Genomic DNA, 72,089 nt, shown 5'->3' on the forward strand with positions numbered 1-72,089 from the left:
TTTTTGGATCGAAGCTTCCGTTGATTTGGACTGCGCCGTCGTCTTCCTCCTCTCGATCTGCGCGCTCTCCTCCAGATTTTTTGGCACTCGCACTCCGGCGACCAATGGAGATGACGAGATGGCATGAAGTCAGTCGTGCAGCGACGTGTTTGTCTCGCCATTTCCCGGTGCTGTTTTGGGTCGCCTTCCAGCGCGCGCGTCGTGGTGCGCGTGTGGTTGTCACCTGTGCTGGATCCATGGCCGTAGTGCGCGTGGCAGACTTGCAGTCAAGCGTGCCCAGTTCGTGGACCGTGGATGGGCATGGCAAATTTTCAGGTCAGCTGGGTGATCATTTCTTATTTCTCTGCGAATTCCATGTTTACATCGAGCACCCTACACAAGAATCGAGTAATTGGGTACTTGCGGTAACCATGGTTACTAGAGATAAACGGTTAAATACCGAACAAAATTATCAAACAAAATTTGAATTTAAACTTGAAAATATTTTAAAAAAATAAATATAATGTTGACGGTGGGTGAACAATTACAGATCGAACTAACAAAAATTGAATATTACATAGAGGCCCTGCACTTTTACATGGAGCACCCTAAAGAAGAACCGAGAAAACCTGTCAAGTCCTTGCTCTTTCGCCGGCAACCGCCGCCGCCTCTACTTCCTCCGATGACTGCGCCACTTGGTAGAGTTAACACTTGAGAGGCGAAACCGAGACCCAGGAAGATCCTCCGAAAGGAGGAAGCTAGAAATCACTCCGGCAGTCGAGAACTGCAGGGTCAACCCTATGACCTTGAATAGCGACGGCAAAACCATGACACCGCTTTGGAACCGCCGCATGGAGTGCAACTCAAGAGCTCCCAAAGCCTAGATGCAGGCGCTGCCGAACTAACCTCCTTCTCTCCCTCGTTGCAACGGTCAACCAGGAGAAGGAAGACATGGGAAGGCAACCGGAAGGACGAACGCGGCAGTCGATACAAGGATTGGCAGTAGAGGTGACCTCCTTCTTCTTCCACCTTGAAAGTAGAGACTGTAGAGTAGATAGCCTCGATGGCGATCGCTTGGTAGCGCTCACATGTACCATGATGGGATCTCACCCTGAGGCACCTCCAGATCCTCACACGTCCAAGCTCTTCTTCTACCCCTCGCCTCGACGATCATACGGAAGAATTTGGTGCTTTACTCCATCTCCAATCACCGGGATGCGCTAGGTCTGTCTAAAGAACGTTGGTGCCTTACTCGAACCAGCCGACAAGAAACCAAAACACCTATATCTACATTGTATAGGCGAGCAACTTCTGTCTCCTCCCATTTTCGTTTCCATGGGAGAGGCGGGGTGAAAACGGATCGGATGCGGATCGGATAGTGTCCTTCCCATTTCCGTTTCCATATTGTCAAAACGAATACAGATGCGGATGTTACCAAATATGAACTCATAGCGGATGTTAATCGTATACGAAAACGGATCGTATGTTTTCTCATTAGAAGCGATACTAATATAAAAAAATAATAGACTCATGTCTTATAATGAGTCAACTATAGAATGGTAGAGAGATATAATGCATAGTAGTTTCAAGTTGAATCACATGAAAGAACATTTGACTGATTTGTTCGTTTCTCTAGGTTAGATAATTGACATATTTGTGCTGAATTACTGAAATTGGCTAACATAATCTTATTTGGATACCGATTTATCTATTTCCATATCCAAATTTTCTTCAAATTCAATACCCATATTTGTATTCATTTTTGTAAACGGATCTGAATATTTAGCATATCCATTTTCACCGACGATTCGAATACAACCACTTCCATTTTCAATTCAATTTTGTCTTGGTCCTGCGATGGATCATGCAAGTCGCCGCGCCGAGGTAGGATCTACCGCTTGGCTGGCGCATGGCCCCTTGCACTTGAATGTCCATGGTTTGATCGTTCGATCTTGGATTTAGCCCCGGTGACGTCGACCGACTTCGCAGGAGGCGTGGTCCTTGTCCATGAATCCGAGTCGATGGACACTTGCCACTGGATCCGGTTTACTCGAATGGTACCGGCAGCCGGTTCGATCTTGGGCGTGGACCGTCCGGGCAATCAATCACAACATGCCCGGCGATGACACCTGAGGAAGAAAGAGCAATGCCAGCCGTGGAGCGAGGGAGCCATGCTCGCCCGAGCTTGAGAAAACGCCACGGTGGCCAGCCATTGCTGCCGAGAATGGAGAGGCAGTGGTGGCGAATCGCATTGAATTGGATCCACGGGGTGGGTTGAAGCAGGAGTCGGTCGCAGCGACCAGCTACTCTCTCCCGTCACCTTCAATGCGCTCGCTCGTTAACTCTGCTGTAGTGTAGCTCCTGCTACCAAGCTCGGTTTGTAGGTGTATTGAATTGATCGGATGCGCGGGGGCGGTGCGCGGTGACCGGCGCTCGTGGTGGGAAAAGCTAGGCGGCCTTGCTTTGTGTGTTGGGGGCGGTATATCCCGTTCGTTTCTATTGGCGCGGTACTACGTTGGGACACTTCAGAGGTTAAATTAGATGCGATCTCGCGCCGGTTTTGGCGGTAAAATAGAAAAAAATAACTTAATAAGTTATAAAGATTGCAAAAATAAATTTTCGGCAAAACAAACTTAGACTGCTCATAGTGTGAAGTAACTTATGCTAGTAACATATGTCATGTTACTAATCTAAAGTCAAAGTGATCACATTTATAGTGGGTAGTAACTTAGATGTGATCTCATACATTGAATGTGTCATTTTGTAGTAGCTCGGGCTACATGGAGCTCTTTTTTTTCAAAAATTGGAAAATAGCATTTAATAGTTTCAGAAAAAAATGAATAAAAAAATCTTGAGGTAGACAATGATGTATTCTACCACTGTAAAAAAGCAATTCGAAAGACTGTGTATTTTGGGCTGTACAAAATTCACAAATCCGTGGATCTAAAAAAGTGAACAATACATATTCTGAAACTTCCAACACTTGTCAGAAGTTGTCATTTTTCTGTACCCTCGAATATAATGTATTTCATCGTCAAGATTTTACATAGTGGTAGAGTACATCATTGGCTACAACTACATTTTTTATTTTTTGAAACTTTAAATTGTTGGATTTAAATTTTGCAAAAAAAAGGGAGCCATGTAGCTCGTGCTACAATTGGGGTTTCCGTTTATACATTATGTTATTTATTATGTTGTAGACTCATATTGCTTTGAGATGTGTGATGTTATGGTAACATAGCTATATTTACCCCCTTGATCTCTTTTTTCTTTTATTATCATGTTATGTCACTAAAATATCTTAGATGTGTGATATTACCATCTATGTTACCCCCACTATGAGGAGTCTTATATATCTAATTTTTGTGTGTTGCACCAGTCTCCATGGCCCGACAAATAGTAGTCTGTCACCCCTGCCCATAGCACCTGGTGCTCCCCACGACCAAATCCAGGGTGAATTACCGCTGGATTGGATGAAAGTTTAGCGTGGGGAGCGCCGAATTTCCAGCCGTCCCTCCAGCTAGGCGACCGACGATCGGCCTATTTGGATTTATTTTCACATATAAAGTCACAATTCGGCGTATTTGATAAATTTTGGCCAATATTTGGTCTATTTTTACAAATAAATCGTTACAGTTTAATAAAGCAAGCAAATAATTTAACAAGTTTTGAAACAAATCAAATGGAAACTCGAAGCCTCCATATGTGCTGCACCAGATCATCCTGCAGCTGTTGATGCATTGTAGAGTCTCGAATCTCCTGACGCATAGCGATGAACGAAACCCACGATGCCGGCACCTAGCGATTAGGTTATGCAATAGGATCCTCTCTGTCATATGGTGCAGCTTGCTAGCTCAGAGGAACTGGATACTTTCGCTCATTCTCAATAATCATGTGTAAGCACACACAATAGTTCATCACCTCCCACATCTGATCTTTGGACCAAGTCATAGCGGGGAACCGGACTACAACAAATCTCTCCTGGAGGACACCAAATGCACGCTCGACGTCCTTTCGATAACCTTCTTGTTCCTTGACAAACTCCGCCTCCTTCGGGAGGACGGAGCTTGAGATAGTCTTCATAAATATTGCCCACTTTGGATAGATACCATCTGCAAGATAGTATCCTTTGTTGTAGTGCTGACCATTGATCACAAAGTCAACCAGAGGAGCATGACCCTCAACAAGCTTGGAGAAGATCGGCGAGCACTCGAAGATGTTGATGTCATTATCAGATTCCGGCATACCAAAGGAGTGCCAAATCCAGAGATCATGGGTAGCCACTGCCTCAAGTATCATAGTGCAGCCTTTTTTCTGACCCTTGTACATTCTCTGCCAGGCAAACCGATAGTTCTTCCATTTCCAATGCATGCAATCAATGCTTCCAAGTATCTTAGGAAATCCTCTAGCTTCATTGACAGTGAGGATCCGGACAGTGTCTTTGACAATGGGTGATCTCAAGTAGATGTCTCCGAACACTGCTATCACTGCCCTGCAGAACCGGTAGAAACAATCAAGGGTGGTGGACTCCGCCATCTGAAGATAGTCATCGGCAACATCACCAGGAGCTCCATATGTCAGCATCCTCATAGCCACCGTGCACTTTTGGAGGTCGGAAAACCCTGCCATGTCAGTGCAATCCAACTTGCATCTGAAGTAGGAGTCGTAGTCTCGAAGGGCATACAAAAATTTCAGGAAGAGCTTATGGCTCATCCTGAAACGGTGCTAAAAACAACCTCACCGTGCAATGGATTTTCGGCGAAGTAGTCAACGTAGAGCATGCAGTAGCCCTTTATTCGCTGCCTCGGCTTGCACTTGCTGCGACCTGGTGCCGACCCACCACGTCGGCCAATGGTCTTCTCCGTGTACAAGCCCGACAAGCAAGTTAGGATCAACATGTGCTCCTCGTCTTGGGTGGCGGCTGCCATCTCTTCTTCAAAAAGCTCGGCGAACATCTGCTCCTCCTCATCGTCTGAGTCCATGGCCGCCCAGGCAAATGGAAGAACATCTGCTGGGCGTGGTCGACGTGAGGCGCGACGCAAGGAGTAGCCCAACGGCGGAATATAGGTAGACGGGACGAGGTCCACTGAATATAGGATGGTGGGAGGAGGGACGGCGGAATATAGGCAACCAACCGGCGGATTGGCGAGGGGTGGTGTCGGCGGCGAGAGAGCTACGAGAGGGGTGGGGGATTTGCGGCGAGAAAGTGGTGGGGTTCGCGTGTTTTCTCGCCAACAGAGCGAGCCCGTCTCCGCTTTTCTCTTGTTCGGACTCCCCGAGCACACCCCGAGAGGCTGGGGATGGCCTGGGCTCTCCAGATGAATTTAGTCCATTTTTCAGGGGGGAAACGTGAAACCAGGGACGTGGCTGGACGAATAATGCCGTCCGGATAAAAAGAAAAAAGAGATGCCGGGGCCTCGTCGGGGAGACGGCTGGAGGTGCTTAAAAAAGGTGAGTTACATGGTGTAACATTATTTCACCGAAGGTTTATTTTTAAAATTTGTTCCAAGTTTGGGTTATTTTTGTCCGGGTTTGGCAATACTGGCAGTGGTACGCCCACCGCCGGCGTACTATGGATCTGTACGTACGTGTATGCACGCTGCACACCTGCACAGTGCACCAATCGAGTGCAGGGCTCATCTCCATGGCTACCGCCCGGCGACACGGCAAAGCTCGGAGGCATGCAGGCCTGCGACAGAGACGGGTCCCGTCCCTGCAGATGCCTTAACTTCGCCGGGAGACCGCGACCAACCTGAATTCATCCGAATTTGCGGTCCAGTTTCAAGCTTGAACTGGAGTCTGGAGGAGGCCACGCTGTAACACAACAATTCTCTTTCTCTCTCTTAGCTGAAGGAACGCACCGTGGCATAGTTCGCTGTCAAGGCACGCCGACTACGAGTACTCAGCGGGCATCAGCACTGACGGCTGCGATTAGCGGCCGATTTAGTTGGGCGACCTACTTCTCTCACACGTCGCCAAAAGCCGAAGCCGATCTATCCCCAGGCACCTCCAGCACGCATGCACGCTACGAGACGAGGAAACCCACGCAACAACTGACACACGTGGCCTTGGCTTTTCGCACCCATCGGGAAAGTGCACTGCATGGATATATGGTGGCGATTTCTGCCTTCTGGGCAGCCAACAAGTTTCCAAATCCGTCTGCGCCTCACGAAACGGAGCAGTTAGGTAGACTGCAACAGTATCTGCAGCCAGCTACGCAGATTTTCTTGGCGTGACCATGGAAGGACGTCTAATCCTGTGCCAGTGGAAGAGCTAGTGAAAAATGCTCTTGGTTTGCGGTACATAAACCGGAGAGTTAATGAACAGCAACGTCCGGCTGACAACGACTTCCTGTGGTTTTTACCAGGACGATCGGAAAAAAACGGGCCTGCAATCCAGAAGCAAAACGGAGGTAACCCATGTTTACGTCAGTTTTCATCGTCAGCTGACAAACTGACGGTACAGACTGTACCAAGGATTAATGTCACCATGCTAGATCAGACAAGGTAGTAATCACTGGATCCGTAGAGAAGCTCGGTAAACCTACCGTCTTTCTCTAGCGCGCCTTGGTTAATACATATAGTTGTGGTCCATTCCATATACTGTCCAAATGCGGGAGGTACTGTACAATCTAACAGGCCAACGTAAACCGTCAGCTGTACTAGTACAATGTAACAGGGCCAGGGTAACTCGGAATCCCAGAAAGAGTCACCTCTACTGAAAACCACAGGACGACCAACCAACCGTTTACTACGGATGCACAACTTTGGCTACCTGCTAATTCGTTGTCAAATAGGCCCAGAAGCTCTAGATAAAGAGTTGAATCACCGGCGTTCAAGATATCCAAATAAGATGCATGGGTTTGAGAATACATACAGGAGAGTAAAACAGAAATAAAAATGAAACCAATAACCTTTTGCAGCTGAGGGACTAGATTCATTAGAAATATCATGTAAAATGTACTGACCGAGGGATAAAATTTCAACAAGGTGAAAATATTCATATTGAAGATTATCATAAGAACGAGGCTTCTGAAGAAGTTGAAGACTTTGGCAAAGAAATACGGCATTAATGCTCAAATGCATAAGATCAATCACATTATACCTGGGCTGTACTTACACATTTTTACCATGACTTGCCAGAAAACACCAAATATTTGGTGACAAGTTCTTCCCTCTAAGGATAAAACCTCAAGTCCTGCATAACCTCAACACAAATCAATAGGCATGTCAAAACACATAAAAGCCAATTTAATGTAACCCTGAGATGACTTTGTACAAAATGATGCCCAACAATGAAGTTGACATGTTGGAGAGGATACGAAAAAATGCTGACAACAATACACTAATATCCAGGATACAAGCGAGTAATTATGTTTCCCTTAGCTTTCAAGATTGGACTGTTGTTTTCTTCTGTTTCTTTATTTCATTCTTGCTTTGGGCAGTAAGACCTGCATCATCTCGACATTTTCTTCTAATACAAAAGGACGCGTTCTTTGGCATGTGTTCAAGAAAAAAGTAAACATCCAATGTTGATTTTATAAATAAAACTTGTATTCATTTCTCCTTTAAAACTCATCTTGACCGGGGAAAGTCTTAACACAAACTGTTGCACACTTTCACATGAACTTGATGGCTTCAAACGGAAAATGGTTAAGCATCTTACTTCTCAACCATCTCCTGAAGGCCACCTACTTTATTCAGAAATATGCTGTTCATTAATGACACATAGTCACCAGATAAACAGCCACAATATGAAATTGAGTGCTGGCTTCCATGAAAACTGTACAAAATCTGATAGGCTAGTATTCTTTCCACTATCTAACATGTCAGGTTTGCTGGCACTCAACCCTTTTAGAATAAATCCTTTTATCATCGGAGTGAGCTAAGAAACAAATTGTTTTAGCGATCTGGAAGATGCACATAAATGGGATGTACGGTTGAACAATTGAAGTAAGAAATCAATTGTGACACATGTAGGTAGAATGTGAATCGGGATGAAGAGAAACATGTGTGGCCATAACATATCCAAAGGCAGCATGAGCCGCAAGACCTACAATATCTTGTTTAACCCAAGACCTACAATATTGTAAACATGTTTTAGTCAGCATTAGACTTGGCAATTATACATATTCAGAGATTAATGTACTGTCTTCAATGAAGACGTTGCTAACTGGGTTCTAAAAAATGTAGCTAACTAATTATTCACCAAATAAAAGGCCAAGAAACAAAAATACAATTAGTTTACGTACTACTAGAAATAATTAACTTGGCATTAGAAAATCAAGGAAAACACAAATGGGAGTTCCTTTTACATGAACAGGATACAATTGCAGCCATTAAATTATCAATATGTGATGTACATGAGCCCATACAAGCAACTGTTGCCCAAGTCTTCAAAACATATATTAGAGAAGCAGTGCCTCCAAATGATAAATAACAGCATAACTAGAAGTAAGAAATCAAAAGGAGAAAGCATCTGAGAACTAACAGTATGATTTTTCATTCACACCCTAACAGACTAGATTATTACTTCAGTTTACCTAAGCACTACCAAGCAAGAAAAAGAGCTATAGTCCTTAAGTTCAGTGACACAAATCTATAAAACCCTTATTATTCCTTGAAATAGCAAAGTCACAAAAGTGGCCCTTTCATGAAACTATCGACATTCCGCAACTAGTTATTTTTCAATAAAACAACTCTAGTTTTCACTTTTGCAGTTTTTATGCCACAAGTATATAGAACTAAAAGTGAAAATCATTTCTATGTTATCAGGAGCCAGGTGTGCTAACTGCTTAAACAAGTAGAGAAATCACGCCATAAAAAACTATAGTACATTCAAATCAAGATTCGGTGAAACACATTTCAAGTGGAATCAATAGAGCCTTAACTGCTAAACTCACCTGAAATTTTTACGGATTTCGTGAGGTCAAACGACTTCAAGCTTCCCGTTGTGAACCATTTGTAGTCTGCGCTCAATTAATGGAATGAGCATAGCAGCTACATATTGTGTTGTGCATTCAAAAGTGTAACATAAATTACATGTAACAGAATGCACAAGCCGTGGAAAACATTCAGGGCATGTAACAGAATGCACAATCTTTTACTGGTTATTCTGGTTTGAATGATACCATGGAAAATATAAGGAACAAGCCTTATTAAAAACTGTTTGTCCTATATGAAAATCAGGTATACATGTTCAAGTTGTCGATCTTGGAGGAACGAATACTAGTTTTAACAAAAAAAAAATCCACCTTCTTTACCTGCAAATATATATGTGACGATAACGGTGTCGACCTGAAATTTAAAAACATGGAGGGTTAGAATGGTAACATTTCGTATGACGATATGATCAGATGAAGAGGCATAGCAGCAGTAGTAAAAGCGAAAGCATGATCACAATAGCATCAGCACAAATGGACCAATCATCTTCTGCTGATTAACTGACGCAAGAAACCAACAGCAGCAGAGGGCAACCGTGAAAACCTGGAAGACAGATCATTCAACAGAATGGATCATTAGTTAAATTAATACTTACAGTAAGTTGTAGTAACACATCAGGATACCAATTATAAATAGCCGAATAAGAATATCAATGTAAAACTGTGCAATATAAGCAAGAACCTGAACATCTGATGCTAAGTAGACATATATAGCACCTCGGTGCTACTTATCCTACTGAAACATACTCTCTCCGTCCCATAATAGAATATGTTATTACAACCAAATATATAGGACGGAGGGCGTAACTTCATACAAGTTCCTGGAGCTCAAGTTAACTCTAACTGGTACTCCTACTTGTCAATTGAAAATTCAGTCAAATATCTATAACCTCTGTTCACTTCTATAAGACGTTTTGGCAAGCCTAGGAGAGAGTACAAAATTTCTCAGTGGTTACTATCAAGTATCAGCGAATGTCCTATCCGATTATCCCGAGTCCTGACATCAAAATTCAGTTCGTTCAGATGCAGATGCAAAGTGCTAAATGAAGCGGTAACCGGTCAGGGAGGGAAGGCAGTTTGTAGCGTACCGGAGCAGGGGGGACATGGAACCATGGCACAAATCATTGCTTTGTGTCACTGCGACATACACGGGAGGCATATGAGAAGTCCAATTACACATGAGGGTTGGGGTTTGGAGTAGGCAGCAACGAGGTGCTTACGGCGGCGGAGGGATGTGAGGGGGGAGGAAACCTCTGGCCGTGAGGCGAGGTGAATGTCACGGTGGATGAGCACCACAAGTCCAGAACGAGGCGGAACAACGGCCGCCGCGGCCATCGACCGAGGCTGTCGGATCGTCATTGCCGCCGCTGTAACCCCGATCTCCGCTTCTGGGCAAAAACCGGAGCAGTTAGTGCAAGTGGGCCAATTTGCTAGGCTTTGAGCCTTCCCCAGGAATAGGCCCAGCATAAAAGTCGAAGCCCCAAGTCCAGAGGGTCCAGACTCCACAGATATGTATGCGGCCCAAACTGGATGACGAAATCTGAGTGCTCCTGTGCTGGAAACTGCTCGGTAGCGCACGCGCGCTACCCAGCACCGTTTCGCTGAAGGAATCGTGGTTATGGGCCAGCCCATTTGTGGAGCGCGCTAGATAAAAATGAAATTAAAGACGCTGGAAAGAAGATTCGATCCCGGGTGTGGTTATTCAGAACGCGCCTATTGCCTCTGAGCTGGTCGCTTTGTTGATGCGTAAAATATGCGCACCATCCTCTTACATGTACATACATACGTGAGATCTGAAAAATCACAGAAAATCATTTTCGTCCTCCACTCGATCTGGTTTTGGGTAGCTACTGCCGTTTAGTTGTTCCAGGAGAAGCATTGCGTTTTTATTTTAGATTTTTTATCCTTTCATATATGCTTCTTTTTCACATGTTTTTCTTTCTATTTTCCTTTGACATTTTTCCTTTTTTTATTTGTTACATGTTTTCTACATGTATGGATTTTTCCTTTTTCTATTTCTTTCTTACATTCTTTATTTTTATTTTTCATATTTTCTTATTTATTTTCATTTTTATGTTTTTAGTAGGGTATCTTTCATGTATGTCTACCTTTTTTCTTCTTTCTCTATATGTTGTTGTTCCCTCCCATTTGAACTCTTGCCCCACCGTATTAAACTTTAGTTTCCCTCCGTTTAGGTTTTTGTTTTTCACCGTTTGCTGTTCCCCTCCGTTCAGACTATAGTTTATCACCGTCTCAGCAATTGTTCCTCTTCATTTAGGTTGTTGTTCCTCTTCGTTCACACGATTGTTCCCTATTGTCAAGGTTGTTGTTCCCCTCCATCCAGTTGTTCTCATTCGTCTAGGTTGTTGTTCCCCTCTATCTAGGCTCTCTCCTTATTCTCCACCGTCTACGTTGTTGTTCCCTTCCGTCTAGGCTCTTGTTCCCCATGGTCTAGGTTATTGTTCCCATCCGTCTAGGTTGTTGTTCTTCTTCGTTTAGGCTGTTGTTCTCCTCCCTTTAGGTAGTTGTTCCCCACCGTCTAATCTATTGTTCCCTTCAGTCATGTTGTTTCGCATCGTTCAGGTTGTTGTTCCTCTCCGTTTAGGTTGTTGTTCCCCACTGTATAGACTGTTGTTCCTATATGTTTAGGTTGTTGTTCTCCCCCATCTACGCTCTTGTTCCCCATCGTCTACGATGTTGTTCCCCTCCGTCATGTGTTCCCTCCAGTCTAAGTTGTTGTTCCTCTTCGTCTAGGCCGTTGTTCCACCGGTCTAGGCTGTTGTTCCCCTCCGTCATGTTGTTCCCTCCAGTCTAAGTTGTTGTTCCTCTTCGTCTAGGCCGTTGTTCCACCGGTCTAGGTTATTGTTCCCCTCCATCTACGCTCTTGTTCCCCACCGTCTACGATGTTGTTCCCCTCCGTCATGTGTTCCCTCCAGTCTAAGTTGTTGTTCCTCTTCGTCTAGGCCGTTGTTCCACCGGTCTAGGCTGTTGTTCCCCTCCGTCATGTTGTTCCCTCCAGTCTAAGTTGTTGTTCCTCTTCGTCTAGGCCGTTGTTCCACCGGTCTAGGTTATTGTTCCCCTCCATCTACGCTCTTGTTCCCCACCGTCTACGATGTTGTTCCCCTCCGTCATGTGTTCCCTCCGAGTCTAAGTTGTTGTTCCTCTTCGTCTAGGCCGTTGTTCCACCGGGTCTAGGCTGTTGTTCCCCTCCGTCATGTTGTTCCCTCCAGTCTAAGTTGTTGTTCCTCTTCGTCTAGGCCGTTGTTCCACCGGTCTAGGTTATTGTTCCCCTCCGTCATGTTGTTCCCTCCAGTCTAAGTTGTTGTTCCTCTTCGTCTAGGCCGTTGTTCCATCGGTCTAGGTTATTGTTCCCCTCCATCTACGCTCTTGTTCCCCACCGTCTACGATGTTGTTCCCCTCTGGCATATTGTTCCCTCTAGTCTAAGTTGTTGTTCCTCTCCGTCTAGGCTGTTGTTCCACTCCGTCTAGGTTATTGTTCCCCTCTGTCTAGGCTCTTGTTCCCCGTATTTTTCTTGTTCCATGTGACGTTATCTAATGTTTCGTAGTGTTTTTCAGAAAAATAGTTCCACAAAATTATACTCCCTCCATCCCCAAAATAGCAATTCAATATTTGTAGATACAGACGTATCTGTATAACTAAATATGTCTATGTACCTCCGTATCTTAACAAAGTTGAGCAACTTTTTTATGTACGATGGTGTATATATAATCTAGTTTTTGGTTCAGTTCATAGATTATTCATTGGCCAATTAAACACATTTTTACTTAATTTTTTTTACTAGTTGTTGCAGATTTTTTAGTGTGAAGGTAACTTGACTTCCAACCAACTAGCTCACTGTGTACAAACAGCCACACTCGGGAATTAATTGTAGTTTTCGCAAAAAAAAAGGAATTAATTGTAGTCACGTGTAATTAATTCATACACGATGCCGTAATTGCTACGCACTCTTCCAGACGCCTGCATGCACTTATAGATGTCAAGCTGCCACAACGCGCGTCCTGCCGGAAAAACCATGTATGTACCAAAGTGGAAATTCCAATCTAGCTTCTCATTCATGGCATTCACGCGAATGGATATCAGAGGGTCGGAGCATCCTGCCCACGTGTTCCATTGTCCCACCTCAAACGCGCGCACTTGCCGGAAAAAAAACACGCACGCATTTCTTCAGATCCCGCGCATATAGTTGCATCGTTTTTAGTCCCACCTCGCCCAGCCAGAAACACTTTGAGTAGCTTAAATACCCGCCTCCCACGTTCTTGGCAAGCAAGTAGTCGCTTGACAGTTTTACTCGCTTCTGGGCTGGGCTTCACCGGGCGAAAGGATTTCATCTCACGAAGGGAACCCAATCGCGCCGCGAAGTGGGCTGCTATTGCAAAAGCCCATCCCGGCTCACCTTGAGCGAAAGGAAAGATATAAGGCGCCGCCAGGGAGGAGGACCCAGCACAGGGGAAACGACTCGCTGGCGCGCGCGCTACCGAGCACCGGTTCGCTGAACGCCACGCGCGGTTGGGCCGGCCCATTCGCTAGTTTGCGTTTCTTCATTCAGGCACCGGCGCAACTGCAGAGCGTGTCATCGAAAAAGATAATTTATACATACGGGAGGAAGGATTCGAACTTGGGTCTCAAAATGAGAAAGAGGCACTTGCCGCTGGGACATTGACCTGATGCGCGGTAAAACTGCACACCAGCTATATTTATTTAGTCAGACCCGAGATTTGATTTCCGCTTCTTGTAGCCCGAGCGTTCTATTCTTGTTTATACGTACGTACTTAGGATATCTTTCCATTTTTTTTCCTTTATATGTTTCTTTTATTTTTATTTTGTTTTTTTCATGGTTTTTTTTACCTTTTTGTTAAACCAATATGTGTATATTAACGTCTTTTTTTCTTCTTTCTTACAATGCATTCTTTTCTACATGTACGACTTCTAGTTATTTTATTTTCTTCTTTTTTACATTTTTTTATTAATTTTTCTTTTCCAATTTTTTTTTGTTTCATTTCTTTTTTTTCCATCTAGGTCGTTGTTCCTCTCCGTGTACGTCGTTGTTTCCTTCCGTGTAGGTCGTTGTTCCGCTCAGTGTAGGTCATTGTTCCGCTCAATGTAGGTCGTTGTTCCGCTTTTTCTAGGCCATTGTTCTCCTCCATGTCGGCCGTTGTTCCCTTCCGTGTAGGTCGTTGTTCCGATCAGTGTAGGCCATTGTTCCGCTCAGTGTATGTCGTTGTTCCGCTTTTTCTAGGCCATTGTTCCCCTCCATGTCGGTTGTTGTTCCCTTCCGTGTAGGTCGTTGTTCCGCTCATTGTAGGTCATTGTTCCGCTCAGTGTAAGTCGTTGTTCCGCTTTTTCTAGGCCATTGTTCCCCTCGATGTCGGTCGTTGTTCCCTTCTGTGTAGGTCGTTGTTCCGCTAATTGTAGGTCATTGTTCCGCTTAGTGTAAGTCGTTGTTCCGCTTTTTCTAGGCCATTGTTCCCCTCCATGTCGGTCGTTGTTCCCTTCTGTGTAGGTCGTTGTTCCGCTCATTGTAGGTCATTGTTCCGCTCAGTGTAGGTCGTCGTTCCGCTTTTTCTAGGCCATTGTTCCCCTCGATGTCGATCGTTGTTCCCCTCCGTCTAGGCCATTGTTCCCTTCCGTGTAGGTCGTTGTTCCGCTCCGTGTAGGTCGTTGTTTCCTTTTCTGTAGGTCATTGTTCCCCTCTGTGTCGGTCGTTGTTCCCCTCCGTCTAGGCAGTTGTTCCCATGTGTCTAGTCTCTTGTTCCTCTCCGTCTAGACTGTTGTTCTCCACCATGTAATCTATTGTTCTCCTTCGTTTAATTTGTTGTTCCCATCTGTCTAGTGTGTTGTTCCCATCCGTCTAGGTTGTTGTTCTCATCCGTCTAGTGTATTGTTCCCCTCCATCTTTTTTGTTGTTCCCACCTGTTTAGGTTGTTATTCCCATCTTTCTAGTGTGTTGTCCCCCCCCCCCGTCTATTTCGTTGTTCCCATCCGTCTAGGTTGTTATTTCCCATCTGTCTAGTGTGTTGTTCCTTTCTGTCTATTTTGTTGTTCCCCTCCGTCTAGTGTCTTGTTCCGCTCCGTATAGGATGTTGTTCCCATCTTTCAAGGTTGTTGTTCCCCACCGTGTAATCTGTTGCTCCCCTCCATTAACGTTGTTGTACCCCCTCCGTCTATTTTGTTGTTTCCCTCCGTCTATGTTGTTGTTCCCATCCGTTTTAGTGTGTTGTTCCCCTCCATCTATTTTGTTGTTCCCCTTGCAATCGTGGTTTGTTCCCTTGCAATCGTAATTTGTTCCGCATAAACTTATTTTTGTGTCGTACTTTTGGATGCTCTTATTTTTGCTTTTCCTATGGTCCGCTCCCAAGTGTAGAAGCAGGCTAATCCAATTATTTATACAGATTGACACATGCATGGCCACATTAGCTAGCTATCCATTGGTGAGCGATTTGACCAGTGTGTTGTGCCGTGGAATACCATGCAAATATGATGTACACCTTGCCGTAAAAACCATGCACGTACGTGTCCGATCCCAGGCCAATCCAACTATTTATACAGATTGATACATGTATGGTCACATTAGCTAGCTAGCCATTGGTGAGCGTTTGATCAGTACACCTTGCCGTGAAAACCATGCACGTACAGAGCATCTTGAAATCAGCCAGGCTACTGCATGCGTACTGTCCATGAAAAAAAAAGCCTACTTCGTATTGTGTATTGCGTCCAACTCATGCGTTCCGCGTTCGGCCCCACGTAGCCAGCAAGTTGGGCCGGCCCATCCCCACGATCCCCGCACAAGCCCGCGGTATGGACGTTTTTTTAGTCCCACCTCGCCAGTTGAAGAGGAGATTGACCGGTTTAAATACCCCACGGGGCAACTACACGTCATCAGTTGGTTTGTTGCTTGTTCGATCCCGCCGAGTGGGCCGCTGAACGAAAGGCCCGTTCAGCGAAATGAACGAACCATCCTATATTGGGCCGTCCGTAAAATCGACTCCTGTGCGCGATGTGGTAGCAAGGGGGCGCGCGAGCGCCAGGGAGGAGGACCCGTGCCGACCAGGTCGGTGTTAAGCAGCCCCCCGCGATTCCTATATGCAGCTCAGGTTGGCACCTGCACCCCGCGCGGTGTGGGCCGGTTCGGTTAGGCTTTTTTCTTTTTTTTTCTTTTTTTCTATTTCTTTTTCTCCTTTTCCGTTTTCTTTTCTTTTTACAGGTGGAGTTGGACACCTGGGCTTGTTTCATCTGCCGCGCGGTGTGAACCAACGCTAATCTAGTGGCGGCTAAGGGCCTCTTTGTTTGGGCTTTTAGGTGCTTTCCACTGAAAAAAGCTGGACAAATGAAACAAACAGTCCGGCTGTGCGGTAGGCTTCGGCCGAAGCAGGTGCTGCTCCCGTGTAGACGAAAAAGCACCTCCGGAGGGTGCTTCCCGGGCTTTTGTTCCTTTGCACCGAATCGTTGTAAGGCATTGCCCCAGCTATTTCACTTATTTACAAACAATCTGCCACCGCAGCTCCAACCCAGCAGTTTGTACGTGCTTGGACCAGTCCGTTCGTACGTGATTGGACCCAGATTTCATTCTTTATCGTTTCTGCCTGAACGTACATACTGGTTCAAATTAGCAAAAGAAGATTGTACATGCACCTTGTCTCGCTATTTGAGGCAGGTAAAAAGAGATGGCATATGCACCATTCATTCATTGCTAATTCACAACGATGATTGGCTTGGTTCGATATGTCTTGGGCATTAGTCACTGACTACATTATTTGCAGCTGTACCAAAAAAATGTGGTTGTTACATTTTTTTCGGTCCATATCTACTACGAGCCGAGCTCAGCTCCGTTGAGCCAAAAGCTCGCCCCGATGTCCAATCTTAGGGCATCTCCAACGGGCCGATGCATTTCGGACATCCAAAATGTTCGATTGTGTCCGTTTGCGTCGTCCCAGGGACGCCATGCGGCCCAGGGCGACCGTTTGCATCGGGTGTATCTCTAGCGGTGCGGACGCATTTTTTTTAGTGGAGACAACGTCAAGGTTATTAATGGCGGTTAACGTCCCGCCATGGCTATATATTGTGGACACCGGCGGGGGTGACGGGCACACCTCAAGCTAAACCCTAGCGTCCATCCATGACTCAGCACAACCTTAGCTAGGATCAGGGCGTGAGCGCCTCGCCGCGGCCAGGGCGGAAATCGCCGATGCTAGGGCCGAGCTCGCCGTGGCTAGGGCGACGCTCGCAGAGGTGCGGGCAGCGATGGCGGCCCCACCTGCGGACGCCATCATCCACGACATGACATCACCGATGACGACGACGTCGCACCCACCCGCTTCGACTGCGGTGGCGATCAGATTGTTTATATGTTATTTATTCAATGCAATCGACAAACTAACTTTGAGGCTATTCCAAACAATTCACCAGTTCACAGCCAAACAGCCAGCGAGATAGCCAAAGAGTAAAACTTAAAACAGTAGCTTTTCCTACGCAGCAGCTTTCTGTGCGCAGCTGTACAGCTAGCCGCAGCCAGCCACAGCCAGCCCAAACAAAGAGGCCCTAAGACACCTAGATGGATGTGGCGGCTCTTCTTTTGCAGGCGTAGCTGGACACCTGAGCTTATTTCATCTACCGCGTCTCGTCTAACAGAGAAGTTGCGTCACGGTCATACATCGCGGAACAAGCAGGATCGCTGCTGTGATAACGGCTTCATCTTATTCAATGCGCATGCTCCGCTCTTAGTCACAATGTTCAAAAATCTACATACGCGTGATATACACTGAGACATACATGCCTGCGCATCCAACATGCCGCGAAGTGATTGGTTCAGAGCACCTGGACCCAGGAGCCAATGTGCTTTTCCGATAATTGACTACGTTATTCTTTCCCTGTAAAATTCCTTCTATCATAGTTCTCACCACCTTCCACCACTAGAGTTGAGCCTGTCACTTCAAATTTTGAGTATATGACAAGCATAGTAATTATTAAGAAAAAATATCTCTAGGATATACACTAGAACACGATACTAGCATGTGTGATAGTGGTAAGAGAATATCTAGAAACCCCGCACCTTAACATTTGAACTATTGATATATACATATATAGAGGTCATGCTCCATATGTACTCTCTTGCAAAAATACAATGATATCAAGAAGTGATTAGAGCTTGGGAAAATCACAAATGCATATATAGGAAAAACAGTTGTGGAAAAATGATTGTACTTTACATATTTCACATATCAATTATATTTATGTAATTAAGAAAGTTATATTGTTGCATTGCTTTGGACATGAGTTTGATTTTCGGAAATGTCCCACCAATGACAACTTTAATCAGCGATCGCATACCATTGAAATATATGTGGTTCCAAACTAATAATAAAATCCTAGAAGATGGAAAATTCTTTATAATTTATGTATAGTTTGTTGGTAATTCAGTTTCAAAATGTGGATCCATGTTAATACATTATGTGAAAATGTGCCCTACGTTGTGTTCATTCATACCACATACAAGAATTCTTGTCAAGTTAAATGGTTCTTGTCGAAAACAACAAGCACAAACTGGATGATTGGTTAGATTGTTCAAAAATAAAATTGCATGTGTGGGCAATAACATTGGATGTCAATTATATTTAAGATGGTCAAATGTGTGTGTGTGCTTGCAAAAAATCAAGTAGATATTTTGATTTTGATTGCAATGCTCTAAACTATTCAGTGCAATTCTCTATTTTCCCATAATCTCCCTCCGATGCAAAATACTTGTCATGGTTTTAGCTCAAAATTTGAACTAAAAGCACGGTAAGTATTTTGGATCAAATGGAGTATTACACTCATGGTGGCCATAAAAATGACGAGTAACACATACTTAAGTTGACCTGCTCTAAGAGTACAAACAATCATGATGCATGCACCCTCTCTCATCTTCACTCATTTGCAGACTCGCTAGTGTAGCTCGAAGTATTATCATAAACTTCAGGTTTGAGCCAACCAAGTTGAGCGACAAAAAAATCAAGATTAGGAGTGTACCAAACGATGTAGAGAAGATTCTAGCCGAAATTGTGTCTACAACAACACTGGTGGCAGTCACGTGTGATGAGATGAGACTGCAAAGTCGAGCTAGCAGTGATAGGTTTCTTCAATCGTGATTTTTTGAAGTAGGCTTTGGTCTCGATTTATAAATAAAGAAACTACATCCATACACGGTTCAAGTGCCAAAAAACGTAAAAAGGTCAGTTGGAAGAATCCGGCCGGAGATGATGGTAAAGATAACCTCCACGCTGTAGAGGAACTCAACGCTGGACCGCGTAGATAAGTGGCCTTTAATCGTTGATTCATGAACCAATTTTCTCAAGATTTTCCTTTTTGACAAACACAACAACGCTGATTTCATTTACTAAAGGAAACATCACATAAAAGTACATATAACAGGTTAGGGAGGAATATCAGACAAAGATTCAGTGACTTCGTGAAGCAAAATCACTGAATTTTGAAGTCAAATTTTCTAGAAAAAAAAATAAAAATCCAAATCTCATGTTTGTTCAGTTGACTATTTTGGGAATGTTTTGTTTCACGAGGATAACTGGTTCATGATTTAATTGCATTTGGAGAATGACACATAAAAGACTATTTAATCATAAACCGTTTATCCAAATGCAACCAAAATTTTCAAGAATACATAGTAGAACATATATTGCTCACTTGATTTTTGCAATTTTTTGTAGACAGTTTAAGTTTTGAGTTTAAAATTTGAATCAACCGTGTCCATTAGATATTGGTCGGAGGGCAATCGAGATCAATGAATCACTGTTCGGGAATAGTCTACTTCACTTTTACAAAAAAGAGCATCTATTCATTATTTATAGCCCACAATTGTAGTTTTTATAAAGGTATTAAACGTCTATTCATTATTTGTAGCCAGTGGTAGTATAGAAGTAAAAATCAAAACAGTGAGAAGTTGAAGTGTCTGGAGTATAACCTAGCACAATGCCCGGTCGCCACCGCCATGGATCATGTGCCAATGTGCGCCACACCACGGGGATTTCCTCATGCGTGAGGAGGGGACTCAACCCTAGACAATATAGATTGAATTGCGAAGAGAGGGGGTGAGGAAATCACCGTCGGCAGCTGGAGCGACAGCGACCGGAGCCTAAGGCGACGGAGGCGACAACGGCAAACTGTCTCGCTGTCCGAGTGGACTGTGTGTGTGCGTGTAGTGCTAGAGTGCCGCAGCTCTTGGACAACGGGTTGGTCCTCCCATTGGCCTGCTCGCTCGACCTGGTCCGCGTTCCCCGTCTAGTTTCCTGAACCTAGGCCGCCACGGGCTCCTCTTAGGAGCCAGCTGATGTCTACGGGTGCTTCTATTCTTGTAGACAGTGTTGGGCCTCCAAGAGCAGAGGTTTGTAGAACAGCAGCAAGTTTCCCTTAAGTGGATCACCCAAGGTTTATCGAACTCAGGGAGGAAGAGGTCAAAGATATCCCTCTCGTGCAACCCCGCAACCACAAAGCAAGAAGTCTCTTGTGTCCCCAACACACCTAATACACTTGTCGGATGTAAAGGTGCACTAGTTCGGCGAAGAGATAGTGAGATGCAAGTAATATGGATGAGTATGAGTGGTAATAGCAATCTGAATAAAATATGGCAGCGAGTAAACATGCAACAAAACAAGTAAACAAACGGAGATTCGATGCTTGGAAACAAGGCCCAGGGATCCTGCTTTCACTAGTGGACACTCTCAACAATGATCACATAATAGGACTACTCTACACTCTTTTGTTGGATGATGAACACCGCTAACTTTGTAGGATTACACGAACCCTCAATGCCGGAGTTAACAAGCTCCACAATATTCAATGTTCATATTTAAATAACCTTAGAGTGTAAGATAGATCAACACAATTACACCAAGAACTAACATAGCATGCACACTCGTCACCATCATACCATGAAGGAGGCATAGATCACATCAATACTATCATAGCAATAGTTAACTTCATAATCTACAAGAGATTACAATCATAGCCTACGCCAAGTACTAACACGGATGCACACACTCGTCACCATTACACCGTGCAGGAGGAATAAAACTACTTTAATAACATCACTAGAGTAGCACATAGAATAGTAGTGATACAAAACTCATATGAATCTCAATCATGTAAAGCAGCTCATGAGATTATTGTATTGAGGTACATGGGAGAGAGATGAACCACATAGCTACAGCGGAGCCCTCAGCCTCGGGGGTGGATTACTCCCTCCTCATCATGGAGGCAGCGATGGCGGTGAAGATGGCGGTGGAGACGGCGGTGGAGATGGTTCCGGGGGCAATACCCGTCCCGGCAGGGTGCCGGAACAGAGAGTTCTGTCCCCCGAATTGGAGTTTCGCGACGGTGGCGGCGCCCCTGGAGTCTTTCTGGAGTTTCGTCAAGAGGTACTGCGTTTTTAGGTCGAAAGGGGTTATATAGGCGAAGAGGCGGCGCAGGAGGGCTGGCAGGGTGGCCCCACCCTAGGACGGCGTGGCCAGGGTCTGGCCCGCGCCGCCTTATGGTGTGGTGGCCCCCTGGCCCCTCTCCGACTCTTCTTCGGTGTTCTGGAGCCTTTCGAGAAAAATAGGAGGTTTGGCGTTGATTTCGTCCAATTCCGAGAATATTGCCCGAACGAGCCTTTTCGGAACCAAAAACAGCGTAGAAAACAGGAACCGGCACTTCGGCATCTTGTTAATAGGTTAGTTCCAGAAAATGCACGAATAAGACATAAAGTGTGCATAAAACATGTAGATATCATCAATAATGTGGCATGGAACATAAGAAATTATCGATACGTCGGAGACGTATCACCAGCCAACCACGCCTCCTTCGTATAGACCCGACCAGGCTCATGGGGAGTGCTATACGCGATTCCTATATGTCGACCAGGTCGGCACCTGCACCACGTCGCACACCCTCGCGCGCGGTGTGGGCCGGCCCGGTTAGGCGTTTTTTCATCTTTCTTTCTCTTTTTTCTTTTCTTTTCTGTATCTTTTTTTCTTTTTTTCTTTTCTTTTCTTTTTCTGTGTTTCGTTTTTCTGTTTTCTCGTTTTATTTTATGTTTTCTCGTTTTATTTTCTGTTTAAAAATCATTTTCTAAATTTTGCTAATTTAAGTTTGAAAAAATGTTCAAATCTTCAAATTGAAAAAAATGTTCATATTCGAAACTTAGATGAATTTCAAAATTCGAACAATTTGAAAATTAGAACTATTTCAATATTTGACCTATTTCAAAATATGAACAATTTCAAAATTTTAACAATTTCGAGTTTTGATCTAATTTTTCGAAATTTGAATGATTTCTGATTTTACGAACAAAATTTTAATTTTTAAAAAATTGACAATCGAACATTTTTTAATCTATAAACAGAAATTTTGAACAAATTTTGATGACAGGAATAAAAACTAAAAAAACGTTAGTTTTTAGAAATAAAATTATAAATAGAATAAGCAAACAAGAATAAAAAATAAACTAAAAGAGATGTTTACCTAATGGGTCACGATCCATTAAAAGCCGTCGGGTCGGAGGGGTGTGCGGGACCCGGTAACCGTCAACTCGGTCGGCATATAGTGCCTCCCAGAGCGGGTTGTTGGCGAAGAACCCATGTTGGGCCTGCCCAGCGTTGTTTTTTGCCTTTTAGTTTTAGTTTTTTTGTGTTGTTTATTTTTTGTTTTTTTATATGTTTTAAACATGAACTTTTTAAATCTGATTTTAATTTTTATTTCCAAAAATTGATATTTTAAAATTTTGAACATTTTTTCGAATATGAACATTTGCTTTCATTTGAACGTTTTCAAAATTTGGATATTTTTTAAAAAAATAATATTTCAAAATATGAAGAATTTCGAATTTTTTTGAAATATGGCCATTTTGCGAGTTTGTACAATTTTGAAATATGGACATTTTGCGAGTTTGAACAATTTTAAAATTTGAACATTTTTTCAAATTTGAAGAAATTTTGAAATTCGGAAAAATAATTTTGCCAAAAAATGACATTATTTCAAAATGTGAACATTTTTTTAATATTAGAACTTTTTATTTGAACATTTTTAAAATGTGAAAAATGAGAAACGATATTTTTCAAAATAAGAACATTTTTAATTTGAATATTTTTTAAATTTGAATATTTTACGGATTTGAAAATGAAAAAAGAAAACAGAAAATAAAAGGAAACACAAAACAAACAAAAAAACAAAAAAATCAACAGAAAACGAAAAAAAGAAGAAAAAAAGGAAATGGGCTGGACCCTATACCCCGACCAGGGTGTGCGGCACGCCGTACACACCGACATGATCGTTGTATAGGATCCGCCCCCTGTGCTTTCCCACAAAAAAAAGAGTGCTATGGTGCTACCCATCTTCTTCGGCCGGTGGTTCACAACGCTTGTGTCCAAAAAAAGGGGTCTCAAAATGGTTCATACGAGAATGCTCAATCTTAATTTGACTGACCCAAAAAAGTTGAATAATTGATCCAACTCATACGTGACATTTTTCAATTAAACCACGAGGACTTTTATGGTACCCCCAACTGAATATAGGCTGTTTATTTTTGTTGATCTAACGGCTTGTATTAACATATACTACTGCTAAAAACCTGACTGGTATAAAACATATCACTCAGGTTAGAAATGGAAGGCCACATAGCACCCACTGTATTACTAAAGCATGAAGGGTTAAAATCAGAAACGTCTACAATGATTGAAACAAATCCTGTTAAAAATGGAAGGCCTCATAATACCCACGACTACTCCATGCATGGTCGCCTGGTCTGGCTCCTTCGCGGTGGTGGTCCAAATTGAAGCTGCTGGAGTTATCAGATCTTGGCTTCCATAAAATCTTGAACTAACTAATTAACATAATATGTGCAGTCATCCAATGTTTGAAAACAATGTTGTTTCGTGGCCATCAGTTTTGCAGTCGTGTTCTAAAGTTGCAGGAATAATTGGTAGGGTGCAAAACAAATTTAGAAGGTATTACTTAGAAAAGAACATGGAACACAAAATCAAATCTGGTTTCCAAGATTTTAGGCTAATTTAACGGAAAATTTAGTGAGACTTGATGCATCAATAAATGATTTTCTAATGGATGTGACTATTTCTCGATCGACCGTGAATGAATTTCGTTTTCAGTTAGATGATATTATTAAATTTCAGTTACGACTCATGACTAGTTTGAATCAAGATACAAATCAAATGATGTAACACTTAACTAAGCACGAAGTTAGTTCTAAACTAGTTGAGAACTAGCAAATTAAACTAATCATCCGCCTACACTCCCGAGCCTCCGACGTCCTCGACTCCTCGTGTACATATACCCGTCAGCTAGCAGCCTAGCACATAGGATATACCGCAACCGCATTTCCGCACTGAACATTCTGAAAAACACCAGAGCCGAAACGCCAAGGCAGGCAAAAACCATCAATCCAAGCCAACAATGAGGGCGCCGATCACCTACGTCTTCTTCCTCCTGCTCATCTCATCGACCTGCGAGTCCTCCACGTTGGAAGACACATGTAAATCCTTCGCCGCAGGCCACCCGTCGATCGGCTACAGCTACTGCGTCAGGACCTTCCGCGCCGACAACGCGAGCGCCACCGCCGACGCGCGCGGCCTCGCCGCCATAGCCGCCAGGATCGCGGCGGCGGCCGCCAACGGCACAGCCGGGCGCATCACCGCATTGCGCGCCTCTGAGGAGGACGCAAGGAGGCGGGAGCGCCTGGGCGTGTGCGCGGAGGTCTACTCGGTCGCCGTGGACCAGCTCGGCGAGGCCGCGAAGGACATCGCGAGGGGCGAGGACAGGTCCACCCGGGACGCGCTTGCGCAGCTCAGCGCGGCGCTGGACGCGCCCGGGACGTGCGAGGACGCGTTCGGCGAGGCCGACGACACGTCCCCGCTGGCCGCGGAGGACGCCGATTTCAGGAAGCTGGCGACCATCGCGCTCGCCGTCGCCGCATCCCTGGCGCCGCAGCCATCGGCACCGAGGATTAGTGACTGATGTGCTTCTGTGCTAACTGCTGACCATGCTTATAGCATGTATAAGCAGATCAAATAAGTTTTTTTTCTGATTACACTTAGTAGTGTGCGTTTTAACATTTTTATGCTTTCGTTCGGACGTGCTTGATTGTTGTAGTAGTGGCTTGCATGCTTCGCATGCAGTGGTGTGATGGTGCCATGGTGGTGTAGTGGGTAAGTGGCCACTGGCCAGCTTGTTATCTATCTCAAGCTTTTTTGGATCTTTGAACATGGGGTGTTAACTCTGTCGTGGAACGTTGAGTGGAAGCAAGGCATGCTGCCTGCTGCAGCGCACTTTTGCCTTTCGATCGATCTCGGCCTCCTTTTTTCCTCCATGGTTTGTGGACATATGTATGTAGTTTTGAATATTGTTTGGGTAATTCACCATGCCAATGTCAGGCTACCGGCTGAGAGGGCGATGGAATACTCGTTACCGATAAGGCTATTCAACTCGTTTTGTTTGATTCCATCCTCATGAGCTAGTTATGTGTTGCAATTCGGATATAATCTCACCGAGTGGGTTCAAAGTATCTTCCGTCATGCGTATGAACAAATTCAACTCTTACGCATCAACCCATCCCATTGGAATACCTGAGCATCACTTTTATGACCACCCTTTTACGGTGTGGCGATTGATGATGTCAAAGCAGCCGCCGATGACAATGATTAGATATGGTCTCATACTCTAAGGATTAGGTTAATACACATTCATAAATATCGTAACATGAACTTCGTGACTTAATCGTGTTATAATACTTATATTTGAGAATGTCCATCACATCATTCACTTAATGATATGACTTCATTATCAATGACATGTGTGTCCATGATCGGGAAACCTCGATCATTGGTTGACCTCAATGAACTAGTTTGTGAATGCTCACTAGGGACCATGGTTTGTTTACAATACCACACATGTATCAATGTTTTCCGATCGATATAGTTATAGCATGACACGAAACTATTATGTACTATTGACATATAATAATAAGCATTCTTTATTATTTGCCTCTAGGGCATTATATCCAACACCCTCATCAAAGATATGTTAGCTACCTAAGGGTTGGGGTGTTGGACCTTAAAAGGATTTTTAATTATGGTGTGATTGTCATGTTACCAAGGATCTTGGATGTTAAGGAATACGTAGCTATTTTCTTGATCAATGAAGTGTTTAAAACCATTACTAAGTGGATGACTAGAAGATTTTATTTGATTGCAAAGAAATATACATTAGCCATGTTCAGACTGCTTTCATTCCAGGGAGGCAAATTTTGGATGGGGTTGTTGTGCTTCATGACCTAAAATTTCATATGAAATCTAGTACTATAATTAAACTAGATTTTGAGAAAGCATATGAAAAATACAATGGAGTTTTTTTGGAAGAAATTCTGAGGAAAAAAGATTTAGTGAAACCTGGATTCTCTAGATTACATAAGTTGTGCAATTGAGTAAAGTCCACATCAACAAAAATGGACTGAATAGGGAATTGTTTAGAACCTATAAAGGTTTGAGATAGGGAGATCGTTTGTCCTCCTTTCTCTTTGACTTTGTGGGTGATGATTTGGGAAAAATGTTAAAAGCTACCAAAACTGTTGGGCATGTTAAAGGGATAGCTTGTAATTTGGTTGGAGGGGAGTGTCTCATCTGCAGTATGCATACCTGCAGTATGAAAATGACACAATCTTTCTCATGGAAAATTATCGGAATTGTTTCGTATCAGTAAAGTTCTTGCTCTGTTGTTATGAACAAATGTCCAGCTTGAAAATTAACTATCAGAAAAGTGAAGTTCTAGGTGTTGGAATTATTGCAGATGAGCAAACTAGGATAGCTAACTTGTGGGTTCTATTCCTCTAAAATACTTGTTGCATGTTAGTTGTAGAAATATCCTGGCTAATGACATGATCTTTGTCCCTTAGAAAGTTGACAAGAGGGTGTGTGTTGGGTTCAATGCTATGGCCTCTTCTGGAGGTATTTTAGTTGATGCCTGTTTGGACGGTATCCCTACCTATGCTATTGGAACCTGTACAAAATGGATATGTCTAGAGCTAGGTTCTTCTGGGAAGGAGTTGGAGGGAACAATAAATACCATATGGTGAAATGGGCAAATTTATGTAAGCCCAAGGAGTTTGGTGGCATGGGGTTTGCTGGCCTTATTGAGCAAATGGATACATAAACTAGAGAGTGGAGTTCAAGATTTGACGTGCCAAATCTTGAGAAACAAATATATTGGGGATGGAGGTATTTTCCAGTCTCACGGTAATGGTGTCTCTCAATTCTGGAAAAGCCTCCATAAAATTAAAAGACTGGGTCAAATTGGGTCTAATTATGATGTAGGCAATTTGGGAAAATCTTTTTTCCGGTAAGATGCTTGGTGTGGTAGATGCTCTCTCAAGCGCCTCTTCCACTCTTTCTACTCCTCACTTTATCCATGGATTTTTGCTAGGTTTGTTTGGGGTGTGTGCGTGTGTGTGTGGGATGGGGGGAGGGGGCTAAACGAAATAAAATTAGGTTTTCGTTTGCACATTTGCATGATCTATGTGGCTAACTAGGAATGAGTGTTCCAGCATAAAGTGTTGTGTAACCCACCGTCACGCAATTTACCGTGCTATATCTCTTATGTTGCAGTGGCGGACTCTGGTTACTACTAATCGCCATGTTTTGACCGGAGAAATCATCTCCAGGTTCGTTGCCAAGCTGTGACAGATAGGGTGTGGTTCGTGTGGAGATCGTGTTGGGATTGGTAGAGGATGATGTATTAGGTGTGATGTTTTCTAGAGCATTGTATTGTATTGTCTCATGCTCTTGTGTCGTTGACTTCAAACTCTCCTATCATGTGCCAATAGAGGCGGCGTTTTGCTTCCACCCCTTTATGTTTGAGCTTTCAGTATAATAAGATGGGCTTCCCTTTTGTGGGGTCTTGTGTCAAAAATAAAATCTCACAATTCATCCTTGGGATTCGTCTCGGCTTCCCTCGCCCATGTTCTTTGTCATGGCCATGGAGCTTCTCTTGGCTTTGATTCGTCTTGCCTGTGAGGAGCAGTTGTTATCTGGTTTCCCTAGTATATCACCTCTACAACGTCTGTCAGTATAGGCGGATGATGCAGTGCTATTCGTTAAGCCTCTGGTGCTCAACCTCCATACGGTGAAAAGGTTGATGCAGATGTTCGATACTGCTTCGGGTCTCCATATCAACTACAGTAAGACCACGACCACCATGATTAGGGGATCGTCGCAGGGTAGGGCTTTGGTCAGAAACATTTTGCGTTGCAGAATTGTTCCTTTCCCTCTCAGGTACCTGGGGATGCAGCTGGCCCTCTGGCCTCTTACAAAGGCAGAGTGGCAACCTTTTCTTGACAAGATCGTGGAGTTCATCCCGGCGTGGTAGAGGGGTCTAGTGCAGAAGCAAGGCCGGCTAGTTCTTGTCAAATCAGTGATCTCGACAAAGATGATACATCAGTGTTTGGTGGTTGAGGCCCCGGTGTGGCTGCTTGAAGATGCAGCCAAATGGATGCGTGCCTTTCTTTGGGCTGGTAAGAACAAGGTAAATGGTGGGCAGTGTCCAGTGGCATGGGACAAGGTTTGTAAGCCTTTAGCGTTCGGCGTCCTGGGTATCAAGGATCCGAGGTTACATGGGTTAGCATTGTGCGCAAGATGGGAGTGGCTAAGGCGTACGGATAGCTCCAGACCTTGGTATGGACTTCCTAGGCTTAAAGATATTGAAGCGGAAGGGGTGTTCCGCAGCTTGGCTTCGATCAAGCTTGGCAATGGTGCTTCGATCTTTTTCTGGTCTGACCGCTGGATCAATGGTGTGACGGTGGCAGACTTGGCCCCGACAGTGGTGCTGGCTGTTGGTGCTCGCCAAAGAAACAACAGAACTGTTGTCGCTGGTCTCCTCAACGATGCCTTGGTGTCGGATATCACCACGGTGTTGGCGGCACAGGCGGTTGCTGAAGCGGCGGGTTTATGGTTGGCGATCAAACAGATTGTGCTTCAGCCTGAGCGATTCTTTCAGTTGGCCTTGTGCGACAAATAACCAATATTCGGCCAAGGAACCTACATGGCTCTTTGTCAGGATAGCATCCGATCGGCGACGGTGAGCTGCACCTGGAAACCATGGGTCCCGCTCAAATGCAAATTTTTCATCTGGCTTGCGTTCCAATACAGACTTTGGACATCGGATCGTCGAGTTAGACATGGGCTGCAAGATGAGATGGCTTCTTGCTATGTCTGTCTATAGGAAGAGGATACATTGGATCACATTCTTCTTGGTTGTGTGGTGGCAAGGGAAGTCTGGTTTCGAGTCTTCAGGTTGGTTGGTGTTCAGATGGATGTGCCTGATGGTAACGAAAACCTGGAGACTTGGTGGCTGAAGGCAAGGAAGAAATACAGAGGCAAAGAGAGAAGGCTGCTTGGTACTTTGATCATGGCAGTTTGCTGGTCCTTGTGGAAGCATCGGAATGCTTTCGCGTTCAACAATGCTCGATAACAGCTTTCGGTGACTTCAAGTCTTGGGTGTCTGTGCGGGTGGGTACTGGTGTTGGTGTTGGTTTAGGAGAGAGTAGGTTTGAGCGTGTTCGGTGGTGTTTTAGTCTGCCTTTTGTTAGCAGGGGGTCTGACTATTTCTTGTAATTAAAAACCTTGCTCTCTTCTATAAAAGTTTGGTACGCATAAGCATACCTTCGAAAAAAAACAATTCATCCTTGGGCCGGGGGCTAACCAGGCCCACTTAGACCGAGTGGCAGCAGTTCGTTGCGTTCGGCCGTTTGGGCAGCAGCAAAGTCAAAGTAGGCCGACGGGCAGGCGGCGGCGCGGCAGACATGCGGCCAGGACTGCAGGGAATCATACCCAGATGGAGATGTAGAACATTTTTCACCTGTCGCTGTTGCAGGCACAAAGACAGAACATTCTCATCTCATCTCATCACATGAATCACATCTCACTGGGTTCCCAGCATCCAATCTACTGTATCATCGGGAGAGGGGTATACGCCACAGGTACTACTTTTAAAATACTCACCATTTTCTCTGGTCAATCGTGGTGTACCAACCACAGCCCTCAACAGGCGAATCCGATCCGTTGCGAGCCAAAGTCCTAGCCAGTCTGCGTCGCCCGATAGCGACGGCAGAAAGGGGCACGGTACAAAAAGGAGCCCTGTTCCGAGCGAGACGAGACGAGATAGTGCCCTGCTGCCTCTTTTCGACTCCACTCCAGCCGCCCCGTGCGGCGCTCCCGCGCTGACCAGACCCGCCGCCGCCGCGGCTCCCCGCCCTGCCTGGATCGCGAGCGCGAGCGAGCGCCTCCTCCGCCGGGACATGGCCGGCGACGACGGAAACCACACCGGCGGCGGCGGCGGCGGCCAGGAGGAGGTCCAGATACAAATCGCAGGTCAGTTCGCTTTGGGTTTGACTGGACAGGAGTTCCGCAGTTTTTTTTTTCTGTTAATTTTGCCTCCGACGCGTGGAAATTCAGATAGGTATGTGAACAGCAAGTTAGCGGCTTACCTTTGTGATGCGATCGTGCCCTTGGATGGGGGCACCACAGGCTTGATATCCTGCTCGCTTCCATGGGGTTTTGGTGCTGGTGGTTCGGGGTTGGTGGGTGGAGAGGTATGCGCGCGAGGTGTTTGATGAATTGTGTACGGCTGCTGGCAGTTAGCATGGTTTGAGCATGCCTAACTAGGCTTCGAAACAATGTTTTGCTCTGGACATGCCTGCTCCATGGGTCAGTGCGTAAGCACGATTGCCAAATCATTGTTTCTTGGCGTGTTCCGTTGTCCAGCACGCGCGTCATGCAACTGTTGCCAGAGAGGGAGTACCATGTGTATTGGCGTATCTACGAGAATTTCCTGTTTTTTGTTTGTCTCAGACGATTTAAGGGTTGATGACAACTTCACAACATTGGCAGGACATCTCTCAATTTTAATCTTTATACTAGTAGCATATTATTGAGGGGAATTTCCTACAGAGAATTCCGTCGTTTGCTGTTACAATCTTTGCCAATCATTTATTTTCTGATCTCACCTGCTGATACCGCTTCCCAATTTCAAAATGGCAGGATCATCCAAGGGCGCAACCTCCTCGACCAGTGAAGCGCCCCCACAGGCCTCTCCGGTAAAGCACTGGCACTGGTGGTTGATGGTTATCCTGAACATGTTCTTCCTTATCGCGGGTCAGACCGCGTCGACGCTCCTAGGCAGATTCTACTACAACCAAGGCGGCAACAGCAAGTGGATGTCAACATTCATCCAAACTGCTGGTTTCCCGGTGCTGCTCATCGCCCGAGTTCTTTTCCGCTCAAGGTCAGAAGCGGCTACCAGTAGCCCGGAAGCTTCGACCGCCAAAATCACTCTGATCTACATTGTCCTGGGGCTCATCATTGCCGCGGACGACCTGATGTATTCCTACGGTCTGCTGTATCTCCCCGTCTCCACTTACTCTCTCATCTGTGCTAGCCAGCTGGCCTTCAATGCTGTCTTCTCGTATGTTCTCAATGCTCAGAAGTTCACCCCCATGATATTCAACTCAGTAACCCTCCTCACATTTTCCGCTGCGCTCCTTGGGGTTGATGAGGATTCTGAGGGCTCTGGTGGTGTCTCGCAAGGGAACCATGTACTGGGTTTCGTGTTGACGCTGGGAGCATCAGCCACATACTCGCTGATTCTCTCCCTCATGCAAGTTACATTCGAGAAGGTTATTAAGAGGGAGACCTTCTCGGTCGTGCTGAACATGCAGATTTATACGGCGCTTGTGGCAACACTGGCTTCTCTTATTGGGTTATTTGCAAGTGGTGAATGGAAGACTCTGGAGGGAGAGATGCACACGTTCAGCTCAGGGAAGGTGTCCTACGTAATGACGCTGCTATGGACTGCTATATCATGGCAGATAGCTTCCGTTGGAGTGGTGGGATTGATCTTTGTGGTTTCGTCGCTCTTTTCAAATGTGATCAGCACCCTAGCTCTGCCCATCATTCCTGTTTTCGCGGTGATTTTCTTTCATGACAAAATGGATGGAATAAAGATTATAGCTATGCTGATGGCCATCTGGGGATTTATTTCGTATGGCTACCAGTTATATGTTGATGACAAGAAGTCTAGGAAGACTTCAGCAAGTGCGGAGGAGAGTTCGTAATCGCCCGGGTACATTGTTTCAAGACAGATGCTCTTACCAATTTAATTCCTTGGTACTGAGTGAGGTACTAGTAGTTATTTAATAGGGTTTGTAGTTAGTTCATCAAAGAAATACCATTTTGCATCATTTTTCTAGGTATAAAATTTTATCTATTTCTTCCCTTTTCCCTATGTAACGATGTATCATCATGGAAATTAAAAAGGAAAAAATATTATAGACACATGCTTTCTGAACTATGCATGGTCCAATAAACAGTTCCTACCCTTTAAGATCCTGTATGTGCTTATTGAACACTGCATAATGTGCTGCTTGCTATTGTTGGTTTGGTTCACCTTACTACTGATTTCTGATGTATGCTATCAGTTCAGAACATTAGTGCGTTACCATATATCTGCGTGTCAAATTTATTTCCTTGCGAATGTATTGCCATATTTTTCTGCTTGATCATCCTAAGTACAGTTAAAGAATAAGCTGTAGCATAGCTTAATCTGGAGGAATTTCTTGTTCTTGCTTTTGTGCTGTGTTGCTGGTTGTCGCTGTGTAGAGTGCTGACCGTGTAAGAAGCAGGAACACATGGAACAAATGTCTGTCTTCTGTATATTCCCCCAGACCATAACACTGGTAACCAGGAATCACATACTCGGGCATATCGTTTTCATTGCTTGGTCTGCGCCGCCTCTGGCAGTTGTGTAGCTCTTGTGCCATTTTGGTGTTTTCTTCTTGCGTTTCCGAACGTGTTTGAGAAATAATGAAGGTGTTAATTTGCCAGCACTTATTGATTCAACCAATTACATTGCAGCTTGCACGTGTATGAATTTAGTATTCTATATGCCATGGTTTTATGCAAATCAGTATTCCACCCAGTAGCATTTTACTCATAGTATATGCCATGCCTGAACTTCAGATAGTCACCTTTAGACCTGCATACTTGTGAGCTGTAATGTAAGACTAAACCTTGTGGACAGCTCCGAATGTCTAACCATGCAATCTACCAAAGAATTCAACTGTCGAGCTCCATATGTGTATAATAAGGCACATACATAATTAGAATGAGAATACCTGGTTATCATAATAGAAGCATTTTACTAGTATTTTTGGTAGTTTGAGGGCAGAGTAAGAGCTTGCAAGCATAACAATTCTTTTCACAAAAGGTGTTTCAACTGGGGTATATTCAATGGTTGATACTAGTTGAAGTTGTCATTGACTCGAAGAATCTTCCATCAACTGGGGTATATTCAATGGTTGATACTAGTTAAAGCTGTCATTCACTCCAAGAATCTTCAATGTGTTGCCACAATGTTGCCATCTTAAGTTTATCATTTATTAGATAATCATGTGAAAGTACAACTGAACTATATTGTTTCTTCCGCATTTTATATGCATCCAACTTGGGTTTTAGAAAAAAACGAGGAGATATGAACATGCAGCTCCGGTGACTGTAGCTCATGGTGGTGGCAAAGAACAAAACTAATGTAGTTTCTAGTTCTACCAAGAACATTGATTTTAGAAATGCCGAGGAGAATATGTTCTAGATGAATGAGGATTTCAAAACGCCCAGAACTAGGCTCAGCTAACTAAGTAGCAGAGATGACCGGAAGCAGTGGAAGGTAACATCTTAAGCATATTATTTTCTGAATTTGTATAATATGTATGAGTTCTGAAAGGAGCTACTGAGCTTTGTATATACTTATTTGTACGAAATATGGAGATTTTGAATAATACTTTATACAGACCAAGAACATTGTTCAGTATCTCTAACTGGGAATTTGTACTAGCCTGACCTAAATATATTCAATTATTCAGGAATTTACTTATGTAATGAATTTCTGCAGTACAGTTAGTTGTGCACCTGAAAGGCATATGATGTCAATAAGCCTAAGATGTTTTCTAATTCTCAAAGAGTGACTCATCAACAATGGTATTACTGGTAAATGGTCGCAGCTGTTCTTGTCCATGCCATACTACTTCTGTTATTGGCATGGCTCTACTGTGAGATTATGGGGCAGCAGTAAGTACTCTGTGAGATGACCTAGTCAACCACAGAGCAGTGTGACAAACCTCTTGTGCTCAGCCTCCATTAGCACAGCTTTGTGTTGGTTTATCATACTGTGGATTTGTCATCCTCACTTGCCAACGGATTCACTTGCATTCTGTCAAAGATGCTTTGTGAGTTCTAGTCCTCGTCGAGCTATGGCGGGTCTCCGGCTTAACAGAAAATAAAAAACACCCTGAAGAAGTTGGCAACACTGGTTTATGCTGTATATAAGATGCAATTGCTGGCTTAAGATTATACCTGTCACAACTTTGGCTCATAGCTAATTCCTGCAATCAGGGGAAGCTTTCTTGCCACCTGGCACGGTGTAGATGGGGTTTGCAGGTTTCTCTTAACATCGGCCCTGTCTTGATGACAAGATTCTGGTGACAGCTTGCTAATATGACGACAAAGAAGCATTCTGCATAACCTTCAGATGAAAATTGCTCAACTTTGGAACTTCATAAGCTCTTCTCTAAGTCATATGTTGGTCCCGAATGTTCGTAGTTGACACACATATGAAGCTTCAATTGGTTAAGGAATTTTGAGGTCTTCAGTTCAGAGTTCAAATGCAGAGAATTTTTTGGATTTTTTAAGTTTGCAGCTTCACATCAGTATTCATTTTAAGGAAGTATACTCATTGTACTCTATATAAGGCCTCAAATATGTTATTGTGCTATAGCTTATTTGACCAATATGCTACTGCTGCATGACATACTTGATGCAGACTTATTTATCCAGTATTTAAACTTGATGCGGACTCACTACTGGGTACTGTAACTTGATAGAACTATGGTTGCCATTTGTGCAACTTGCAAGGTCAAGAAAGTTGCAGGTATGTCTTTCTCATGTGATGTTGTTTGCAGTACATTCCTTTGCAGTTCAACGATTGAGATAATCTATAGATGGTAATGTTTCATAGATACACAACACAGATGTTTACCTTTTCATATTGCCAAGCGGATGGTTTTGTTGCTTCACACATGTTAATTGCTCTCTATGTTCTCATTGACATAGAGCATAGGTACAGTACCAAATAGATACTGTGTGTTTTGATTATGTTGCTTCACTGATAGTAGTTTTACTTGGCTGACACCTTGCTCTGTGTTCAGATTAATTCAATGTAAACACCTTGACACAATGATATAGTAGTTCAATTGTCACAGTAGTTAATTTTCGAATTCAGTGCTGATAATTTCAAGATACTTTACACAATGATACATGTGCACTGAGCTAGTTAAGTGTCTGGTAATTTCGATCTTGTAGTGGATGATTAATTTGCTACATGTACCTTCTTATTCTTCAGAGAAGAGAAGCAGCACGCCCAAGCATTGGTGACACTTCGGTGGCGTGGCCACCGGTTTTTGGTCACCGGAGGAGATACGGTGACGAGATGGAGCTGTCGGCGAGGCAGTGAGACCACGAGTCGAGACGGTGAGCCGGGGAGAAGGTCTTCCCCTCCCTGCTACCTCTGGCCGCGGCGGCGAGGCATGCCCAAACTCGTCGACGAGCTCCTTCCTTGGCGGCGGACGGTGAGGGAGCTGCGGAGGCGGGGGAGAACGACGACCGAAGCTCAAGTCAGCCACAAAAGGATGACTTATATACATGTACTTTGAAGGTATTTTTAAGTTCTCACGATGACCAAGTCATTCTGAAATTTAGTGATTCCGTGTGTAATATTTGCCACTAGTAGAAACTCATGTAAACCATCTTTTCTTTTTGTACGTTATGTTATTCAATGAGCTCAAATTAGTTACGTGAGAAAAGCCACTAGCATCAGCTGAGTAATTACAATCATTGAGCACAGTTAGTTCTGTGATATCTTCCATCATTAAGCTACATTGGGCTGCAAAGCTGTGAGGTTTTAATTATTGGGCTTCTAATTCTACCTAACTTCCTAATGATCTCTTTTGCAAGTGTGTATTGTATCTGTTTAGCTGCAATAGCTGTGTGAACTGAAGTAGAAACAGTGTCTTTTGCTGTCATCTGCAGGTTCGGCAGGGTAGGAGCCGCTGCCCGGCCTCCGTTGCTGACCGGATATGCAGGGCCGTTGCTCAGTGTGCACCTGCTGCGCTTGGTTCTGTGATTCTGTCCCAGGCGGTTATTCTGTGTTTTATATAATCCTATTTCAAGTAGTTTGGGCAATTTCTGGAACTTGTAATATCGTTTCCTTTCCACGTCTATGCCTCCATTTGTCTTGGTGAATCCTGTCGAATTGTAAGGGTAAAACTAAAGCTTGTAATATCATTCCGTGTGCGTTGTCTTGTGTTTATTAGTTTCTGTGTGATCTAAACGTTCAAAGAAGAGCAAAGTTGGTGCCAAAATATCGAGCACTTCATGCCTGACGTACTAGTTCATTTGAAGTGAAAAAAACTAGAACTGTTTTTTGTGGCTCAAGCAGAATGCAACAACGGAATAAAATAGGCCACGAGCAGGCCTCCATGCACGGCAGAACAGGCCAACATTGTTGAATTAATCTGCAAATACTTTCTCCAACCCCACCATCCCGCGCTACCAAATGGGAACAGGGGAATGAGCACATTTTTCCCTGGCGGGAGGGGATCCCGTGTGCTCCTCAAACTAGGGATTTGGTTCCCTGTTTTTCTTACACTTGCCAACCAAACAAGTTCTAAGGAGATAGGCCAGCCACCACGTGATTGCTAACGGGGCATTTGTCTATAAAGTATCCTAAATTCCAGTCACTTTCGTGTGGGCTGTTGGATCTGCATCCAATAGCATAAATATCATGTTCCTCCTTGCCTCGTCACATATTTTCTCCAGCTTTCGCTGCCTGGTCCTCCTCCTCATCTTCGGCACCCCCCTGCACCACCTTGTGTGATGCCCGCAGGAGTGCGGTTGAAGTCAAGGACAGGTAAGCACTGGGACATCTAACACTAATGAGACCTTCGACGACATGGAATGGGAGCCGCTGAGCCGGGATGATTTGAGGATGTGATGGGCACTGCAATGTGCATATGTTGAGAGAGAGAGGGCTGGCAACCGGGGTCGAAGAGGTGGCTGTGTGCTCAGGACGAGTGTGCATATGTTGAGAGAGAGAGAGAGCTGGCAACCGGGGTCGAAGAGGTGTCTGTGTGCTCAGGACGAGACCGAGCTTGTCGAAGAGGCGTCGGCGATGACACCGGCGTAGGACATGGCAGCTATGAGCTCCTCTTGCATGATCATGAGCACGGTCTTGTAGATGGCTTGGAAGGAGATGGCATTAGCGTTGGCCTTGGACCGAAGGGCTTTGACGAGTCCGCATTCTTGCTCCCAAGCCGATGTGGTTTGGGATTCGGCAACCTGCCCCTTGGACTTGTCTTTCCGTCCGCGTCCTTATGTTTCGAGGTCTCAAAAAAAGGGCGTGGAAACAGATAGAAACTCTTGAATGGAAATGGAAAAGAAATGTAGCCCCAGTTCCTTCGGAAATGGTAAGATCTTTGGCGCAAGAAGAAGGGGCGACCCATAGCATCTTGACTTGGTTCTGCTTCCCTCTTTTTTTAAGACGGCTAATGTGTTCCACTTATTGAACAGGGTCTATGGTCGGTCTGTGACCCTTAGGGTGATCTTGTAGTTCCTACGGGGTGGAGACAATGGGGTCGATCCATGGATATTCCTTCCTTTTGCTATATTTCGCTCAAAGGGTTGAAGGGAGATAGTGCATCAAGTTATTCGCAAGGGCTAACTTGATCTGTTTCTTGGTCCCAAGAGGTGCTGGAAATACGCTCTACATGCAATCATGTATAATATAATTTCCAATATATCCATAGAGTTATTTTTTTTGCGGAAAACCCCAGATCTATTAACGAATCACAGCAGTACAAAGGACCTCAAAGAAACAGAAAATTACAGCCCAGTCCCTGAACCACTCCTCTGCGCTCGCCGACGTGGACCGGAGACGCGCCGCTGCTCTGCCTCCGCCGCTCCCTCCCGGAGCCTGCGAGAACCTTGATTCAATCGGCAGTGTCGATGCAGACGAGAAGTCGCCGATCTCGGTCTCTACGTACCCGCACGACGACGAAGAAGAGGAGAGAAGCACCGCCATGAAGAAGACGTCGTCTTCCTCTCCGAACGACGAGGAAGAAGAAGATCCAGAGCACCTCCTATACAGGCGACGGGAAGCAGAAGCCGAAGCCACGACCTCAACGCCGCACCACCCCCAGCACCTCCACAGCTTGACCAGGAGAAGGCAAGCTGCGACGAAGACAAGGTCGAGGGACAAAAGCTCCAGAAGTCGACCACCGCCTCCGTCACGGCGAGCCGACCAAGAGCACCCACTCTCACCGAATCGACAGATCCGGGAGCACCTAACCTCCACAGCCTCCCCGGCGTCGCTGCCAGAACGGGGAAAGGAGGGGGAGCGCCTAATCCACCGAGGCCGCGCCATCGCCACCGTCTTCAACGGCGCCGCCAGGAAACACACACCTAGATAACCTAGGACCTATACACACACGACGAAAACCAGGGCTCCCCTCCACCTCCCGGCGCCAAACGGCGGCCGGAGGCAGAGGGGAGCGACGGATACGCCGGTGAGACTCGATGGGTACTATGTTGTCCTTAGTTATGGAGTTTGTTCTGCTGTCATGGTCATGGTGATACCAGTCTGAGTTACACTAGCTCGGCGAAAGTGGCCAGTGAGTCGGATTGATCCATATTGAGATAAAACAACCATGTTGTCATATGTATGTGTGAGTCAATCAAATCCTTAGATATGAGGTTATCGCATGGCCTGAGTTGTGGATCGTCGACTTAGGTTCTGTCAAACATTGTTTCGTGCTGACAATCAATCTGCGAGACTTGGATAACCAAGATGAGATTTTGGCTCTACAATTGAAGGGATGTTCTTCTGAACCCCTCGAATGTTCTGACTTAGAAGGATGACCATGAGTGACTCGATCCGTTAATCACGCACTTAACAAGCCACAGCCCCTAGTCAACCGCTTACGTGTTAGTCACCACCCCCAAGAGACTGGGAGAGTTGGTTGCAACAACGCACCCACTCAACTCGACCATCCCATCCTTTGCCGCGAAGGGAAAACGATCAAACGAGGAGCAGCAGCACGCACCGAGACGGCCGGTACGACCAGACGAGAGCAGATGTGCCCCGGCGATCATCCGTGGACCTTCCATTCCCACCATCGGCGAAAAGGCGAGGGAAACAACAAGATGATTACACGCCACGGCTATGGCTTGGCGACGACATCACGGGCACTGTGGTCAACCATATACGCACTACTCCAAGGAATTTCCCTCACCGCCATGATCAAACGTCCACTCCACCCACTGACACACCCAGCGCGCTCGCTAGTGCATGCGATCTGCGCCGCTCGCGTCCGTCCCGGTCGAGGTCAGCGTCTCCGCGACAAGTACGGGCAGTACTACCGCAGTAGGGCACACTCACTCGACTTGCTTCGGAAGCGAGGATCGAACATGCAAATGGCCACCGTACCTCCTGGCCGGGCCTGCCGCCACAGTGCACGCCATCATGGATGGCTTCCGTTGCCGGCTCGTTCTTCAGTTCTTCTTCGTCCCCTCTCTTTGGGGTCGCGTACGCGCATCATCACGTCGTGGTACTTGATCAACAGCATGACGGACGGCGGTGATGGACGATATAGGTTTCTTCGGCGCCTGGTCCTGCTCCGGTCAACTACCTTGCGTGAATTGTATTCATAACTTCCGCTAGATGAGGAGTGCAGGAATGGTGCTCGTTTGGGCAAACGCAGAGTTGGACTCGGCTGCTGTCCTTTGAATGGGCGGATGATTCGATGGGAGGAGTAGTAGTTTATTTCTAGGGTCGGACTAATTTTGAACTCGATTGAAAAGTTAATTCAGTAGATTCTATTAAATCTTGTAGGTTGAATCTTTTTTTTTTTTTGGAAAAAAGGGCAAAAGCCTTGCCCTATTCAATTAATTAAGTAGAAGAGGTTTTACAAACAGTCTAGACGCCACCCAAATACGCGGCATCAAACTTCTCATATATTTATCTCCCGCAAACTCCCAAAGTCTAGATTCTAAGGGTGTGTTCGGTTCCGTTCCCGCGTTTGGTTTGGATAAAACCGAGGAATGGAATGGTACCATTTTTTGTTTGGTTGCGGGAATTGAAGAGCATAACGAAATGGGGTTAAACTAATATTTTATCTCAAAATTGTAATTAACAATGGCAAATGGCATTTTTAATCTCAAAATCATAATTAACATCACCTAATGGCCTTTTAATCACAAAATCGTAACATCGTTTTTTGTTCGGTTAGGGAATTGGAGAGTAGAACGGAATGAGTTTAAACTTTAATCTTTTGTCTCGAAGTTGTAATTAACAGTTCCAAATGGCCTCTTTAGTCTCAAAATCATAATTAACAACGGGTAATTATTTTTCGGCTAGATTAGAGGAGTGCTTTGTAATTAACCGTGGCCAATTAACAACCGTTCCACCACATTCCACCAATTCAGCGGAATGGGTGTATTTCGCATATAGGAAGAATATTCCCTTTCGACGAACCACTCGGTTCCGTTTCATTCCACAACCGAACACAAGAATTGGCTCCAGGTGCGGAATAGTTCCATTCCATTCCAGTTAATTCTAGAACCAAACACACCCTTAATCTTTTGAAAGATCATCGAGGGGCGGTGCGTGCTTGTTCTTGAAACCTGGGCATTCCTTTCGTTCCAAACCTAGCAAGACACAAGGCTGCAACTCACAAAACTAATTTAAGGGCCCGAAGCATTTTCCCTAGTAGCAAATTGCAACCGAAAATAATCGAGTTGCAACCCAACTTATTTTCTAACCAAAAGGGTGGGACTAATTTCAAGCCCATCGAAAACTAATTTAGTTCTCATCCAAGTGACACAATTCAATATTATGGGTTGGAACTCACAATTAGCAGTAAGAATCACGAAACAAATCTAACGATCTGAAGCATCGCTTTCTAGTTGCGAGTTGCAACCGAAAGGATTCAAGTTACAACCCAACTTGTAACAACTGAAACATCGTTTTTCTAATAAGTGATCATAACATCGTTTTTCCTTGAATCAAGTTGAAACTGGGGACTCGTGGACTGAATTGGCTCATGGGTTGCCGCTAGTTTCATAATTTGTTAGCAGCGTTGTAAGTTATAACGTTGCAACAACTAGCGAGCTTAGTGCTGCTAATAATTCAATTAGTGTTATTGGGAACAAATTCTGAATAGGACTGGAAATAGGGCCAGTAAAACGCCGAAATAGTGCGCCTTTTTTCCATGCTTAGGACAGGAGGGAGAACTAGCAAAAGCGGACTGGGATGAACTCTTAGTTGATTGATATCACCGAACCTCAGTTGCAAACCCATGTTACAAATCATAATAGCATTAATCATAATGCGATCTTAGGGCTCCTTTGATTCATATGAATTGTGTAGGATTTTTTTCTACACTAGTTGTTTGATTCATAGAAAAATATCCTATTGGAAATAATCGTATAGGAATTTTGTACTGTAAATACTATAGAGAAAAAAAACATGAGGCCATACCTCATGGAAAATTTTCTTTGACACAATCAAAGAGAACTCATCTTTCTATAAGATTCAACTAGACATGACATACTAATCATATATTTTTCCTGTTTCTAGGATATTCCTATCATATGAACCAAAGGTGCCATTATGGTTTGGGAGTCTACTCGCAAAACTATTATAGTACTAAGAGTGTCTCCACCGGCGCTTCCAATAGCACTTTCAATAGCTCTATTGGGATCCTAGTGAGAGAAAACACCAACACCGACGCTTTCAAAAAAGCGCTGGCATGTTCAGGAGTCTCATAAAAGCACCGGCATGCCAGAAAGGATTCCTATGCAAAGGGATTCGATCGGGGTCGCTGGCGCCTCTTCAACAACAACTCCACGTTGAACTCCAGGAGTTTGAGGCTTTCTATGGGACTCGGTGAAGATACCAGTGTGGGAACAGAATCTCCAAATAGAAGATGTTGTGCCGGCAGCCCCATACGGCCAGTGCCGAGGCCTATATTTGGAGGGCGCCGGTGAAGATGCTCTAGCAATTAGCAAAACCGTTATTTCAGTTCCGCCCGCCGCTCATCCAAATAATTCGCATCCAATCAGGCAGGTCCGTTGGACTCGGGCTAGGGGCGCTGACCTTTCTACTTTATTTATCTACTCTGACGACGGGGGCAGGTTGACTTTACCAACCACCCAGTGGCGCGGCTCCTCTGTCCGCGGCACAAATCCCAGATGATTAAGACATCATCATTAGCAGTAGTAGCAGTAGATCTAACCCTAGATTTTTTGCGTCTCCTATACAGAACGTGCAACAAGTTGTAGCTCGCCGAAGGCGAGTCACACCCAGCTACCAGTACTAGTGCAAATTCAACGGCGGTGACGGAGGTGTGCTCGGAAGAGTACCCAGCAGCTGCACCATTTTTTTCTTTAAGTTCCAAACCTGTCGCCGTTTCGAACAGATAAATCGAAATAGTCCGACCAAGTTGCTCTAGATAAACTGCCAGATGGGAGGGTATCTTGCGTTGCTGATGCAGCGTCTGCCATATTCTAGTGCGAGCAGTCTCTGTTCTGAGCTGTGACGTTGCTCTCAGACGTTCTGGCTAGCTGAAGGATAAGCTTCCTAAACAAAAGCCATGGATCCAAGCTCCAAGCGCAAGCAGCCAGTTCCAAGTGCTCAAAGACAAAGCGAGTTGGTGCATCCTAATCGGCCAGCCACGAATATAATGATGATCTTGAGCGCACTCGCTCGCGTCGTGGGTAGCCCACCCGTCACCAGCAACTCCGTCAAGTCGGATTCTCCCCCAAATTGCTGTCAGCTACTGTATCTTAGTGTAATTAGCTCGAGAGACATGTACGGGTTGATCATTAACAAGGGAAAGTAATGGGCATGATTCTCCTGTTCGTCGTCTTCTTTTCTCCTGTGGTCGCTGCCGCGGCAAGATACTCGATAATAACTCCGGTCAGAGCAATCCAGCAAAGAGGTTGGGAGATCGCCCTTCATTAGTGCGGTTTGGTGCACCAGCCATTGGAAGAGTGAGTAATGGGGGGAACAGGGGAGCCATCGCCCATTTCAATGTGCTGCCTCCATGTGAAAGCTCTGACCAGATGGAATTGAATCGACGCATCTCTCTCGCGACGCAGCAGCAGTATTCAGAATTTGTAGACATCGGGTTCAGAATTCGTTCAGACAAACACACATTGCAAGCGAGACAGTTGTTTTAATCTCTGTGGACTCAGGCACAGAATCAGTCAGACACCCCCACCAGATCTCTCTCGCTCGTAACTACGGCATTCAATTGTATATATGAATTCCCTGTACACATCGCAAAGTCTATCTCGTGGTAACAATACGGCATTCAACATCGGAGATTGGGGTTACTTGAATCTTTTTTGCAAATCAGAACCAGACAGCTAGCTGTACAGACAATCAAAGCACTTGTATGAGCACACTAGTAGCCTACTACTACTACTAGTATGAGTATATGTCAACGGAGTGATTTCTCTTCTTCACAGATGGACAAGTCGTCGTAAATCCAGAAGAAGCTCCGAAGAGGCGGTCGTAATTGGGATTACGTGACAGCGAGCGAGCGCGCGCGGGAAGAAAAGATCATACTATAGCACTATAAAAAAAACAAAGAAGAAAAAGAAACGGAGAAGATCACCGGAAGCGGGCGCCGTCGGCGAGCTTCCTGGAGCGGCAGCGCGGGACGGAGGCGGCGGCGGCGTGGAGCGGCGACGGGCGGAGCTCGGCCGAGAAGGTGTCGGGCGGCGCCCGGGGCTGGGCCGCACGAGCGGGCTGAGGCAGACGGCGAGCCCCGACGGCATGACGCCGCTGGTCTGGCGGCGCCGGCAGGGCGTCTTCCGCATCGGCGAAGGGGACGGCCGCCACGGCGGGTCGGGGTCGCCGCCGGAGGGCGAGGTGCTCTCGTCGTCGCCGCTGCTGCCCCGTTCAGGTGACAGGCCCCGGTTGCTGACCGCGCGGCAGGAGCGCCTCGGTGGCGGGGACGGGGGCAGCGCGGGCTGTTTCTTGCGGCGGCACGGGATGATCCCGGCCAGCCAAGAACGGTTCTTGTTGCGGTCCTTGGCTTTGTCCTCGTCCGATCTGTGGTGGTGGTTGCCGAAGAGCGTGGAGAGGACGGAGAACTTGCCGGCGCGGCGCTTGTGGTAGCCGATGTCGCCTTCCTCGAGCGGGGCGCTGGGGCCGACCTGCGGCGTGCGGAAGAAGAGCAGGCTCGGGTGGTGGCTCCGGAGCGCGCCGCCCGAGGAGTCGGACTTCCTGCGTGACACGTACGGCGACACGGACCTCGGGAACGCCGGGGCCGCCGGAGGAGCAGGAGGCGCTGGTGACGGTGCCGGCGAGGATGCGTCGTTCTGCGCGGCGGCGAGCACGAGGAGGCGGTCCCGGAGGCACGTGGCGCAGACGCCGCCGCCGGCCTGGAAGGGGTGGCGCTTGCACCTCATGCCCATCTCCTCCTCGTCGTCATCATCTCGCTAACCTCCGCGCGGTCTCCATGGGCGGGGCCGGTGCGACGAGGGGGAGGAGGAGACGAGGTGGCTAGCTAAATTGTAGCGGCCGACGCGCACGCACGCAGGCACCTGCCGCCTTCCCTCTGGGATTTGTTTAAGTTTGGGCTGCTTTCTTGGTGAGGTGGTGCAGGTGGTTCCGGGTCGGGCGATCGGATCTTCCGTCCGTCGGGGAAGAGGAAGACGCGGCCGCCGCGGGGCTTAAATAAGGTTCGGATGAGGGAGGAAGGAGATCGACAATGAAACCTGGAGGCGAGTGGGCGATGCGCGAATGCGAATGCGAATGCGATCGATTGACCACGTCTTGGACCATTGCAGCAGCTTTGCTTTGCTTGCGTCCCGGTTTAGTTTCCGGTTGGCTTTTCCGCTGTGAGAAGCGATGGCCGTTGGACCCGACTTGGTGTTGGTTGGTGCCCCGTTGCCGTTTGGCTACACTACTACACGGTGGCAGCCGCTGCCCAAGCAACATTGTCCACGGTGAAACGCCAGAAAAGTTGTATCTTGTCTTAAACAACCCATTTGCTCATCTGGGTCGCCTGGGATGTCCAAGTCGATATGTACAAGTAGCAACTACCTTCGTCAACTTAGAAGTCGATGTACAAGTAGCAACGAAAAATACATACTGATTTAGATACAACAAAACCTTCGTCAACTTAGATGACGACGGATCTCTACAAGTGGTGTTTTATCTTTTCTTCAGGTTTTACTAGCGTGTTCAGTGACATACAGTGGCGGGCCTAGGATTTTGATGTTGGGTATGGCCCGCCAAAAAACAATTGATAGTATTTTTGAGAAAATGTATTTTCAGTTCCATAATTAATTACACAATTTGAATTGTAAAACAGAATAGAAGCAATAAGTAATACCCAATTGAAATACAAAATATTGTTGTACTTACACACATGGATGTGAGTGTTTTCATCACCGCCACTTTTGATTTGAGATTTAGATAAAATGAGGAGAGAGGGGGCATTTTTTTCATGTACTGCGGTGGTGAGCGGAAATCTTGAGGAATAAGTAGACGGTATAGATCACACAACACCCATGGGTATGTACACAAAATTCATATGCTAATTAGAAGTTGCATGAATCACCACACAAATAGTTCAAACACGCCAAGATAACAATCTGAAATATGCATAAAAGAAACTTACGTTGCTGCTTATCTGGCCTACGCTTCCTTAAGGGCATGAAAAGTCTGGATTACATTATTTTCATCCACTTCAAAGAGGATATCCTGCTCAATGTATGTAACTAAACAATCATCTAAAAGACTGTCACCCATCTTATATCTCAATTTTGTTTTCACTAAAGTAATTGCAGAAAACACCCTTACAACACTTGACGTCGCTACCGGTAGAATCAACACCAATTTGAGAAGCAAGAAAACCATATCATACACTATATGCCTCTTTGTTTTAATGAGCTTGATCAAAAGGCCAACAAGATTCTCTAAGCCATGAAAGCTTTCATCTCGTCTTGTGTCATAAATATAATTCTCAAGCTGCATTTCAAGCTTTAAAAAAATACTTTATTGGGATATCATTAGTGTAGAAGTCAACAAGCCTGCCTACCTCCTATGCATGAAAAGAAAAAAATGGTCCTGAAGGATTCAAGGCTTACATACAAGACAGTAAGTCCATATTAACCTCATCAAACCAATTATTAAGCACTTGACTAAATTTGATCGATGGCACCAATATATACTTCTCGTCTAAAGTGGTCATGATTTGTTTGTTTTTTTTAACACGAGCATACTTTGCTGATTTTCCATAAGGCACATAACTATCATCCAAAGAAGTAACTTCAACACCATGTTCTTCACAAAACAAAGTGACCCTCCCAAGAAAATTATCCCAACCATTAGACCTCAGTTGTTGTACTTTGTCCTTCGCCCCAATAACTAGTCTAGTTGCATTAAGAATATCTTGCTCCCTTCTTTGCAAACACTGAGATAATCCATTTCTATATCCAAGAATAACCACCATCAAGTGTGCAAAGAAAACAAACTCAAACGACTCAAATGCTCCAAGCACATAATATGTTCTTGTCCAATCATCCTTATATGAGGGATCATTTCCAACATCTGTGAGTACATCAGGAATTGTGGAAAGCATAACAATCATGTTGATTTAATCCACCCCCTCATTCAAGTTCATCACAACCAAGTCATTTTTTGATACTCTCAAGCCTAGCATTTCGAAGCATGTCATTGACGCTTACAAGAAACTCCAACAATATTCAGCAAGAGAGATACTTGATCGAAAAAACTCACACAATTAGCATTCCCCTAAGAAACATCGATAAGAACTAGCTGGAGTTGATGTGCAAAACATTGGATATAATAAGCAGAGGGTGACTCTTGCATGATGAATGTTTTTTAACCATTTAATATATTCTTTCATGTTGCTAGCACCATCATAACCTTGACCACGGATTTGCGACATAGTCAAGCCATGACTAGCAAGTAAAGTTTCAATTGCATTCTTAAGTGATAAAGAGGTAGTATCATTTACATGAACAACTCCAATAAAATGCTCACATGGCCTTCGTGACTGATCAACAAAGAGCAAGCAAAGATCTAGTTGTTTTTTATGTGATATATCACTAGGCTCATCAGCCAAAATTGCATAGGCCTCATCACTAATTTCTTCAATGATTTTCTTTCTAGTTTCTATAGCACAGACATTGAATAATCTCCTTTTGTATCTTTGTGCTAATGAAGATGCAATTACCTTGGAGGCGCACGCCGCCGATGTGGACATCAAGTACCTCCACCAAAGCGTGGTCATCTTCCTCTTCACCAGCAGTGCGACTTCTCCCGTCGCCCAGCTGACAAGTTTTCATATACCCTGCTCGTCGCCCAGCTAAAGGTTTGCCACCAGCCACCCTGCCCGCTGCCCTGCTCGTCCAGCCCGGCTTGTGGCCCTGCTAACTAGAAGGATAACTGCACTCTGATCTGTTTGGAACTTAGGGAGGTTTCTGCTAAATAATTTGAAGTGGGCCAGAGCCTACATGGCAGACACATGTCGAGTTTTGATTGTTTTTGTATGTTTTTGCACCCATAATACTGTTGAAATATTGGGCCCACATTTGGTGGCCCATACTAGATTTCAGATTTTCCCTATAAATCTCAAAGCCCACTTAGTGGCAGCCTTGTGAGTTTGAGCCCAAGTTGGTGGCAGCTCACTAGGGAGTGGCAAGAGGTGGGGAGTTTAGTCCCACATGGAAAGTTGGGAGGAAGTTAGACCACCTTATAAGGTGGGTTGTTCCACCACTAGTAAGTGAGTGAGAATAGGAGTGCTACACGCGCGCGCTCCTCCTCCTCGCTCGTCTCGACACGACACGTCACGACGCGCGCGCCACGCTCGTGGTGAGTGGATTGAGCCTCTAGCCGAGACTTTCCTTACTTTTTGCAGCTCAGGAAAACGAACAGAGTCCTAGACGGACGCGTCGCAGTTAGTCGGTTCGGGTCGCTCCCGGATCGTGGGCTATCTGTAACCGACTCGAAACGTTCGTGCGACGTGGCCCACGTTGCCTAGGGTTTCCCGAGCCTATATAATCTCCTGCCCGGCTACCGCATAATCATATCTAATACACGAGTTAGGGTTTCCACCTCTCTCTGCTTGCGCCGCCATCGTAGCCTACTCCATCCCGCGAGCCGACGTGCATCGGCGAACGGGAGAGCAGGTCTCCGGAACCACTCGTCCTTGCGATCCTGTACGGGAGAGGGTGAATTAGGTTTTTGGGAAGCGCTCGCGCGGCTGCTCCGATTCTTCATCACGGGTCGCCTTCCGTCCAAGTCGGGCGGTGCTGCCTACCGTCGTCTTCAACGCCGTCTACTTCGACCCGTCGTCCCCGTCGTCAACAACGTTGTCATCAACAACGTTACTCGCTGCGACATCATCCGCTACACCTCCACCGCCACCACCACCGGATCGGTACGTGCGACATATCTCGATCCGTTTAGCGATGGATGCTTTACTTGTTTGTGCTGTCTTGCTACTCATGTTGATTAATGCATCTGGTATGTTCGAGTTTCACATGTTAGTAGTTGTTGTCATCATGTTTTATATTCTGGAATTAATCATGGAAATTGTGCCTAATTATCCAACAAATACAACTATTTGCACCGATGCGTCAGAAAATGCAATAAGTTGCATGAATTTGCACCCAGATGACCCCTTTTTGTATGTCTAGTGCACTTACCTCATTTCTTTCTATTCCTGCATTTTGAGAATCATCCGAACTGAGGAGGCCCTAGGAAGTTTTTAACCCAGAGTTAGAATCTCCAAGAGTACAAAGAAACAAGTGCATAGAACCCTGACCACAATGTTAGAATCTCCAAAATCTTGAGGAATAGACAGGCAACCGTTCTAGGAACAAAGGTTAGACGATTTGACTTTAGTGTGTGACCACCAACATTATGCTCGTCAGGGGAAATTGTAAACTTGAAAGTTTTGCGTCCAAGAACGATCTTTTGAGCATGTCAACAATGTTGAACAAAACTGGTTCTTGGAAGCTTTGGCCCTATTGTTGAGACCTTATGGACTTTCTAATCAACTTCTCCAGCAAGAAAATGTTGGCGACTTTGACTCTGTTGTCAAAATCTCTTAGAGTTTGCCCATCAGGTAAGTGAACTCATAAGTGTCGAGGTCCAAGAAAAAGTACCAGTTCACTAAATGGAGTGTTGTATGCCGTCCTAAAGATCAAGGTGAACTTGGTGTCCATGATCTTGAAGTTAAGAACATGACCTTGCTTGGTAAATGGTTGGCCAGGTTGTTAATGGAGGATGGTGTGTGGCAACAAGTGCTGCGAAAAAAGTATGTTGGCTCAAAGGCGATCTCTCAGGTTCTTTGGAAACCAGGTGATTCACATTTTTGGGCTGGTGTCATGGCAACTAAAAAATACTTTTTCCCTTTTGGTTCTTTCTCCATTAAGAATGGGGCGGAGATACGGTTCTCGGAGGATAAGCGTGTGTTTGGTTCTGGACCAAGGGATGATCCTCTTTCTTGATATGTTTGGTTACAGATTAAGTTGGATGGGACCATCCCCATAAAGGAATATTCCTTGAAAATCATGTATCAACCCGTCCCTCCAAATCGATCGAACCTGCCGATCCACCTTTTCCTAAAAACGTGAACCGTTGCTTAATCCGTCTCCCTCCTCTCTAATCGCGCACCGCGTCTCACCTTCGGCTTGCCTGCAGTGGACAGAGAAAGCATCGGCGACGTCGCCGACGGCGCGGCCTGGGTGAGCGCGGCGCCCTAGGCGCGTGCGGCGGCCTGGGCGAGCGGGGCTGTCTCGGCCCTAGGCAGGCGCGGCGGCCTGGGCGTGTAGGGATACGTTGCATAGAAAACAAAAAAATTCCTACCGCGAGAACGCAATCCAAGCCAAGATGCAATCTAGAAGACGGGAGCAACGAGGAGATGATCGAGACTCACCCTTGAAGATTTCCAAAGCCTACAAGATGAGGCCCTTGTTGCTGCGGTAGACGATCACTTGCCGCTTGCAAAAGCGCGTAGAAGATCTTGATCACGGCGCCATGATCGGGCAGCACCTCCGTACTCGGTCACACGTTCGGTGTTGATGAAGACAACGTCCTTCTCCCCGTTCCAGCGGGCAGCGGAAGTAGTAGCTCCTCCTTGAATCCGGCAGCACGACGGCGTGGTGGCGGTGGCGATGGAGAACTCCGGCGGAGCTTCGCTAAGCGTTGCGGGAGAGGTGGAGGAGGTGGGGCGGCTAGGGTTTGGGAGAGGGGGTGGCCGGCCACTTGAGGGGTGCGGCCAAGCTATGGCTTGTGGTGGCCGGCCCCCTCCCCTATGCCCCTCATTATATAGGTGGAACCCCAAGTGTTGGACTACAAGTCTTCGAATAAGACCCCAACCCAAAACCTTCCATGTTGTAGGGAAACCTACCCAAGGTGGGACTCCCACCTCAAGTGGGATTCCCACCCTTCCATGTGGGGGGTGGCCGGCCCCTATGGTGGAGTCCTCTTGGGACTCCACCCCTCTAGGGTTGGCCGGCCATGGTGGTGGAGTCCCTCCGGGACTCCGCCTTCCAAAGTGATTTCTTCCGGACTTTTTCTAGAACCTTCTAGAACCTTCCATAAATGCACCGGATCATTTCCAAACTTGGAATATGACTTCCTATATATGAATCTTATTCTCCGGACCATTCCGGAACTCCTCATGATGTTCGGGATCTGATACGTCTCCGACGTATCAATAATTTCTTATGTTCCATGCCACATTATTGATGATATCTACATGTTTTAGACACATTATATGTCGTATTTATGCATTTTCCGGCACTAACCTATTAACGAGATGCCGAAGAGCCAGTTGATGTTTTCTGCTGTTTTTGGTTTCAGAAATCCTACAAAGGAAATATTCTCGGAATTGGACGAAATCAACGCCCAGGGTCCTATTTTTGCACGAAGGAAGACCGAGGGGGAAAGGAAGTGGGGCCACGAGGCGCCGACACCACAGGGCGGCGCGGCCTGGCCCTTGGCCGCGCGGCCCTGGTGTTTTGGGCCCTCGTGTGGCCCCCCGCATTGCCCTTCCGCCTACTTAAAGCCTTCGTCGCGAAACCCCCAGTATCGAGAGCCACGATACGGAAAACCTTACTGAGACGCCGCCGCCGCCAATCCCATCTCGGGGGATTACGGGAGATCGCCTCCGGCACCCTTCCGGAGAGGGGAATCATCTCCCGGAGGACTCTTCACCGCCATGGTCGCCTCCGGAGTGATGAGTGAGTAGTTCACCCCTGGACTATGGGTCCATAGCGGTAGCTAGATGGTTGTCTTCTCCTCATGTGCTTCATTGTCGGATCTTGTGAGCTGCCTAACATGATCAAGATCATCTATCCGTAATTCTATATGTTGTGTTTGTCGGGATCCGATGGATAGAGAATACTATGTTATGTTGATTATCAATCTATTACCTATGTGTTGTTTATGATCTTGCATGCTCTCCGTTATTAGTAGAGGCTACGGCCAAGTTTTTGCTCTTAACTCCAAGAGGGAGTATTTATGCTCGATAGTGGGTTCATGCCTCCATTAAATCTGGGACGAGTGACGAGAAAGTTCTAAGGTTGTGGATGTGTTGTTGCCACTAGGGATAAAACATTGATGCTATGTCCGAGGATGTAGTTATTGATTACATTACGCACCATACTTAATGCAATTGTCTGTTGTTTTGCAACTTAATACTGGAAGGGGTTCGGATGATAACTCTGAATGTGGACTTTTTAGGCATAGATGCATGCTTGGATAGCGGTCTATGTACTTTGTCGTAATGCCCAATTAAATCTCACAATACTCATCATATCATGTATGTGCATGGTCATGCCCTCTCTATTTTTCAATTGCCCGATCGTAATTTGTTCACCCAACATGCTATTTATCTTATGGGAGAGACACCTCTAGTGAGCTGTGGACCCCGGTTCATTCTTTACATCCGAAATACAAATCTGCTGCTATTGTTCTTTCTTGTTCTTTGCAAACAATCATCATCCACACTATACATCTAATCCTTTGTTACAGCAAGCCGGTGAGATTGACAACCTCACCTGTTTCGTTGGGGCAAAGTACTTTGGTTGTGTTGTGCGAGGTTCCACGTTGGCGCCGGAATCCCCGGTGTTGCGCCGCACTACATCCCGCCGCCATCAACCTTCAACGTGCTTCTTGGCTCCTCCTGGTTCGATAAACCTTGGTTTCTTTCTGAGGAAAAACTTGCCGCTGTGCGCATCACACCTTCCTCTTGGGGTTCCCAACGGACGCGTGCTGTACGCGTATCAAGCATATTTTCTGGCGCCGTTGCCGGGGATCTGAAGAAAAGTTACACCATAAAGATTTCTAACTCCCACGTCAACTACACGCCAGAAGCAGGATCCCATCCGAGACTTCAAACTATTACTTCGAACTCCATTCCATATTCAAGTTCTACTATTACAACATTAAACCTTAAGTGTGTCACCCTACGGTTCGCGAACTATGTGGACATGGGTGAGAACTTGATACGTCTCCGACGTATCGATAATTTCTTATGTTCCATGCCACATTATTGATGATGTCTACATGTTTTATACACATTATATGTCATATTTATGCATTTTCTGGAACTAGACTATTAACAAGATGCCGAAGTGCCAGTTCCTGTTTTCTGCTGTTTTTGGTTCCAGAAATCCTAGTAAGGAAATATTCTCGGAATCGGACGAAATCAAGACCCAGCATCCTATTTTGCCACGAAGCTTCCGGAAGACCGAAGAGGAGTCGAAGTGGGGCCACGAGGCGCCGCCACCATAGGGCGGCGCGGCCCAGGCCCTGGCCGCGCCGACCTATGGTGTGGGGCCCTCGTGTGGCCCCCACGTTGCCCTTCCGCCTACTTAAAGCCTCCGTCGCGAAAACCCCAAGGCGAAAAGCCACGGTACGAGAAACCTTCCGGAGCCGCCGCCATCGCGAAGCCAAGATCCGGGGACAGGAGTCTCGTTCCGGCACGCCGCCGGGACGGGGAAGTGCCCCGGAAGGCTCCTCCATCGACACCACCACCATCTCCATCAACGCTGCTTGTCTCCCATGAGGAGGCGGTAGTTCTCCATCGAGGCTCGGGGCTGTACCGGTAGCTATGTGGTTAATCTCTCTCCTATGTACTTCAATACAATGATCTCATGAGCTGCCTTACATGATTGAGATTCATATGAGTTTTGTATCACAATTCATCTATGTGCTACTCTAGTGATGTTATTAAAGTAGTTTTATTCCTCCTGCATGGTGTAAAGGTGACTAGTGTGTGCACCGTGTGGTTCTTGTCGTAGGCTATTATCATGATCTCTTGTAGATTGTGGAGTTAATTATCATTATGATAGTATTGATGTGATCTATTCCTCCTTCATAGTGTAATGTGGACAGTGTGTGCGCTATGTTAGTACTTGGTTTAGTTGTGTTGATCTGTCATGCACTCTAAGGTTATTTAAATATGAACATTGAATTGTGGAGCTTGTTAACTCCGGCATTGAGGGTTCGTGTAATCCTACGCAATGTGTTCATCATCCAACAAGAGAGTGTAGAGTATGCATTTATCTATTATGTTATGTGATCAATGTTGAGAGTGTCCACTAGTGAAAGTGTAATCCCTAGGCCTTGTTCCTAAATACTGCTACTACTGCTTGTTTACTATTTTACTGCGTTACTACTGATACCATATTACCACCATCAACTACACGCCAGCAAGCTATTTTCTGGCGCCGTTACTACTGCTCATATTCATTCATACCACCTGTATTTCACTATCTCTTCGCCGAACTAGTGCACCTATTAGGTGTGTTGGGGACACAAGAGACTTCTTGCTTTGTGGTTGCGGGGTTGCATGAGAGGGATATCTTTGACCTCTTCCTCCCCGAGTTCGATAAACCTTGGGTGATCCACTTAAGGGAAACTTGCTCGCTGTTCTACAAACCTCTGCTCTTGGAGGCCCAACACTATCTACAAGAATAGAAGCACCCGTAGACATCAAGCTATTTTCACGGCGCCGTTGCCGGGGAGGAAAGGTAAAAGGTACTCACACTCCGGATCTCGGCTACTAAGCTATTTTCGCTGTTGTAAGTACTCGAAGCTATTTTCTTTAGATCCTGCAATTGCATCTTTTTGTTTCTTGTTTACACTAGTTTGGCATAATGGACGACAATGAGCTTCTTATTCTATTTCCTGATTTAAGACATGGATGGTTTGATCCGAAAATTAAAAAACCCATGGAACATATTAGCATGAATACTTTGAATACCATTGTTGCTAATGATATGGAAAATTCTAAGCTTGGGGAAGCTGGTTTTCATGATCTTTTTAGTCCCCTAAGCATTGAGGAGAAAATTTTCTTTGATGATACTTTGCCTCCCATATATGATGATTATAATGATAGTGGTATTTTGGTGCCACCTACTATGGAGAGTAAATTTTATAATGATTATACTATGCCTCCTACACTTGATGAGAATAATAATGATAGCTACTTTGTTGAATTTGCTCCCACTACAACTAATAAAATTGATTATTCCTATGTGGAGAGTAATAATTTTATGCATGAGACTCATGATAAGAATGCTTTATGTGATAGTTATATTGTTGAGTTTTCTCATGTTGCTACTGAAAGTTATTATGAGAGAGGAAAATATGGTTGTAGAAATTTTCATGTTACTAAAATGTCTCTCTATGTGCTGAAATTTTTGAAGCTACACTTGTTTTATCTTTCCTATGCTTGTTACTTTGCTCTTCATGAACTTGTTTATTTACAAGATTCCTATGCATAGGAAGCATGTTAGACTTAAATGTGTTTTGAATTTGCCTCTTGATGCTCTCTTTTGCTTCGAATACTATTTTTTGCGAGTGCATCATAAAAACTGCTGAGCCCATCTTAATGGCTATAAAGAAAGAACTTCTTGGGAGATAACCCATGTGTTTATTTTGCTACAGTACTTTTATTTTGTATTTGAGTCTTGGAAGTTGTTACTACTGTAGCAACCTCTCCTTATCTTGTTTTATTGCATTGTTGTGCCAAGTAAAGTCTTTGATCGAAAGGTTGATACTAGATTTGGATTACTGCGCAGAAACAGATTTCTTTGCTGTCACGAATTCCGGTCTGCCTCTCTGTAGGTAGCTCAGAAAATTATGCCAATTTACGTGCGTGATCCGCAGATATGTACGCAACTTTCATTCAATTTGGGCATTTTCATTTGAGCAAGTCTGGTGCCTCAATAAAATCCATCTTTACGGACTGTTCTGTTTTGACAGATTCTGCCTTTTATTTCGCATTGCCTCTTTTGCTATGTTGGATGAATTTCTTTGATCCATTAATGTCCAGTAGCTTTATGCAATGTCCAGAAGTGTTAAGAATGATTGTGTCACCTCTGAACATGTTAATTTTTATTGTCCACTAACCCTCTAATGAGTTGTTTCGAGTTTGGTGTGAAGGAAGTTTTCAAGGGTCAAGAGAGGAGGATGATATACTATGATCAAGAAGAGTGAAGAGTCTAAGCTTGGGGATGCCCCCGTGGTTCATCCTTGGATATTTTAAGAAGACTCAAGCATCTAAGCTTGGGGATGCCCAAGGCATCCCCTTCTTCATCGACAAATTATCAGGTTTCTTCTCTTGAAACTATATTTTTATTCAGTCACATCTTATGTACTTTACTTGGAGCGTCTGTGTGCTTTTATTTTTCGGTTTGTTATTTTCATTCTCTGAATAAATACATGCTTGTGTGGGAGAGAGACACGCTCCGCTGGTTCGTATGAACACATGTGTTCTTAGCTTTTAATGTTCATGGCGAAGGTTAAAACTGCTTCGTTCATTTTTATATGGTTGGAAACAGAAAATGCTACATGTAGTAACTGGTATGATGTCTTGAATAACTTGATACTTGGCAATTGTTGTGCTCATGTTTAAGCTCTTGCATCATATACCTTGCACCCATTAATGAAGAAACACATAGAGCTTGCTAATTTGGTTTGCATATTTGGTCTCTCTAAAGTCTAGATAATATCTAGTATTGAGTTTTGAACAACAAGGAAGACGGTGTAGAGTCTTATAATGTTTACAATATGTCTTTTATGTGAGTTTTGCTGCACCGTTCATCCTTGTGTTTGTTTCAAATAACCTTGCTAGCCTAAACCTTGTATCGAGAGGGAATACTTCTCATGCATCCAAAATCCTTGAGCCAACCACTATGCCATTTGTGTCCACCATACCTACCTACTACATGGTATTTCTCCGCCATTCCAAAGTAAATTGCTTGAGTGCTACCTTTAAAATTTTCATCATTCACCTTTGCAATATATAGCTCATGGGACAAATAGCTTAAAAACTATTGTGGTATTGAATATGTACTTATGCACTTTATCTCTTATTAAGTTGCTTGTTGTGCGATAACCATGTTTCTGGGACGCCATCAACTACTCTTTGTTGAATATCATGTGAGTTGCTATGCATGTCCGTCTTGTCTGAAGTAAGAGAGATCTACCACCTTAATGGTTGGAGCATGCATATTGTTAGAGAAGAACATTGGGCCGCTAACTAAAACCATGAATCATGGTGGAAGTTTCAGTTTTGGACATATATCCTCAATCTCATATGAGAACACTAATTGTTGCCACATGCTTATGCATTAAAGAGGAGTCCATTATCTGTTGTCCATGTTGTCCCGGTATGGATGTCTAAGTTGAGAATAATCAAAAGCGAGAAATCCAAAATGCGAGCTTTCTCCTTAGACCTTTGTACAGGCGGCATGGAGGTACCCCATTGTGACACTTGGTTAAAACATGTGTATTGCGATGATCCGGTAGTCCAAGCTAATTAGGACAAGGTGCGGGCACTATTAGTATACTATGCATGAGGCTTGCAACTTGTAAGATATAATTTACATGATACATGTGCTTTATTACTACCGTTGACAAAATTGTTTCTTGTTTTCAAAATAAAAGCTCTAGCACAAATATAGCAATCGATGCTTTTCCTCTTTGAAGGACTATTCTTTTACTTTTATGTTGAGTCAGTTCACCTATTTCTCTCCACCTCAAAAAGCAAACACTTGTGTGAACTGTGCATTGATTCCTACATACTTGCATATTGCACTTATTATATTACTCTATGTTGACAATTATCCATGAGATATACATGTTACAAGTTGAAAGCAACCGCTGAAACTTAATCTTCCTTTGTGTTGCTTCAATACCTTTACTTTGAATTATTGCTTTATGAGTTAACTCTTATGCAAGACTTATTGATGCCTGTCTTGAAAGTGCTATTCATGAAAAGTCATTGCTTTATGATTCACTTGTTTACTCATGTCATTACCATTGTTTTGATCGCTGCATTCATTACATATGTTTACAAATAGCATGATCAAGGTTATGATGGCATGTCACTCCAGAAATTATCTGTGTTATCGTTTACCTGCTCGGGACGAGCAGAACTAAGCTTGGGGATGCCGATACGTCTCCGACGTATCGATAATTTCTTATGTTCCATGCCACATTATTGATGATATCTACATGTTTTATACACATTATATGTCATATTTATGCATTTTCTGGAACTAACCTATTAACAAGATGCCGAAGTGCCAGTTCCTGTTTTCTGCTGTTTTTGGTTCCAGAAATCCTAGTAAGGAAATATTCTCGGAATCGGACGAAATCAAGACCCAGCATCCTATTTTGCCACGAAGCTTCCGGAAGACCGAAGAGGAGTCGAAGTGGGGCCACGAGGCGCCGCCACCATAGGGCGGCGCGGCCCAGGCCCTGGCCGCGCCGACCTATGGTGTGGGGCCCTCGTGTGGCCCCCCACGTTGCCCTTCCGCCTACTTAAAGCCTCTGTCGCGAAAACCCCAAGGCGAAAAGCCACGGTACGAGAAACCTTCCAGAGCCGCCGCCATCGCGAAGCCAAGATCTGGGGGATAGGAGTCTCTGTTCCGGCACGCCGCCGGGACGGGGAAGTGCCCCCGGAAGGCTCCTCCATCGACACCACCGCCATCTCCATCAACGCTGCTGTCTCCCATGAGGAGGGAGTAGTTCTCCATCGAGGCTCGGGGCTGTACCGGTAGCTATGTGGTTAATCTCTCTCCTATGTACTTCAATACAATGATCTCATGAGCTGCCTTACATGATTGAGATTCATATGAGTTTTGTATCACAATTCATCTATGTGCTACTCTAGTGATGTTATTAAAGTAGTTTTATTCCTCCTGCATGGTGTAAAGGTGACTAGTGTGTGCACCGTGTGGTTCTTGTCGTAGGCTATGATCATGATCTCTTGTAGATTGTGGAGTTAATTATCATTATGATAGTATTGATGTGATCTATTCCTCCTTCATAGTGTAATGTGGACAGTGTGTGCGCTATGTTAGTACTTGGTTTAGTTGTGTTGATCTGTCATGCACTCTAAGGTTATTTAAATATGAACATTGAATTGTGGAGCTTGTTAACTCCGGCATTGAGGGTTCGTGTAATCCTACGCAATGTGTTCATCATCCAACAAGAGAGTGTAGAGTATGCATTTATCTATTCTGTTATGTGATCAATGTTGAGAGTGTCCACTAGTGAAAGTGTAATCCCTAGGCCTTGTTCCTAAATACTGCTACTACTGCTTGTTTACTATTTTACTGCGTTACTACTGCTACCATATTACCACCATCAACTACACGCCAGCAAGCTATTTTCTGGCGCCGTTACTACTGCTCATATTCATTCATACCACCTGTATTTCACTATCTCTTCGCCGAACTAGTGCACCTATTAGGTGTGTTGGGGACACAAGAGACTTCTTGCTTTGTGGTCGCAGGGTTGCATGAGAGGGATATCTTTGACCTCTTCCTCCCTGAGTTCGATAAACCTTGGGTGATCCACTTAAGGGAAACTTGCTGCTGTTCTACAAACCTCTGCTCTTGGAGGCCCAACACTGTCTACAAGAATAGAAGCACCCGTAGACATCAGAACTCTCTCCGACCAATAACCAATAGCGGGATCTGGAGATCCATAATGGCTCCCACATATTCAACGATGACTTAGTGATAGAATGAACCATTCACATACGATACCAATTCCCTTTGTCACGCGATATTTTACTTGTCCGAGGTTTGATCATTGGTATCACTCTATACCTTGTTCAACCTCGTCTCCTGACAAGTACTCTTTACTCGTACCGTGGTATGTGGTCTCTTATGAACTTATTCATATGCTTGCAAGACATTAGACGACATTCCACCGAGAGGGCCCAGAGTATGTCTATCCGTCATCGGGATGGACAAATCCCACTGTTGATCCATATGCCTCAACTCATACTTTCCGGATACTTAATCCCACCTTTATAACCACTCATTTACGCAGTGTCGTTTGATGTAATCAAAGTACCTTTCCGGTATAAGTGATTTACATGATCTCATGGTCATAAGGACTAGGTAACTATGTATCGAAAGCTTATAGCAAATAACTTAATGACGTGATCTTATGCTACGCTTAATTGGGTGTGTCCATTACATCATTCATATAATGATATAACCTTGTTATTAATAACATCCAATGTTCATGATTATGAAACTAATCATCCATTAATCAACAAGCTAGTTAAGAGGCATACTAGGGACTCTTTGTTGTTTACATATCACACATGTATCAATGTTTCGGTTAATACAATTATAGCATGGTATATAAACATTTATCATAAACATAAAGATATATAATAACCACTTTATTATTGCCTCTTGGGAATATCTCCAATAGTCTCCCACTTGCACTAGAGTCAATAATCTAGATTACATTGTAAGGTACCTAACACCCATGGCATTCTGGTGTTGGTCATGCTTTGCCCTAGGGAGAGCTTTAGTCAACGGATCTGCTACATTCAGATCAGTGTGTACTTTGCAAATCTTTACTTCTCCATCTTCGATGTACTCGCGAATCAAATGATAACGCAGCTTGATATGCTTCAGCCTCTTGTGTGACCTTGGTTCTTGTGCATTGGCGATGGCACCCATGTTGTCACAGTAGATGACTAGTGGGTCCAATGCACTAGGAACCACACCGAGCTCTACAATAAACCTCTTCATCCATACCGCTTCTGATGAAGCCTCTGAAGCCGCTATGTACTCCGATTCCGTTGAAGACTTCGCCACCGTGCACTGCTTCGAGCTTGCCCGGCTTACTACAGCACCATTCAATATAAACACGTACCCGGACCGTGACTTAGAGTCATCGGGATCGGTGTTCCAACTTGCATCGGTGTAACTGGTTACAACGAGCTCTTGGTCACCTCCATAACAAAGAAACATATCCTTAGTTCTTTTCAAGTACTTCAGGATATTCTTGACCGCTGTCCAGTGTTCCATTCCTGGATCACTTTGATATCTGCTAGTTAGACTAACAGCATGTGCTATATCCGGTCTAGTACATAGCATGGCATACATAATAGAGCCTACTGTCGAGGCATAGGGGATCTGACTCATCCTTTCTCTTTCTTCTGCCGTAGCCGGACCTTGAGTCTTACTCAAGACCTTGCTTGGTAACATAGGTAAGAATCCTTTCTTACTTTCGTCCATTCTAAACTTCTTTAGAATCTTGTCCAGGTATGTACTTTGTGATAGCCCTATTAGACGTCTTGATCTATCTCTATAAATCTTGATGCCTAATATATACGATGCTTCACCAAGGTCTTTCATTGAAAAACTATTATTCAAATAACCTTTTACACTGCTTAATAGTTCTATATCATTCCCAATCAGTAATATGTCATCTACATATAATATCGGGAATGCTACGGAGCTCCCACTCACTTTCTTGTAAATACAGGCCTCTCCATGACACTCGTATAAACCCGAAGTCTTTGATCACCTTATCAAAGCGTCGGTTCCAACTTCTCGATGCTTGCTTCGGTCCATAAATTGAACGCTGAAGTTTGCATACTTTGTCGGCATTTTTAGGATCGACAAAACCTTTGGGTTGTACCATATACAACTCTTCCTCAATGTCTCCATTAAGGAACGCCGTTTTGACATCCATCTCGCCAAATCTCATAATCGAAAAATGCAGCTATTGCTAACAAAATCCTCACGGATTTTAGCTTCGCTATAGGTGAGAAAGTCTCATCGTAGTCAACACCTTGAATTTGTCGGAAACCCTTTGCGACAAGTTGAGCTTTATAGACAGGTAATATTACCATCGGCATCTGTTTTTCTCCCGAAGATCCATTTATTCTCGACTGACCTTGCGGCTATCGGGTAAGTCTACCAAAGTCCACACTTTGTTATCATACATGGATCCCATTTCGGATTTCATGGCTTCTTGCCATTTGTTGGAATCTGGGCTCATCATCGCTTCTTCATACGTCGCAGGGTCTTCATCATTGTTGTCCACAATCATGACATTTAGACAAGGATCATACCAATCAAGAGTGGCACGTTCCCTTGTCGATCTGCGAGGTTCAGTAGCTATCTCGTTTGAAGTTTCATGATCATTATCATTAGCTTCCTCTGTTGTTGGTGTAGGTGGCACGAGAACAACTTCCGGTACTGTGCTACTCTGATCAACTAGTGAAGATTCATCAATCTCATCGAGTTCTACTTTTCTTCCAGTCACTTCTTTAGTGAGAAATTCTTTCTCAAGAAAGGTTCCATTCTTAGCAACAAAGATTTTGCCTTCGGATTTGTGATAGAAAGTGTACCCTATAGTTTCTTTAGGGTATCCTATGAAGATGCATTTCTCCGCTTTGGGTTCTAGCTTGTCCGGTTGTAACTTTTTTACATAGGCTTCGCAACCCCAAACTTTTAGGAACGACAGCTTAGGTTTCTTATTAAACCATAATTCATACGGTGTCGTTTCAACGGATTTTGATGGTGCTCTATTTAAAGTGAATGCGGCTGTCTCTAATGCATAACTCCAAAATGATAAAGGTAAATCAGTAAGAGACATCATAGAACGAACCATATCTAAGAGAGTTCGATTACGACGTTCGGACACACCGTTTCGTTGAGGTGCTCCCAGCGGTGTCAATTGTGAAAGTATTCCGCATTTCTTTAAATGCATGCCAAACTCATAACTCAGATATTCACCTCCGCGGTCAGATCGTAGAAATTTAATCTTCTTGTTACGTTGATTTTCTACTTCATGATACGTCTCCGACGTATCGAAAATTTCTTATGTTCCATGCCACATTATTGATGATATCTACATGTTTTATGCATACTTTATGTCATATTTATGCATTTTCCGGCACTAACCTATTAACGAGATGCCGAAGAGCCAGTTGCTGTTTTTGGTTTCAAAAATCCTAGTAAGGAAATGTTCTCGGAATTGGACGAAATCAACGCCCAGGGGCCTATTTTGCCACGAAGCTTCCAGAAGACCGAAGAGAAGACGAAGTGGGTCCATGGGGCACCGCCACACTAGGGCGGCGCGGCCAGCATAGGGCCCGCGCGACCCTGTTGTGTGGGGCCCCCGTGACCCCTCCGAGGCTGCCCTTCCGCCTACATATAGTCTTCGTCGCGAAACCCCCAGTACCGAGAGCCACGATACGGAAAACCTTCCAGAGACGCCGCCGCCGCCAATCCCATCTCGGGGGATTCGGGAGATCGCCTCCGGCACCCTGCCGGAGAGGGGAATCATCTCCCGGAGGACTCTTCACTGCCATGGTCGCCTCCGGAGTGATGAGTGAGTAGTTCACCCCTGGACTATGGGTCCATAGCAGTAGCTAGATGGTCGTCTTCTCCTCATGTGCTTCATTGTCGGATCTTGTGAGCTGCCTAACATGATCAAGATCATCTATCTGTAATGCTATATGTTGTGTTTGTTGGGATCCGATGGATAGAGAATACTATGTTATGTTGATTATCAATCTATTACCTATGTGTTGTTTATGATCTTGCATGCTCTCCGTTATTAGTAGAGGCTCGGCCAAGTTTTTGCTCTTAACTCCAAGAGGGAGTATTTATGCTCGATAGTGGGTTCATGCCTCCATTAAATCTGGGACAATGACAGAAAGTTCTAAGGTTGTGGATGTGCTGTTGCCACTAGGGATAAAACATTGATGCTATGTCCGAGGATGTAGTTATTGATTACATTACACACCATACTTAATACAATTGTCTCGTTGTTTGCAACTTAATACCGGAAGGGGTTCGGATGATAACCTCGAAGGTGGACTTTTTAGGCATAGATGCATGCTGGATAGCGGTCTATGTACTTTGTCGTAATGCCCAATTAAATCTCACTATACTCATCATATCATGTATGTGCATGGTCATGCCCTCTCTATTTGTCAATTGCCCAACTGTAATTTGTTCACCCAACATGCTATTTATCTTATGGGAGAGACACCTCTAGTGAACTGTGGACCCCGGTCCATTCTTTTACATCGAATACAATCTACTGCAATACTTGTTCTACTGTTCTCTGCAAACAATCATCATCCACACTATACATCTAATCCTTTGTTACAGCAAGCCGGTGAGATTGAAAACCTCACTGTTTCGTTGGGGCAAAGTACTTTGGTTGTGTTGTGCAGGTTCCACGTTGGCGCCGGAATCCCTGGTGTTGCGCCGCACTACATCCCGCCGCCATCAACCTTCGACGTGCTTCTTGACTCCTACTGGTTCGATTAAACCTTGGTTTCTTACTGAGGGAAACTTGCTGCTGTACGCATCACACCTTCCACTTGGGGTTCCCAACGGGCGTGTGCTTTACGCGTCATCACTTCACTTTGGAATTCCTTAAACTTCTCGAAAGTTTTGGATTTATGTTTCATGAAATAGATATACCCATATCTACTCAGATCATCTGTGAAGGTTAGAACATAACGATAACCACCGCGCGATGCTACACTCATTGGTCCGCATACATCGGTATGTATGATTTCCAATAAGTCAGTAGCTCTCTCCATAATACCAGAGAATGGAGTCTTAGTCATTTTTCCCATTAGACATGCTTCGCATCTATCAAGTGACTCAAAGTCAAGTGATTCAAGTAATCCATCGGTATGGAGTTTCTTCATGCGTTTCACTCCAATATGACCAAGACGACGAGTGCCACATATAAGTAGAATTATCATTCAGTTTAATTCGCTTAGCATCAATGTTATGTATATGTGTATCACTACTATCGAGATCTAACAGAAATAAGCCATTCTTTTCAGGTGCTCGACCATAAAAGATATTATTCATAAAAATAGAACAACCATTATTCTCAGACTTGAATGAATAACCGTCTTGCATTAAACAAGATCCAGATATAATGTTCATGCTCAACACGGGTACAAAATAACAATTATTGAGGTTTAAAACTAATCCCGAAGGTAGATGTAGAGGAAGTGTGCTGACAGCGATCACATCGACTTTGGATCCATTTCCAACGCGCATCGTCACTTCATCCTTTAGTAGTCTTCGTTTATTCTTTAGTTCCTGTTTCGAGGTTACAAATATGAGCAACCGAACCAGTATCAAATACCCAGGTACTAGTACGAGAACCAGTAAGATAAACATCTATAACATGTATATCAGATATACCTTCTTTCTTCTTCTTGACAAGGCCGCTCTTCAGATCCGCCAAATACTTGGAGCAATTATGCTTCCAGTGTCCCTTCTCCTTGCAGTAATAGCACTCAGCATCAGGCTTAGGGCCAGTCTTAGGTTTCATAGGAGGAGTGGCAGCTTTCTTGCCACCCTTCTTGAATTTTCCCTTAGACTTGCCCTGTTTCTTGAAACTGGTGGTCTTGTTGACCATCAACACTTGGTGCTCTTTCTTGATCTCAATCTCAGCAGATTTCAGCATGGCGAAGAGTTCAGGTAACTCTTTTTTCATGTTCTGCATATTGTAGTTCATCACAAAGTTCTTGTAACTAGGTGGCGGTGATTGAAGGACACGATTAATCCCCAATCTGTTAGGAATCACTATTCCCAGATCACTGAGTTTCTTCGCATGCCCGGTCATGGCGAGCATGTGCTCACTAACGGAGCTGCCTTCTTCCATCATGCAGCTGAAGAAGTGTTTTGATGCTTCATAGCATTCCATGGCCGCATGAGTTTCAAATATAGCTTTCAGCTCATTGACCAACTCATGAGGATCGTGGTGCTCAAAACGTTTTTGAAGATCGGCTTCCGGATCGCACAGGATGGCACACTCGAACTTGAGAGTACCGAGTTTTCCGAGTCTCGTAAACATTCTTTACTTCATCGGTTTCAGTTTCTGCAGGAGGGTCACCTAGCGGTGCATCAAGCACATATTGCAGGCTTCCACCATTGAGGAAAATCCTCACATGACGGAACCAGTCGGTGAAGTTGCTACCGTTGTTCTTAAGCTTTTTCTTTCTCTAGGAACTGGTGATGTCTACGGGTGCTTCTATTCTTGTAGACAGTGTTGGGCCTCCAAGAGCAGAGGTTTGTAGAACAGCAGCAAGTTTCCCTTAAGTGGATCACCCAAGGTTTATCGATCTCAGGGAGGAAGAGGTCAAAGATATCCCTCTCATGCAATCCTGCAACCACAAAGCAAGAAGTCTCTTGTGTCCCCAACACACCTAATAGGTGCACTAGTTCGGCGAAGAGATAGTGAAATACAGGTGGTATGAATAAGTAGTAGCAACGGCACCAGAAAAGTGCTTTGCCCAGGATAGTAAACAAGCAGTAGTAACGCAGCAATAGTAGTAACGCAGCGAGTAGTAACGCAATAGAAACAAGTAAACAAGCAGCGATAGCGATATTTAGGAACAAGGCCTAGGGATTAGACTTTCACTAGTGGACACTCTCAACATTGATCACATAACAGAATAGATAAATGCATACTCTACACTCTTGTTGGATGATGAACACATTGCGTAGGATTACGCGAACCCTCAATGCCGGAGTTAACAAGCTCCACAATTCAATGTTCATATTTAAGTAACCTTAGAGTGCAAGAAAGATCGACACGACTAAACCAAGTACTAACACAGCATGCACACTGTCACCTTCACGCCACGTAGGAGGAATAGATCATATCAATACTATCATAGCAATAGTTAACTTCACAATCTACAAGAGATCATGATCATAGCATACGCCAAGTACTAACACGGATGCACACACTGTCACCATTACACCGTGCAGGAGGAATAAACTACTTTAATAACACATCACTAGAGTAGCACATAGATAAATTGTGATACAAAACATATTGCAATCATAAAGGGATATAAATAAGCACTTCACTACGCCATTCATAACAGTGAGTAAGTATTCTGTGAAATATAGCCTAAGAGACCCACACGGTGCACACACTGTCACCTTTACACACGTGGGACAAGGAGTCTCCGGAGATCACATAAGTAAACTCTCTTGACTAGCATAGTGACATCTAGATTACAAGCATCATCATATGAATCTCAATCATGTAAGGCAGCTCATGAGATTATTGTATTGAAGCACATAGGAGAGAGAGATGAACCACATAGCTACCGGTACAGCCCCGAGCCTCGATGGAGAACTACTTCCTCCTCATGGGAGCAGCAGCGGTGATGAAGATGGCGGTGGAGATGGCAGCGGTGTCGATGGAGAAGCCTTCCGGGGCACTTCCCCGCTCCGGCGGGTGCCGGAACGGAGACTCCTGTCCCCCGGATCTTGGCTTCGCGATGGCGGCGGCTCCGGAAGGTTTTCCGTATCGTGGTTCTTCGTATCGGGGTTTTCGCGACGGAGGCTTTAAATAGGCGGAAGGGCAGCCTCGGAGGGGGCTCGGGGGGCCACACCATAGGGCGGCGCGGCCCCCTCCGGCCGCGCCGGGGTGTGGTGTGGGGCCCCCGGTGGCTTCCCTCCGGCGGCTCTCGAGTGTTCTGGAAGGCTCCGGGAAAAATAGGACCCTGGGTCTTGATTTCGTCCGATTCCGAGAATATTTCGTTACTAGGATTTCTGAAACCAAAAACAGCAGAAAACAGCAAGTGGCACTTCGGCATCTTGTTAATAGGTTAGTTCCAGAAAATGCACGAATATGACATAAAGTGTGCATAAAACATGTAGGTATCATCAATAATATGGCATGGAACATAAGAAATTATCGATACGTCGGAGACGTATCAAGCATCCCCAAGCTTAGTTCTGCTCGTCCCGAGCAGGTAAAACGATAACAAAGATAATTTCTGAAGTGACATGCCCTCATAACCTTGATCATACTATTTGTAAACATATGTAATGAATGCAGCGATCAAAACAATGGTAATGACATGAGTAAACAAGTGAATCATAAAGAAAAGACTTTTCATGAATAGTACTTCAAGACAAGCATCAATAAGTCTTGCATAAGAGTTAACTCATAAAGCAATAAATCAAAGTAAAGTCATTGAAGCAACACAAAGGAAGATTAAGTTTCAGCGGTTGCTTTCAACTTGTAACATGTATATCTCATAGATAATTGTCAACATTGAGTAATATAACAAGTACAATATGCAAGTATGTAGGAATCAATGCATAGTTCACACAAGTGTTTGCTTCTTGAGGTGGAGAGAGATAGGTGAACTGACTCAACATAAAAGTAAAAAGAATGGTCCTTCAAAGAGGAAAGCATCGATTGCTATATTTGTGCTAGAGCTTTTATTTTAAAAACATGAAACAATTTTGTCAACGGTAGTAATAAAGCATATGAGTTATGTAAATTATATCTTACAAGTTGCAAGTCTCATGCATAGTATACTAATAGTGCCCGCACCTTGTCCTAATTAGCTTGGACTACCGGATCTTTGCAATGCACATGTTTTAACCAAGTGTCACAATGGGGTACCTCCATGCCGCCTGTACAAAGGTCTAAGGAGAAAGCTCGCATTTTGGATTTCTCGCTTTTGATTATTCTCAACTTAGGCATCCATACCGGGACAACATGGACAACGGATAATGGACTCCTCTTTAATGCATAAGCATGTGGCAACAATTATTATTCTCATATGAGATTGAGGATATATGTCCAAAACTGAAACTTCCACCATGAATCATGGCTTTAGTTAGCGGCCCAATGTTCTTCTCTAACAATATGCATGCTCCAACCATAAAGGTGGTAGATCTCTCTTACTTCGGACAAGACGGACATGCATAGCAACTCACATGATATTCAACAAAGAATAGTTGATGGCGTCCCCGAAACATGGTTATCGCACAACAAGCAACTTAATAAGAGATAAAGTGCATAAGTACATATTCAATACCACAATAGTTTTTAAGCTATTTGTCCCATGAGCTATATATTGCAAAGGTGAATGATGGAATTTTAAAGGTAGCACTCAAGCAATTTACTTTGGAATGGCGGATAAATACCATGTAGTAGGTAGGTATGGTGGACACAAATGGCATAGTGGTTGGCTCAAGGATTTGGGATGCATGAGAAGTATTCCCTCTCGATACAAGGTTTAGGCTAGCAAGGTTATTTGAAACAAACATAAGGATGAACGGTACAGCAAAACTCACATAAAAGACATATTGTAAACATTATAAGACTCTACACCGTCTTCCTTGTTGTTCAAAACTCAATACTAGAAATTATCTAGACTCTAGAGAAACTAAATATGCAAACCAAATTAGCAAGCTCTAAGTATTTCTTCATTAATAGGTGCAAAGTATATGATGCAAGAGCTTAAACATGAGCACAACAATTGCCAAGTATCAAATTATCGAAGACATTTTAGAATTACTACATGTAGCATTTTCCAGTTCCAACCATATAACAATTTAACGAAGAAGAAACTTCGCCATGAATACTATGAGTAGAGCCTAAGGACATATTTGTCCATATGCTACAGCGGAGCGTGTCTCTCTCCCATAAAGTGAATGCTAGGATCCATTTTATTCAAACAAAACAAAAACAAAAACAAACCGACGCTCCAAGCAAAGTGCATAAGATGTGACGGAATAAAAATATAGTTTCAGGGGAGGAACCCGATAATGTTGTCGATGAAGAAGGGGATGCCTTGGGCATCCCCAAGCTTAGACGCTTGAGTCTTCTTAGAATATGCAGGGGTGAACCACCGGGGCATCCCCAAGCTTAGAGCTTTCACTCTTCTTGATCATAGTATATCATCCTCCTCTCTTGACCCTTGAAAACTTCCTCCACACCAAACTCGAAACAACTCATTAGAGGGTTAGTGGACAATAAAAATTAACATGTTCAGAGGTGACACAATCATTCTTAACACTTCTGGACATTGCATAAAGCTACTGGACATTAATGGATCAAAGAAATTCATCCAACATAGCAAAAGAGGCAATGCGAAATAAAAGGCAGAATCTGTCAAAACAGAACAGTCCGTAAAGATGGATTTTATTAGGCCACCAGACTTGCTCAAATGAAAATGCTCAAATTGAATGAAAGTTGCGTACATATCTGAGGATCATGCATGTAATTTGGCTTAATTTTCTGAGCTACCTACAGGGAGGTAGACCCAGATTCGTGACAACAAAGAAATCTGAAACTGCGCAGTAATCCAAATCTAGTACTTACTTTACTATCAAAGACTTTACTTGGCACAACAAAACACAAAACTAAGATAAGGAGAGGTTGCTACAGTAGTAAACAACTTCCAAGACACAAATATAAATCAAAGTACTGTAGCAAATAACACATGGGTTATCTCCCAAGAAGTTCTTTTCTTTATAGCCATTAAGATGGGCTCAGTAGTTTTAATGATGCACTCGCAAGAGATAGTATGTGAAGCAAAAGAGAGCATCAAGAGGCAAATTCAAAACACATTTAAGTCTAACATGCTTCCTATGCATAGGAATCTTGTAAATAAACAAGTTCATGAAGAGCAAAGTGACAATCATAGGAAGATAAAACAAGTGTAGCTTCAAAAATTTCAGCACATAGAGAGGCATTTTAGTAACATGAAAATTTCTACAACCATATTTTCCTCTCTCATAATAACTTTCAGTAGCAACATGAGCAAACTCAACAATATAACTATCACATAAAGCATTCTTATCATGAGTCTCATGCATAAAATTATTACTACTCCCAACATAAGCATAGTTATTCTTATTAATTGTAGTAGGAGCAAATTCAACAAAGTAGCTATCATTATTATTCTCATCATCAAATATAGGAGGCATATTGTAATCATAATCAAATTTATCCTCCATAATAGGCGGTAACAAAAGACTACTATCATTATAATCATCATATATGGGAGGCAAAGTATCATCAAAGAAAATTTTCTCCTCAATGCTTGGGGGACTAAAAAGATCATGAAAACCAGCTTCCCCAAGCTTAGAATTTTCCATATGATTATCAACAATGGTGTTCAAAGCGTTCATACTAATATTACTACCAGCATGCAAATAAGATTTAATAGGTTTTTTAATTTTCGCATCAAACAATCCATGTTTTAAATCAGGAAATAGAATAAGAAGCTCATTGTTGTCCATTATGCCAAACTAGTGTAAACAAGAAACAAAAAGATGCAATTGCAGGATCTAAAGGAAATAGCTTCGAGCACACACACGACGGCGCCAGAAAAGTACTTTACCTGGGACCGGAGTATGAGTGCCTTTTACCTTTCCTCCCCGGCAACGGCGCCAGAAAAGTGCTTGATGTCTACGGGTGCTTCTATTCTTGTAGACAGTGTTGGGCCTCCAAGAGCAGAGGTTTGTAGAACAAGCAGCAAGTTTCCCTTAAGTGGATCACCCAAGGTTTATCGATCTCGGGGAGGAAGAGGTCAAAGATATCCCTCTCATGCAACCCCGCAACCACAAAGCAAGAAGTCTCTTGTGTCCCAAACACACCTAATAGGTGCACTAGTTCGGCGAAGAGATAGTGAAATACAGTGTGGTATGAATAAGTAGTAGCAACGGCACCGGAAAAGTGCTTTGCCCAGGATAGTAAACAAGCAAGAGTAACGCAGCAGAGAGTAACGCAGCAGTAGTAACGCAAGTAAAACAAGTAAACAAGCAGCGATAGCGATATTTAGGAACAAGGCCTAGGGATTAGACTTTCACTAGTGGACACTCTCAACATTGATCACATAACAGAATAGATAAATGCATACTCTACACTCTTGTTGGATGATGAACACATTGCGTAGGATTACGCGAACCCTCAATGCCGGAGTTAACAAGCTCCACAATTCAATGTTCATATTTAAGTAACCTTAGAGTGCAAGAAAGATCGACACGACTAAACCAAGTACTAACACAGCATGCACACTGTCACCTTCACGCCACGTAGGAGGAATAGATCATATCAATACTATCATAGCAATAGTTAACTTCACAATCTACAAGAGATCATGATCATAGCATACGCCAAGTACTAACACGGATGCACACACCGTCACCATTACACCGTGCGGGAGGAATAAACTACTTTAATAACACATCACTAGAGTAGCACATAGATAAATTGTGATACAAAACATATTGCAATCATAAAGGGATATAAATAAGCACTTCACTACGCCATTCATAACAGGTGAGTAAGTATTCTGTGAAATATAGCCTAAGAGACCCACACGGTGCACACACCTGTCACCTTTACACACGTGGGACAAGGAGTCTCCGGAGATCACATAAGTAAAACTCTCTTGACTAGCATAGTGACATCTAGATTACAAGCATCATCATATGAATCTCAATCATGTAAGGCAGCTCATGAGATTATTGTATTGAAGCACATAGGAGAGAGAGATGAACCACATAGCTACCGGTACAGCCCCGAGCCTCGATGGAGAACTACTCCCTCCTCATGGGAGCAAGCAGCGGTGATGAAGATGGCGGTGGAGATGGCAGCGGTGTCGATGGAGAAGCCTTCCGGGGGCACTTCCCCGCTCCGGCAGGGTGCCGGAACGCAGACTCCTGTCCCCAGATCTTGGCTTCGCGATGGCGGCGGCTCCGGAAGGTTTTCCGTATCGTGGTTCTTCGTATCGGGGTTTTCGCGACGGAGGCTTTAAATGTCGAACGGGTATGTTGAGCGGAACACAAGAACGACCCAGATTACTCCGCG

General features: G+C 44.5%; 2 protein-coding genes, 1 long non-coding RNA gene and 2 pseudogenes across 5 annotated transcripts; 3 read left to right on the plus strand and 2 right to left on the minus strand.

The window, feature by feature from the left end:
• Positions 1–6,476: 6,476 nt before the first annotated feature.
• LOC124690538 lies at positions 6,477–10,255 on the minus strand (annotated as a pseudogene).
• Positions 10,256–24,374: 14,119 nt separating this feature from the next.
• LOC124688075 (putative invertase inhibitor) lies at positions 24,375–24,935 on the plus strand. Its single transcript, XM_047221793.1, has one exon. It carries the CDS (start codon positions 24,375–24,377, stop codon positions 24,933–24,935), a length of 561 nt encoding a protein of 186 aa, XP_047077749.1.
• Positions 24,936–31,014: 6,079 nt separating this feature from the next.
• LOC124688076 (probable purine permease 11) lies at positions 31,015–32,348 on the plus strand. The gene has a single exon (XM_047221794.1). It carries the CDS (start codon positions 31,087–31,089, stop codon positions 32,077–32,079), a length of 993 nt encoding a protein of 330 aa, XP_047077750.1. The 5' UTR covers positions 31,015–31,086; the 3' UTR covers positions 32,080–32,348.
• A 288-nt stretch (positions 32,349–32,636) lies between these two features.
• On the plus strand, positions 32,637–36,383 carry LOC124688077. Of its 3 annotated transcripts, XR_006998423.1 has the most exons (3): positions 32,637–34,946; positions 35,418–35,729; positions 36,082–36,383. It is a non-coding gene; the product is annotated as an uncharacterized LOC124688077 (long non-coding RNA). The 3 variants fall into 3 exon arrangements; XR_006998421.1 differs by having other exon boundaries at positions 32,637–35,729; XR_006998422.1 differs by having other exon boundaries at positions 32,637–35,729; positions 36,104–36,383.
• Positions 36,384–43,461: 7,078 nt separating this feature from the next.
• LOC124688078 lies at positions 43,462–44,557 on the minus strand (annotated as a pseudogene).
• Between the last annotated feature and the right edge of the window lie 27,532 nt (positions 44,558–72,089).

This window comes from Lolium rigidum, chromosome 2 (genome assembly GCF_022539505.1).
Source record: "Lolium rigidum isolate FL_2022 chromosome 2, APGP_CSIRO_Lrig_0.1, whole genome shotgun sequence".
Taxonomy (NCBI): domain Eukaryota; kingdom Viridiplantae; phylum Streptophyta; class Magnoliopsida; order Poales; family Poaceae; genus Lolium; species Lolium rigidum.

What these genes read in the sequence shown, in the direction of transcription:
- LOC124688076 (XM_047221794.1), top strand. Translation starts at nt 31,087, where the DNA reads ATGGTTATCCTGAACATGTTCTTCCTTATCGCGGGTCAGACCGCGTCG.
- LOC124688075 (XM_047221793.1), top strand. Translation starts at nt 24,375, where the DNA reads ATGAGGGCGCCGATCACCTACGTCTTCTTCCTCCTGCTCATCTCATCG.